A 72,089-nucleotide genomic window follows, 5' to 3' on the forward strand; every position below is an offset into this window, starting at 1 on the left:
ACCCTCCTGTTTGGCGATTGATGCACGGTGTCCGTTCATCCGTTGTCACAGAGTCTGCATGGTCTCACCAATGTACCATGCTCTGGGGCATCCTTTCCTGCAACGTATGAGGTAGACAACGTTGGCCGAGTCACAGGAGTATGAACCGTGCACCTGGTGGGTAGTGTCCTCTCGTGTGATGGTGGTATCTGTGTCGATGATCTGGCATGTCTTGCAGAGGTTACCGTGGCAGGGTTGTGTGGTGTCGTGGACGCTGTTCTCCTGAAAGCTGGGTAATTTGCTGCGAACGATGGTTTGTTTGAGGTTGGGTGGCTGTTTAAAGGCGAGTAGTGGAGGTGTGGGGATGGCCATAGCGAGGTGTTCGTCATCATTGATGACATGTTGAAGGCTGCGGAGAACATGGCGTAGTTTCTCCGCTCCGGGGAAGTACTGGACGACGAAGGGTACTCTGTTGGTTGCGTCCTGTGTTAGTCTTCTGAGGAGGTCTACGCGATTTTTCGCTGTGGCCCGTCGGAACCGTCGATCGATGAGTCGAGCATCATATCCCGTTCTTACTAGGGCGTCTTTCAGCGTCTGTAGGTGTCTATCGCGTTCCTCCTCGTCTGAGCAGACCCTGTATATTCGCAGGGCCTGTCCATAGGGGATGGCCTCTTTGACGTGGTTAGGGTGGAAGCTGGAAAAGTGGAGCATCGTGAGGTTGTCCATGGGCTTGCGGTAGAGTGAGGTGCTGAGGTGCCCGTCTTTGATGGAGATTTGTGTGTCCAAGAAAGAAACTGATTCTGAGGAGTAGTCCATGGTGAGCTTGATGGTGGGATGGAACTTGTTGATGTTATCGTGTAGTCTCTTTAGTGATTCCTTGCCGTGGGTCCATAGAAAGAAAATGTCGTCGATGTATCTGGTGTATAGTGTTGGTTGGAGGTCCTGTGCAGTGAAGAAGTCCTGCTCGAACTTGTGCATGAAAATGTTGGCGTATTGGGGTGCGAATTTGGTCCCCATGGCTGTTCCGTGTGTTTGGGTAAAGAACTGGTTATCGAAGGTGAAGAAATTGTCATCCAGGATGAACCGGATGAGTTGTAGGATGGCGTCTGGAGATTGGCTGTTGTTGGTGTTGAGTATTGATGCTGTCGCAGCGATGCCGTCATCGTGGGGGATACTGGTGTAGAGTGCCGAGACGTCCATCGTGGTGAGAAGTGTTCCTGGTTCAACAGGTCCGTGGGTACTGAGTTTTTGTAGAAAGTCTGTAGTGTCGCGACTGAAGCTGGGGGTTCCCTGCACGATGGGTTTCAGGATGCCCTCGATGTATCCAGGGAGGTTCTCACACAGGGTTCCGTTGCCTGATACGATAGGACGTCCGGGTGTGTTGGCTTTGTGTATCTTTGGGAGGCAGTAGAAGTCTCCCACGCGGGGAGTACATGGGATGAGAGTGCGTAGGATGTTTTGAAGGTCTGGATCGAAGGTCTTGATCAGTTTGTTGAGCTGATGGGTGTGTTCTTTGGTCGGGTCTGTGGGTAACCGTCTGTAGTGTTCCTGGTTGTCCAGTTGTCGGTATGCTTCTTTGCAATAGTCCCGTTATGTTCTGTATGACGATGGCTCCTCCTTTGTCCGCTGGTTTGATGACGATCCATGTGAGACAGCGATTCACGCGTACTTCCTCTAATCTAGTATACTGTGTTCACTGCTCACAGTCTCCTCTACAGTGGGATGGCCAAACACAGCTTAGGTGATCCTCCTTAGCAGGACAGCTCCATTCTCACTGCAAGAGTAACCCTGACCTGCCTGTGGCTCACCACTTAAACTCCTCCTCCCATTCTCACTAACCTCTGACTCTTCCAATAAAGCTCAATAGTATTTCAAGCCCTCTGGACTTTAGTTATTTCAGAGCTTGGCTACACCCTCCATTTCCTTCAATGGGCAATGGGTGCTTGTGATGTGAAGTGGGTGCCTGGAGGGAGGGGGGTACAGTCAGCATTTGGGCCAGAGACCCTTCATCGGAGGGCAGTGCTTCTAGGGGTCTGAGCCCAGGCTGTGGACCTGTTCTTTTCCTCTTCTCATGACTGGCTGGTCCACTGTGTTTCATTTGCAGTTTCTGTTTTAATTTTGTATCTGCTGCATCTACAACCTTATTTTTTTCCCTTTACTGTAGCTATATTTCTCATTCTTTTGTTGTACATGAACCTCGTCTGTGTCTTTTCACTTCCCCCGCCTCCCACAGTCTGCACATTCTTTTGTCCTTTCTATATGTCTGCATTATCTCCCTTATTATCTTTTATGTCTCCATACAGTTTTCTATTAAGCAGTTTGCAAATAGATTATCACATTAACCCCTTCTCTATCGTTCTCTCCTCTCTTTTTTTCCAACTTTTGGATGAGACATTAAACCGAGGCCCCATCTGCCTTCTCAGGTGGACGAAAAAGATCCTATGGCAATATTCGAAGTCCTGGCCAATATTTATCCCTCAACCAACATCCCTAAAACAGATTATCTGGTCATTATCACGTTGCTGTTTGTGGGATCTTGCTGTGCGCAAATTGGCTGCCGTGTTTTGTACATTATAACAGTGACTACACTTCAAAAGTACTTCATTGGTTGTAAAGCACTTTGGGATGTCCTGAGGTCATGAGAAATGCTATGTAAATGCAAATCTTTCTTTTAATTGTTTAGCCCTCAGTCTGATGAAGAGGTGCACACCTGAAACATCATAACCTGTCATTTTACTGATGCTGACTGACCTGCTGTCCATTTCCAGCATTTTCTGTTTCCATATATCGCAGTGAAATGGTTTTACCTTCATCACAACATGAAATGTATGGTGCAACTGGAGCCAAACTGGCATCAGTTCAGGTTTTGCTCTGGATGGAAAACCAGCTACCAACAGATCGCCTCACACAAACTGAGGTATGACTCCAACCAGTGTCAAGTGAATTATATCAAGTTTAGAAAGTTATCAGGCCGCCTTTAAGTTTATAAAGCAGGCACCAAAGGGAAACTGGTAGCTATAGCACAAAGGCAGCATTGAGCACATCTACACCTCTACCCTCCTTTCCCTTTCAAATATTATTTTTATCAATCAATCACTCCAGAGACTTGAGCACATAATCCTGGCTGACACTTCAGTGCAGTACTGAAAGAGTGCTGCACTGTCGGAGGTGCCGTCTTTCGGATGAGATGTTAAACCATCTGCCCTTTCAGGGTGGGCATGAAAGATCCCATGGCATTATTTCAAAGAAGAGCAGGGGAGTTCTTCCTGGTGTCCTGGCCAATATTTATCCCTCAACCAACACTTAGAAAAACAGATTAGCTGGTCATTATCACATTGCTGTTTGTGAGAGCTTGTGCGCAAATTAGCTGCCACCTTTCCTACATTACAATACTTCATTGGCTGTAAAGTCCTTTGGGACGTCCTGAGGAGGTGAAAGAGGCTATATAAATGCAAGTTCCTTGTCTCACTACAGGAGTGTTCCTTTGAAACATGAAGGATTCAATTTTCTAGCGATCTAAATGTTAGTTCCAAGTACAGAAAAAATAGCGATGTTATGTTAACTGGATGAAAGATAGAGGTCGGTAAGTAGCGGGGATGGTGACCCGATGGATCACTTATAGGGAAATCTAAGAAGGGGAGCATTTGAATTAAGGGAACTGCCCCTGTCTTTCCTTCTCCTTTAAGTGTAATTAAAATAGTGAAAATGCAAAAACAGCGTGAGAATAGGGAAGTTTGTGTTTTATATTTTCAGGGCAATATCTTTATTCCTGGTTTGTCTTCTCGCTACTGTTCGAGAAGGGAATTACTGGCGCTCAGAGATAGTCGCTCAGCTCGCTGGGTTAGGTTTGCCCCTGTGATTATTATTAATCCAGCAGAGGGATACTGACAACACGAATCTTTCAAACTCCCGCGGACGTCCACTGCCAGACCGCAGACACATTACCGCACAAAAAAACACTGTGTCTGCCAAAGGCGTTACTGGACTTTATTTCAGCATATTGAACATTTTAAAGCCAGTTACACACACATTGTACTCCGCTCTTAAAGCGGCACTCCCACCGGGAGAGAAAAATGTTCAGGAAGAGACCCCCCCCCCCAAATTAGTTCACTTATTTCTAATTTTCATCTGCCTTTTTTTTGGAACTATTTTCTACCTGAGGAGAATTGTTCAAATTATGGTCCGCGGACTGTAATTTAGTTGTTTGTTCCTTGTTCGCGCATTCCTCTCCCAGCCGCTGAACCGAACCAACCAATCAACAAGAGAAAAAACCCTGACCGACTATTTCGCAATCGATACCGAGCGCAAAATAATGTTTGTGTAGGGTATCCTAGAACTGAGAATATTAAATATGTTTAGTCTCTGCCTACATAAATAATGAGCCTAGAAATTACCCTTTGTGATATTAGCCCACAGGGAGGAGTGAGGAAGTCTTGCTGTAATTGTATAGGGCTTTGGTGAGACCACACCTGGAGTACTGTGTACAGTTTTGGTCTCCTTACCTAAGGAAGGATATACTTGCCTTAGAGCAGGTGCAACGAAGGTTCACTAGATTGATTCCTGGGATGAGAGGGTTGTCCTATTGAGTAGAATGTGCCTATACTCTCGGGAGTTTAGAAGAATGAGAGGTGATCTCATTGAAACATATAAGATCCTTGGAGGGCTTGACAGGGTAGATGCTGCGAGGTTGTTTCTCTTGGCTGGAGAGTCTTGAACTAGGGGGTATAGTCTCAGGATAAGGGGTCGGCCATTTAGGACTGAGATGAGGAGAAATTTCTTCACTCAGAGGGTTGTGAATCTTTGGAATTCTCTACCCCAGAGGGTTGTGGATGCTCGGTATATTCAAGACTGAAATCAATAGATTTTTGGACTCTAAGGGAATCAAGCGATATGGGGATAGGGCGGGAAAATGGAGTTGAGGCAGACGATCAGCCGTGATATGATTGAATCACGGAGCAGGCTCGAGGGGCCGTATGGCCTACTCCTGCCCCTATTTCTTATGTTCATGTTTTTATGACACTTGCATTTCCCACATGTAGTCTGTGAGCACTGCTCCGTATAGGGGCATGGAATTGGCTCAATAATTTCATACGATTATATTGCACGAGGTCATTTTTAGACTGTAGAGATTATAAAAAACTAATATCACCCTTACTAGCAAGTGATATTCACCCAAGATAAATGTGTAGATTGTTATGAATATATAGAAGGGGCTGCCACTTTAAAACAGTGGCCTGTATTTAGATATTATGACCATGAAGATGAAGCTAAATAAATGTGGGCCTGTCACTTTAGTTTTGTCTCATATTTTTACACAATAAACATAAAGCCCCGAGTATCACACAGGATAAACGAAGCATCCGTGTTACAAGAAATAACTAGTAATTTGTAAAATGTTTACATTTTTTTTAAAAAACACGTTTTTTAAAAGTGAAGTAGTGTTTCCGCAGTCCTTAAGTTCTCATCCAGAAATTATATATTTATATACATTGTAAATAAAAGATGCGGAGTCACAGATTGTTGTAGTTTTTCCAAGGCGTTGAGGAGCGAGCAGAAAGGGGAGTGAGAGGGAGACAAGAGGGAAGGGAACAGAATAGGGACAATTTAAACCATCCATTGCAGCCATGTAACTGTTGGACTTCATGTTCTCCCCTCCTCTCCTGAAGGCGCCCACTTATACTCGGGAGTGACTCCACGAGCACTGAAAGTCCTAGGGCACCTTGCCCAAATGGTATTTCTTCGTGTCTAAGTCTGCGCAGTGAGTGTCAGCAAGATTATCAACCATGTGAATGGATGCATCCTAAGTCAGTCCCATCCTGCCCCCACCCAACGTCGACACACAGCATTTTTCCAGCAGGGATCACCAAGAGTGGGGACCCCACAATGATTTGTCGCCTTCTTAACTCAGGGATCTGAAGCCAGTTATAGCACCTCCATCTACCACCCCGTCTAACTCAGCACAGACTGGGGATCAAACTTGAGAGCTTCCCAGTCTGTACAAGTCAGTCCCACATCAGGACAGTGCCCCATAACATCTTAACTGCTGAAATTACAATACAGTTTTAGAGTGCAAACCCTGAACAGGCAGGTATCAAGTTCCGTTATCCTTTCAACCTGCTTACTTTCAGAGGGTTAACGCTTGTACTATTGATAGCGAACAAGGAAATTCCATGCGGTGTTCGTACGCTGGTATGAAAACGATGCCCCTAACATTTTACTCACTATGCCTCTGTACACTGAAAGGCAATTAAATAATAAACTTTGTCTGGAAAAGGTCCTGGAAACCCAAGTTTTACGATCACGCACGATGATCAACGTACGGTCGAATCCTTTTGTGCAGCCAAGTTTTAAAAGCACGAACCACAAGTGGATTCTTTCACAATATCTTGACGAAATGAATCAGTGACGCTACTTGGAGAGCAATGTACGAGGATATTACTGGGGGAAGGGGAGGGGGCGGTTGGAACCTCGTCTTTAAGACGAGGCGGTGACGTCCGGGTTTGAGAATTTGCTATAAATTCATTGTTACACCGCCTCACATCTTAGATCTTACTCCCTTCTCTTTCTAGTTACAGTGAGGGGGTACCGTTGTACAAAGAACTTTTTTCTTAAAATAAATATTTTGATGCATTTACTGTTGCACGATAACGCATTAGAAAGTTTGAAAGTTTGGGAGGGCTACAGTTGTTGCATTCAATTGCATTTCATTTTTTGCACGTTGTTTGTAAAATCATTATTTTAGAATCCGTGTGTGTTTCTTGTTATTATTTTGCAAACATGGTGCTGTTTGTTTTCCTCGCTGTCTGGACTCTGCACCAGTCGCTGCTGTTGTGTCTTGCAGTCGATCAGCCTCACCTACCTGCGCCGGTACTGGGCTCCCCAGCCGGGCATTCCGACAGCAGACAGCTGTTTCCCCTCCAGCGGGGATGGCGGAGGAGGAGCGGGATGGTGCAGAATGTGGATCGGATTTACGCCGGGGACGGGAAGGTCGGTTACATCCTGTACGCGGACGGCAAGAGGTTCCTGCTGGATTTGGAAAGGGACGAGGCTGTTACCTCGCCTCACTTTGGTGCCAGAGTCCTGGGTCCCCTGGAGCTAGACGGCGGGGCAAGCGGGCACTGCTACTACCGAGGGACCGTGGACTCCAACCCGGAGTCGCTGGCCGTCTTTAATCTCTGCGGGGGTCTGGATGGTTTCTTTGCTGTTGGGCGTTCCCGTTACACCATCAGCCCGCTCATCGGGTCCGGAGCCCGGGAGAACCAGGTGTTTGGAGCTGCAGCTGGAAAAGTCCTGCACGTCTTTGCGAGAGATCATTTCAGATTCCAGACCTTGGCTCAGCCCAGCCGCTGCGAGACTCCTACCTCCGGGATGAAGGGCAAGGGAAGCGAGGACGATGCCAACCACAAGCACCCCAACGGCTCGGAGACGCCGGGCAGCCCCCGGCTCTCCAGACGCTTCAAGCGCTCGGTCTCCAGACCCCGGCACGTCGAGCTGCTGCTGGTGGCGGACGAGTCAATGTCCAAGAAATACGGGCGCAACATCCAGCACTACCTGCTGACCCTGACCTCCATCGCCTCCAAGCTGTACGGCCATGCCAGCATCGAGAACCCCGTCCGCCTGGCCGTGGTCAAGATCGTGGTCATCAGCGACGTGGACAAGGGGCCCGAGGTCAACAAGAACGCCGCGGCCACCCTCAAGAACTTCTGCAGGTGGCAACACAAGCAGAACCAGCACGGCGATAACCACGCGGAGCACCACGACGCTGCCATCCTCTTCACCCGGGAAGTAAGTCAAATTTAAATATACATATACATATGTAAACTCTACTAAAGGGGGCAAGTGTCGATGGCATGCACCTTTAACAGTTTCCATTTAAACCATTTCTTTTATAAACAAGGTTTTCATGGAAAAAAAACAGATGGAATGGGGTCCTTAAAATACCTGTTAAAAAGATTCATGGAATCTCATGTAATATAGAATCAGACCTTGACCTATTCAGTCACCGTAAACCTGATTATAGAGCAGTCAGTATGAACTTCAGTGTGTACGCGTGTCTTTGGGAGAGCAAGTGTCAAATTTACTACCGTGCGCAAATTTGATTTGCACTCTCACTGAACCTCCCCTGGCAAAGCAGGGAGTCTGTGCCTTCAAGCACCGAGGCTACTGGCACTGGCATGGTTCAGAATGAGCATGCTGGCCAGCAGCAGTAACCTTGGCTCAAAAAGCTGCGTTAGCTTCAGCATGCCAGCATTTCGTGTGTGTGTGTGTTTATTAAAAAAATCTCAAAATTATTGTTAATCCCCCTGTGGAATGAAATGATTGGAATTCCTTTTACCAAACTGCAAAGTGCAACTAAAATTTATTGATTGTATTTTTAATTGCAAGTTATTTTTTTTAAATTGTAGAGGTCCATTATCATCTTGCAATTGGTTTGAAGGGGGTGGCAGTTGTTGGCAGCGTGATCCCGAGCTCTGGAGATGGTTTTGTTCACTATTTGGAGCTGTCTATCTCCTCAGACCGGTACAGTTGTGCGTGTGTTTTTCTTGCTTTTGTAGAAGGCATTGGGATGAGGTCAGTTCTCACCAATAACACCCTTCCATCCAACAAAATATTGATAAACACATGAGCCTATGGCTTGCAAGCCAGGAGCATGTGCTCGCTAAATTAAAGTGACACCATCTTCCTGAAAAATCGTTCAGCTAATTTTGTTTTTCATTTGTTCACAAACATGTGATTCCAGTCGAATGCAACTCTGGACCTCTTGCACATTATGTCGCGATGGATAATTTATGACTTTTCTTCCTCTGCAATTTGAAAAAAAAAGGTTTGCCAAATACTTATTTTCCCAAGAAAGGCAACGCCACTTTAAGTTATCCTTATGCTAATCCGAGGCCGTTTGGTGCAGCCTTGGGATCTGGATTTTTTTTTCCCCCCGTGAAAACTTCAGCTGCTGCAGTTTGTAAGTTCAGCACCTGGTGGAACTTGTGACTATAAACCTCCATCCTTACCCCACCTAGAGTTCCCAACCCACCTGGAATCGGGGGTTTCTCCCCCAAGCACTGCCTCCAGCAGCCCAGGAGATCAATGATTTACATTTCCCGCCACAGTGCGCCTCACCCCTCACTCCGTGATGTCACCCAAAAAGAGCCGCAACGGTGTGGAGTGCAGTGGGGAGGGGGAGAGTCGGGAATCCGGAGTCTCGGCAATGGAGTGGTTCCTCGGTTCCCCCTCTTTGCCTGCTCACAGGTAGCTTCCTAGTTCTTGGAACTTGTCGGACAACAGCTGCAGGCAGGAAACTATGAGCAAAAATACTAAACGCCAGGAGACCTGCCCTTTATAAGATAAATACAATAACATTTGTAGAAGTCATGTGATGCCTGGTCACTCGATCAGGCTTCAAATGGTCAGAGGTCATGTGATCAGAATGTCACGTGATCAAACCGCCACGAATTCCTCCAACCAGAGTTTTTTTTCTTCTTTTCCTCCAACCAGAGTTGGTAACCCTACCCCCACCCCTTCGCTAGACATATAACCTTAGAAAGGTCAAGTGAAATTTAGCTTCAGATTAAAGGGATTTTTCATCAGTAGCACAACCATTGGATGAGAATGAGGGTAAGATGTTCCATCCCCCAATTATTTTGGCATAGATTTTGCCTCCTCTTACCCCTCTTGCTCTAATTCCTGAAATTGCCCCTGATTTACCCCCCAACTATTTATTATTGGTATTGTCTCTAATAGTGACATCAAGCAGAAGCAACACAGTAAAGTTTTTTTTAAATGTAAATATCATTGTTTAAATGTTGACCATGGTTTGCCAAACAGGTGCAGATGCTTCGTTAAGTCTCAGATGGAATGCAGTTCTCAATGCGTATGGCATTATATGTTATAACTGAGGTGATCTTGTGTTTTTTTTCTGCTCCTTCATTCTTTCATTCTTATTACTTGCACTTCAGTAACTGGGTTTATAAGACTATGGAAATCTGACAGTGTTCCAAGTTTAGAACTTTGTATTTTTAAGGATGTAAACAGATTTCAGAATGAGCTGAACTAACAGATGTCCAGTTGCACTTGTACAGTTCTGGGAAAAGACTGACTTGAAATTCCTCAGGCTAATGTTTTCTTAGAACCATAGAAAACATACAGCACAGAAGGAGGCCATTCGGCCCATCATGTCCGCGCTGGCTCGAAGAACATGTTCCTCCCCTCCTCAAACCATTAACTAGTTGCTGGTAAATGGTGCCATAGGTGCATTTCCCAAGCAGTCATTATTCAACTGTGAGCCTCGGTGGTGCATGTTGCAGGCTATTCAGACACTGCGGACATCTGAACTTATGCTGTCCTCAGAAAACATCCACACTGGACACCAAGAAGCAGCAGGGGCCATTGCTAATTTTTCCTTCTCTAGCTTGGGGCACAAGGCCAATTGAGACCCTGGTGAGATCTGTTAACTCAGCACAGACCAGCAATCAAATTTGGGACCTTCCTAGTCTGCGTGGCTCAACAGTTCACTGGATAAGCTTACTGAGTCAATGGATAGGTGTTTTTCCAGCCTAGGTGTCTGACTCATTTGCCTCTGTGGTAGTTGGGGTATTGGTCCTCAGTCTGTAACTACCAGAACTAGAGAGAAATTTGAATTTTTGAGGAGCAGCAGAACCACAGTATTTCTGTACAAGCTAGTTCCTCATCTGTGCAAATGACAGAGAGGTAGGAAAGGAGAATGAGATGGTTAGCTCTTTATAAAGACCAAATCTATCCAAGACTTGAATATTGATATCTGGGAAGGCTTTTCCAGCACTTCTCTCACACTCTGGGTCAGGATGAATGAAAAAGCTTGTCATCTGATAGGCGATCACGCTCCCACTTCTTGTGTCCAAACTCGCTCTTAGTCATCATCTTTCTTGTTTTTTATGCTCATTGCTTCTATGAACTTTCTTGCTTCTCCAAGCTACAAATATGCAGTCCTACATGCTCTGTCCCTCCCTGCAACCTCATTGCATTGAAATCGAGATTAATCGCACAGTTGCCTATTCTAACTCACCTTTTACCATGACCTTGAAATTGTTAACATGGCTTTTATCTGGTGTGATATTAAGCCATAAAGTCAAGGAGGTATCCAGATTTGATTCTCCTGATCATTGTTGAATTAGCTGATCTCAGCTGGACAGCAATAATAGCACTGCAATTGTTGTCAATGCCTCTGGGCTAGGGAGATGAAAAAACTGGGGTTCCTGCTCCCAACCTCTATCCAATGACCCCCTCCCTTCCACTCAAAGTGTGCCTACGTGGAGTTCAACAGGTGAATAGTATGCCAACAATCATTGTCAAGACTCGCACGTGAATCATGACCACTTGGGGTGAGCTACTAGGGGACTGGTCCCTCCCATGGAACTGTACCTCAAACCAAAGTCAGTGGACCAGGGAGAAGACTGGAAAAAGCAAAAACTAGGCTTTTAAAGGAGTCTGGTTGTGTAACTAGGCAAGTGTACGTGTTGGGGAATGGGAAGAGTAGTGCAGACAGATTCATGTAACTGCGCTATAATAACCCTTTTAAGATATCAGTGGTTGACATGTCAAGTGAAGCTCAAGTATTTCTTATATACAAAATTGGTAAGTCAGTGACTCCTGATCACAAAGATACCATCAAATAAGCAGAAAGACTTTTATTATTTCTGGCTTGCAAACCAAAGAAGTAGTGTTTCACACCTCCCCCATCCGTTGCCCCCAAAAAAACGCAGCCTGAACTAACATGGAATCGTTCATCTTTTAAAACTGGCTGCCCGCCCTTCAGATGCCATCATCAGGATGTAATGACCTTGGTAACAAATAGCACCAATTATACCCACTTACAGTGGCATGCTTCTGTGTTTCCACAGTTTGTAGAATGTAGTGGCCTCTCATGCAGTGATTAAAACGTCAATGGATTGCGCTTTCTTTGAATGGCCACCAGACTTTTTGTGACTCATTAGTCTCGTCCGTAATGCACTTGGGTGCTAAGTATGTCAGAAATATTGTCTCTATCCTGTGAGAACATGACCATTCTCAGAAAAAGAACCGTAGTACAACTGGTGTATATTAGAAATATTTGTGTTTTCTACCCTACACTCCTGAAAGCTCTAAGTTTCAGTTTCACTTTGAGGTACAGCTATGTACATGCCAGCCATCCCCCAGTACCTCGCTCAAGTTGCAGTTCTTCATGTGTGAGCCAAGACAGTGAATATCAGGAGGCTTTTCGACTATTACTTATCTTGTCTTCTCTCCTTATTTCCACCATGGTACTGGCTTGCACAATGGACTTTAAGCCCTTCGCCTTGGTTTCTGAGCTTTTTTTTTAAAAAAAAGTCTCGTAATGACCAAACGCAAGTTCCAGAGCTTAAAATTCCAATTCATCTTCTTGAAACTCCAGCTATATACGACTATAATTTCAAACATATCTTATTACTGCATTTAATTGCTGCTAAATTCAATTTGACAGTATAAAAAATGTTATACCTGTAATTGTACAGATCAGGAAGTCATGTTTCCACTATCAGTAAGATAATTTGTTTCAAAGCCACAAGATTTTATATAGAGAGACTTAGAAAACCCAGTACAGTAACTGTCTAAAATTTGAAGCAAAATCTGTCAGCTAGACTTCAGTTAAACATCTTTCCCAAACGATCCAATCTTCTTAACTGATGAAAAAGTATGTGTGTAAGAGAAACAGTTACCTCTCCAATTGTGAACTTAGTCCCAGTGGAATGAATTGGATGGGGGATCTTTACATTGAGAAAACTTGCTCCCTGATGGTTTACTGAGTAAATGCATTAAGGCTTACAGACCAGGAATGCCTCAGATTTGATCCCTGACCTGGACTTAGCTAGGTGATCTCAGCCAGGGTGGTAGTAAGGGCCTGTGTTCCTGGGCCAGGTGGAGGAAAAGATATCCGTCAAGATTCCTGCTCCTGATCGCAATCCAGTGTCTCTTGCTAGAAATCACGCAGGTTAGGATGTTGGGTGGGGACAGAATGGGGGTTGGCTGTGATGCCTTCCGTGGTAAAATAGCCTAGCACCTGCTGTCCCAGCTTATACTTGACCTGGAGTGCTGTTAGCGTCAATGGAACTGTACTCTAGCATGAATCAGCACCTTCAAAAGAGGAGGCAAGTAAAAGGGAACATAAAATGTGGTTTTAGCCAGATTGGTCTTAAATGGGGTGCAGCAACTCCTGGGAGAACCTGCTTCAAGATCTTGGTTTGTGCCATGGCATAACCGCTGGCAATGCAGTAACCCACATTATGTTGGTTTTACATAATTGTGTTTTTTAAAGTGTATCAGGCACAATTACCTTGTGGCGTATCCCGCTGTTTACAAGCTGAACAAAGTATCTTGTGTGACCTTTCATCAGAAGGTGAAATGCCTTTCATTGAAACAGCCTGACCATGCCATTTTGTATGTTACAAGGGAAAATAGCCCTTAATTACACGGACATCTGCCAACCACGTGATATTCTATTTTTGGAACATTTTTAAAAATTAGTTTTAAATCCTTGAGTTTCATACTAACTCCTTTTTGGAGAGGGGGACATAGAAAGATTGAACTAGAAGCGAGGCAGAGGCAGGTCAAACCCAGCGGGGGTGGGAGGTGTGTAATGGAGGGCAGTCAGCACCTTGTGTTTATCAATAACCACAATATGAATAGATGAACTTATTCAGGGAAAACTCACTGCTGACAAGGTAACTATCAAATCCCACACCGGAACATAATTGTGAGTAATACTGTACATGGGTTTTTGGGCCCTACTGCAGAAGTTGGGTAAATAATATGAACAGTAAGGCTGTCTGTTTCCATGTGTTTGTGTATATATACATGTGTGTGTGTGTTGCTATGAACTTTCACAGACGTTTGTTTATTTTCCAAACGATTTTGTGTCGGCCCAAAAAAAGAGCACTCCCAGCTGTGTTGCCCTGTGCCTTTAAGCAGAGACAGAAATACAAACAGAGTGCTGACCACCAGAGACACCTGATTCTAGAGTCTTTGAACTAATGCCAGGGACCTGTGTGAAAACACCACTCATTGCCTTCTTCCTCTAACTTGTATTTTTTTATAATTATTATTTTTTTGTTCCTCTGCAATGTTGTTTTTCACTCTCCCTCTCCCTTTTCAGAGAGCCACTAATGGCCAGTTTGCACAGAGTATGGGTATTGCCCCTCTTGGCTGCCAGCCGGCATTCTGCATCATCCACAGACAGAGAGAAACCTCAACTCATTAAATTCGCAGAGCAAACATTCTCTCTAAGAAGGAAACGGCTTATTTACCAGCAACAAGAACCTTGGCAGCCCTGAGCCATTCATTTAATCATTGCGTCTTGGTTTTACATTGGTGGTGGCCTTCACTATCGCCCTGGTCTCTTCACCCTTATTTCTTAACTTTAAACAAACAAATTAGTAGATATATATCTATGGTTATAGAAGTACTTATACAACATTCCCTTTTGTCCATCCTGTGTATAAAATATATACGCAGCAACACACAGGCTGGCCTGTGTTACAAAACAATAATACATGGGAGTGAAATATTTATTCTAAACGGATTAACACCTCCATTAAAATAGCAGCCAGAGAAATTTCGTAAGAGCGCATTATTTATTCGTACACTAATATTCAAAGAAGTTAACAGGCGATTCCACAGTGTGGTACTTGCAGGGAGCGCACCTTGGGAAATTGCAAGCGCTCAGCATGCGATTCCATCCATGGATGGAAAATCATGTGCTGTGTGCCCGTGATTTCCCACAATGCACTTCTAGGAAGTGCCACACCCCTCTGGGAGCACTGAATCGCAGGGTCACTCATTTTAATTTTGAGCCAATGTTTCGTGGTTTATTTGGTGTTCCGAATCACTCAAGTTTCACGTTTCGGTGTTATCTGAACACAAAGATTGTAGAATCATAGAATCGTAGAAAGGTTACAGCACAGAAGGAGGCCATTCGGCCCATTGAGTCCACACTGGCTCTATGCACGAGCAATCCAGCTAGTCCCACGCCACCGTCGTATCCCTGTAGCCCTGCACATTTTTTCATTTCAAGTACTTATCCAGTTCCCTTTTAAAAGCCATAATTGAATCTGCCTCAATCGCTCCCTCGGGCAGTGCATTCCAGATCCCAACCACTTGCTGCGTAAAAAAGATTTTCCTCATGTCACCTTTGATTCTTTTGCCAATCACCTTAAATCTATGCCCTCTAGTTCTTGACCCTTCTGCCAATGGGAACAGTTTCTCTCTATCTACTCTGTCTAGACCCTTCATGATTTTGAATACCTCTATCAAATCTCCTCTCAACCTTCTCTGTTCCAAGGAGAACAATCCCAGGTTCTCCAGTCTATCCACATAATTTATGTTCCTCATCCCTGGAATCATTCTAGTAAATCTCCTCTGTACCCTCTCTAAGGCCTTCACATCCTTCCTAAAGTGCGGTGCCCAGAACTGGACACAATACTCCAGTTGTGGCCAAATCAGTGTTATATAAAGATTCATCATGACTTCCTTGCTTTTGTACTCTATGCCTCTATTTATAAAGCCCAGAAGCCAGTATGATTTTTTTAACTGCTTTCTCAACCTGCCTTGCCACCTTCAACGATTTGTGCACATATACCCCCAGATCCCTCTGTTCCTCTACCCCTTTTAGAATTGTGCCCTCATTTTCCTACCGAAATGCATCACCTCGTATTTTTCCGCGTTAAACTTCAACTGCCATGTGTCCGCCCATGCCACCAGCGTGTCTATATCCTCTTGAAGTCTATCACTATCCTCTTCACTGTTCACTACCCTTCCAAGTTTTGTGTCATCTGCAAATTTTGAAATTGTGCCCTGTACTCCCAAGTCCAAGTCTTTAATGTATATCAAGAAAAGCAATGGTCCCAGCACCGACTCCAGTCCGAAAAACAACCGTTCACCACTACTCTCCGTTTCCTGTCATTTGGCCAATTCTGTATCCATGTTGCTGTTGCCTCCTTTATTCAATGGGCCGCAATCTTGATAGAAAGCCTACCATGTGGCACTTTATCAAACGCTTTTTGAAAATTCATATACACCACATCAACTGCATTGCCCTCATCTACCCTCTCTGTAGCAGCCTTGAACTACATTGTGGAACCCCAGAATTAAGATGTTAAACATGGACTAAAGTGTCCTATAGGATATGTTACTATGTTTCCATAGGGGAGAGCATGATGACACAATCATTTTCCTGAACACATCTGGTTAGCACTATAATCTTTAATTCTTTGATTTATTTTTCACACATACCCCTTGCCCTGTCAAAGGTACTGAGGCTTTCTGGGGTACAGTTCCATGGGCATCAGCAGCCCTTAAGTATCTCATCCAAGTGTCCATTCTTCATTGTATGAGCCCAGACAATGATCATCAGCAGGCTATTCAATTCATACTGTGGGGGCATTACAGCTGAAGCTGATCCTACCCTCACTCTATGTACACACACATACCCTTTCAGAGAGATGGGGCCACTGCAAGGTGAGCAAGTGACATCGCATGGACCAACCAAAATGGGAGAAAGGGTGGCGGGGTAGGTGTAAATAAATATTAACTCAAACTTATCAATTTAAAAGAAGAACATACATTGGTAATGATTATTTTACCAAAAATTTAAAATACATGTCTTGAAAGATTTTAAAAATAAGAACTCTACTCGTGATTTTTGGAAACATGGCAAAAGTATGACCTAGAAATTCAAACAATCTTAAAAATAAAAATAGAAAGGAAGCCAATTATTTCGTGCTGGGTTCTTCTGAGCTGGAATCTGAAATTTACAAGCAGCTACAATTACCTGGATTTGTCCATTTAGACTGTTATTCCAGGGAGCACTAGAGCAGCAGACTTACAAACAGGTCAGGTCAAACACATCTCAGCCATTAAACATCACGATGTTGCTCCAGACCATTCTTGAGCAATGGAACATGAGATCTGCTGATACTAAATATATCATTTAAACTCTGTAACATAATAACTTTGTACAGTGTGTTCTAAGGAGATGGGGGGAACTGTTCTATGTCTTTACCTTTAAATCTAAAACAAAAGCATAAATATTTTGGAATTGCACAGCAGTGAGCATGTGAAAAAGAAAAGACTGGTTAGCGTTTCACATGTCATCTATTCCTAAAATGTTAGCCTGCCTTTGCTGTTTCAGGTACTGACTCACCTGCTGTGTATTTCCAGCATTTTTGATCTTATTTTAGAATTTATTGGTGTGTGTTCCTAGCCCAGATGTTCAGGTGGAGTTTGAATCTCTTCATCTAGTCAATGAGTAGTGAGGCACTGAGGTCTTTTTGGCTGGATAATGTTGCATTAATAGTCCACTGCCTTAATTTGTTGGTGTCTTAATGTTGAAAGCTCTTGCCTCAAGTCTTAACCTATCGTTCAGATGTTGATTGACATGCTGTATCTTTCTAGCATGTTCTTTTTATAATTTGAACTTCTGACATTAATGCTTTTAAAAAAAAATCTCTAACTTGAATCTAATGTATTTTGCACTTCTTTTTGCACAGAATTTGTGTGGACACCATTCATGTGATACTCTGGGAATGGCGGATGTGGGAACCATCTGCTCCCCCGAGCGCAGCTGTGCAATCATCGAAGATGACGGCCTCCACGCTGCATTTACAGTCGCTCATGAAATCGGTACGTATATCACCACTTGTACAAGAAATAGCAAATCTGTATATACTCACAGATAGGCAACCCATGTATAAGAACCCCACAAAGGGTTGATGAGTCTGTCTAAGCTGACATCTTGGGGATTATCAGTTTATATGTATCAAGTCTAGGTGATAAATGGAGAGATGGATTGGCCCCCAATATGTAGCCACAGGGAGTGGTTGGGCAGAGTTTGTACTGCAATTCTCCACAGGCTCAGCCATGGAAAGGGAGGTCCTGAGCAGGGGCCAGGTGCTTCCCCATAGGGAGAAAGTGAAAGCTCATAGAATCAGAAGGGTAGATCTTGACTTTGTACGATAGTGTCGCAAAAGTCAAGATCTACCCCAGAGTATTTTATAGCTCAAAAGGAGGCATTTGGCCTATTGCAATATACCGGCTTTCTGAAAAGCTATCCGCTTAGTCCCATTTCCCTGCCCTTTCGCCAGACTCTTAAATTTTTCTTTTTACAATATTTGTTTATTTTTAAAAGTTATTATGGATTCTATTTTTTTTATTCGTTCATGGGATGTGGGCGTCGCTGGCAAGGCCAGCATTTATTGCCCATCCCTAATTGCCCTTGAGAAGGTGGTGGTGAGCCGCCTTCTTGAACCACTGCAGTCCATGTGGTGAAGGTTCTCCCACAGTGCTGTTAGGAAGTGAGTTCCAGGATTTTGACCCAGCGACGATGAAGGAATGACGATATATTTCCAAGTCGGGATGGTTTGTGACTTGGAGGGGAACGTGCAAGTGGTGGTGTTCCGGTGTGCCTGCTGCTCTTGTCCTTCTAGGTGGTAGAGGTCGTGGGTTTGGGAGGTGCTGTTGAAGAAGCCTTGGCGAATTGCTGCAGTGCATCCTGTGGATGGTACACACTGCAGCCACTGTGCGCCGATGGTGAAGGGAGTGAATGTTTAGGGTGATGGATGGGGTACCAATCAAGCGGGCTGCTTTGTTCTGGATGGTGTCGAGCTTCTTGAGTGTTGTTGGAGCTGCACTCATCCAGGCAAGTGGAGAGTATTCCATCATACTCCTGACTTGTGCCTTGTAGATGGTGGAAGGGCTTTGGTAGAGCATCCAACATCCTAACAACCCGCTGCATAGAAAAGAATCTTGCAACCTCTCCATTCTATTGGTGATCATTTTAGTCTTATGCTTGACTCATCAACCAGAGGAAATAGATTTTTCTGATTTACTTTATCAAAACCTGCCATCATTTTGAACAGCTGTATTAGATCTCTGGACCTTCTTTGTTATAATGAAAAGAGGCCCAGTTTCTCTCATCTCTCCTCATAACGAAAAGCCTCTCCTCCACAATGTCATCTTGATGAATCTCTTCTGCACCCTCTCCATGACATGTTCAAAGGGAGTGTTTCCCTGAAACCACTTATGCAAATTTCAATTCTAGAGAATGACATTGGGTCAGGCCTGTGGGAGCAGGATGCATGGCCAGCCTCTCAGACTGGTGGTGGTGCCAGAAGATCCAAGGAAAGGGACCAAGGCCCATAATGCTGGGCACCAATTAAGTTTGACAAAATTGAGAGTGTAGACAAAGTAAATCAAGGAGCAGTGGTTAAGTGATGCCTAGTTTGGGTTTTGAAGGGGGATTATTTATCAAGACGGCATTTGGCAATCAAAATAGTGAAACTGTGTTTAAACTGAGAACTGTTTAAGGCACCAAAGCAGACAATACTTGTGTTTTAACATAACTATTTCTTGTTGATCAAAGGACATCTCCTGGGACTATCCCATGATGATTCCAAATTCTGTGAAGAGTCTTATGGCTTGACTGAGGATAAACGGATAATGTCTTCCATTCTGACCAGCATTGACTCCTCCAAACCATGGTCCAAGTGCACTTCTGCCACAGTAACAGAGTTCTTTGACGACGGTCATGGTATGTATCCTGGCAGATGTTAACAATATACATTTTTATGCCCCTCTTTTTATACCGTATTACTGGGTAGCCCTTGTGTGTTGATATTGTTCATGTGCCAAACCTATCATAGCCTATGCCAACAGGGCACAATCTCACTCTTGTTGCATTGTTTGTGCCCAAGCTGACCATGTCCTTTCATTTATATATACATCTATAAGCTCCCATGATAGCTCAGTTAGTCAATCATGGTACTGAGCCATCCAGACCTGAGAATATCCCAGATTTGATTTCTCGTCTATGCTGTGTTGCTGATCTTAACTGAGGTGGCAGAAGGGGGCCCTATGCCCCGGACTAAAGAGGGGTGGAAAGCGGTCATGATTCTAACTGCTGATCGCTCTCTGGTGACCCCTGCTGGAAAATCTGTGTGGATCTTGATGAGAACAGGATCAGGATCAGCTGTGATGTCTCCAGCAACAAAATAGCCTGCCAGAATTTATTGTCTAGGCTCACACATGAAGAATGATCACTTGGGCGAGGGACTGGAGGGCAGCTGGTGCTTAGAACCATACCCCAGCAAGCATCAGCACCTTTAGAAAAGGGAAGGAAACTGGCAGAAGAATCCAAAGAGACATACAGAAAAATTAGTGCAAATTGTGGTGTAAACAGAATTCAAAGGATGTACTTCAATTATAGTTCATTTGTTTATTTATTGTAAAGTTCCAAGTAAAAAGTATGAACGAATAAACAAACAAACGAACATTTATATGGAGGCTTATTACATCTCTTAGGACATCCCAAAGTGCTTCACAGCCAGTGAGTTACGTTTTGAAGTGTAGTCACTGTTATTATATGGTTAAACATATAATAACAGTGTGCTGTTTCCACACAACAAGGTCCCACAAACAGAAAAGGAGATAACTGCCCAGTCAATCTATTTTGTGATGGTGATGTTTGAGGGAGAAATATTGGCCAGGACACCAGAAGAGTTCCCTGCCCTTCTTCAGATAGTGCCTTGGGACCTTTATCATCCATGGACCAGGCAAATGGGGTCTTAGTTTAATATCTCACCTGACTGTCAGATAGCACAGTGAGTTCGAACATGGGAATGAATCTGAGGTATTCTGAATCCATTCTCCAGCGTGTGCGAGTTCACAACTTATAATTCAGCACAAATTGGTGCTAAATGAACAGTCTCACTCACGATCACCACAAGGATGGCTGAGGTGGGAAATGGAAATGCTACGATGTGACAGGGGCGGTAAGGAGGGGAGGAGGAGGAGGAGGGAGGGTAATAAGGGTTGAGACAGATTGCGGGAGAGTGAGCAGAAGGAACTTTATTTGACATCTAAGCCATGAAATACCTGCCCTGGAAGTGACTGACGTTGACAGAATGGGAAGATACTATACTCCCCAACATAGGTCTCCATCATTTCACAAGGACATTGGCTCCATTTAACTATACTAGAGTCTATGATGGTAGTTTTTGAAATAAGTAAGTTTGGGCCTTTTCATCTACTTAAAGTTTAGTGAGACCCCGCGGAGTTACTGGCTGGATGAAATTTGCTGGTGTTTATAATAACATGTCTCTTTAATCATTCAAAGATGAGTGAGATTACACTGAGATATTTTCCAATTTCCTCCATTGTTGTCCTGAAGTTGCTGACTCTCACTGAGGGGTACAGTTCCACAGGCACCAGCTCTGCTACCTACCTAAGTGCCCATTCTTGTGTGAGCGTCAACATTGAATGTCAGTAAGTTATTTGACCATGGGAAGAAATAGCAGTTGAACTTGATCTTGCCCTCATCTAATCTGCGTGTGTGTACACAAATATATGCGCGCACACGGGAGTAGGGGTCAATGGCTAACAATTAGGAGAAGGAAACCTAGATAATGTTTTTCCCCTCCATCTAGTCCAGCGGCACTGAGGCTAATCGTAGCAACTCCCCCTGTCTGAGATCACCTATCATTACAAGATCGGACCCGGAACTTTCCTGGCCTGGCCTGACTTTCAGTGTCATGCTTAGTAAGCCATCGGGGCAGATAGTTTACTTTGAGCTTTTAAGTTAAACAAAGTGGTGTTGTGACCTCTTTCTAGGAGATGTGCGCATACGTGAGGATTTTATTTTATGGTGTCCTGATTGCTTTCCTTTCTAGGGGATTGTCTCCTTGATTCTCCACAGAAGCCCTTGCGTGGACCGGAAGAGCTGCCAGGGCAGAGCTATGATGCCGTCCGCCAGTGCAAGCTGGCTTTCGGGCCAGAGTACACAGTCTGCCCAGGCATGGATGTGTGCTCTCGCCTGTGGTGCGCCGTCATCCGCCAGGGGCAGATGGTGTGCATGACCAAGAAGCTGCCTGCCGTGGAAGGGACGCCATGCGGAAAAGGGAGAATCTGTCTCCATGGAAAATGCGTGGACAAAACCAAACGGAGGTATTACTCGGTGAGTAAGGGATCTAGGAGTGACACCACCAATCGGAGAGCATGGAATTTCATTTTATTGCATCCAGGGTCCGGGTTCCCACTCCTGGTCATGTTGTAGTGCGTGTGTGTGTCTGGACCACTAGTGAGGATATGATCAGATGCAGCTGTGATGTCCTCTGTGGTTGAATAGCCTGCCAACACTCACCATCTAAACTCACACACTAAAAATTAATGAATGTGGTATCGGACGTATTTAAACATAAGTCTCCAGCTTCAGAAGAGGAAAGGAGAAGAAACACGGGGGGGTGGGGGGGAAATGGTGTCAGCCTCAAAGTAGCTGTTGCGCTATATGTGTGTGTGTGTGTTTTTATTTCTGTTGTGATACAGTATGCTGCCCTAGGCCTTGAGGGAATGAAGACAACAAATCTCAGACAGTAATTGGCCCAGCTGTCTGTGTCATTCCAGTGCCGGGTTAGAACCAAGAATGCAGCTGACAAAGACTCTGGTGCCTCATTCCAATGGAAATAAAGCTAGTAAGCAAGAGAACAACGGCCTGTTCATTCCGATGTCGTAACGTGAAAGCTATTTTCCCACAGATCCCTCTCAATGTCGGCTGCCAAGCAGTAGATGGTTTCCTCCAGTTTCCGAGGTTTATAAAATGTCATCTGAATGTTTTCGTAAAAAGAAACTGCAGCAAAATCTCTGGTCCCTGTGCTTGTGAGGCTGGCACCTGGGCCTATGGTATCTGTCCAGGTTCAATTTCTTGTGGACCTGAAATCATACAGTGGGGTACTTGCATATGGACACTTAATGTTTCAGATAGAAAGGTTAGCAACTCCTCCAGCACAGCGGAGAGTGGAGTTTCAAATACATTAAGTGTTCATGCGTTATTATCCCATGGTACAAGTTCAGGGCCTACAAGGACAATTGGATAGATTTATAAAGTTCATGTTAGTGCATTTTGCAAGTGTTGACATTTGAGATTAAGCTCCCCCAATGGCTCAGTGGATAAATGAACTAAGTGGGATAGGGAGGGGTAACCTCAAGCCAGGCTTCCCGTTCCTGATCACCGTCCACTTACACCTGTTAGAAAGTGGGCGTCGGGCAAGAAACGGATTGGGCTCAGCTGAGGTGCCCTCCTCTTAACAAAAAATAGCCTGGCAACATTTACACATGTGTGAAAAATTCCATATGGGTGAGGTATCTTGGCACATGTGCCCATCAGGAAATCGGTGGCTTTAGGAGAGGAGCATAGAAGATTGGAGAGGACAAAGTAACAGTAACCTCGTGGTTTATCCACAAAAGAAACTGGCAGTGAAGCTAGTCACCTGACAATCTGAGAAGAAGGCAGAGCAGTGTTTCTTGGTGTGGATTGCAAAGTAAAAAGCATGCCTCAATAGAGGAGAGATCCACATTGAAGTAACTCCCATTAAGTGATTGTGCAACAGTCCTGGCACTGGCTGTGGGCAACACCACCATAGTCTTATGCCAGTAAAGTTGGAAAAATTTCCTGTTGGAAATCCTATAGACACAGACGCACCGTTGATTATCCCATTCCGATTGACGCATTGTTAGCTCCACTGAGTTCTAATGTCTTTATACGATTTCCATTTGTTGCTCCTTATGTTACAGGCTTCGGCTAATGGAAACTGGGGGTCGTGGGGATCCTGGGGACAGTGTTCACGGACATGTGGAGGAGGGGTGCAGTTTGCCCGTCGGCATTGCAACAATCCTGCTCCTAGAAACAATGGCAAATACTGTGTGGGGAAACGCGCCATCCACCGATCCTGCAATGTGACGCCGTGCCCACAAACTGGTACGTCTATCCTATAATCTCTCTTCGGGTAGAAGTAAACTACACCGAACAGGCACAACAATCTTTCTTGTCGGTTTTCTCTCCTTCCCCCTCCTTTCCTGAAGGCTCTCACATGCTGGAACACAGCTACACAGTTGCTGGCAACTTTCTGGCACCTTGCCCAAATGGCCTTTTTTAATGGGATATTTGACCATCAAAGGCATCATTGCTGAGCCTGATCCTATCGTACACCCAGTTATCCACACAAGCGCACTTTCCAGCAAGGTCACTGTATTGTGATCAGGACTAGGGACCCAGGCTGATTTCCAAACCCCTCCCCCCAGTACCCAATAAGGCACTGAGCCTTATTGTAGTGTGTTATTTGTTACTCCAATTAGATCAGCCAACTCGGTGCAAAGCAAGGGATTGAATCTGGGACCTTTTGGTCTGCATGGCTTAGTGTTACACTGGGTGGTGCCTGTACCCACTAGGCCTTCAGATTAGCTAGCAGCACTTTAACGATAAGAATGACTAGAGAAACACTAAACCTATTATCCAAAAAATATAAACAGTTGGTTGGACCTCGGTTTCTCTCAGTAAGGTATTTAGGAGCCCTGGCTAGGCTGATATAAGCAACTATTCACAAAATTGGTACATTAACATGGACTCATTCCTTCTCACCAGAACTGCTCTGTCTGGCTACATGTTCCATCACATCCTGACCCAAACTGCCATGGAGGCAGCATAACTCTCATATTCAGATCCCATCTTGTCCTATCCCTTTATCCCTCCATCATCTCCATGTTTGAACATCTCAATCTCAAATGTTAAGATGTCTAAAAATGTTAAAAAGACAAATCTAAATGCATTGTATCTGAATGCGCGAAGCATTCGTAATAAGGTAGAGAAATTAACTGCGCAAATTGATGTAAACGGATATGAAATAATAGCAATTACAGAGACATGGCTGCAGGGTGACTAAGGCTGGGAGCTGAATATTCAAGGGTATTCGATATTTAGGAAGGACAGGCAAAAAGGAAAAGGAGGTGGGGTGGTGTTGTTAGTAAGGGATGAAATCACAGCAATAGTGAGAAAGGATATTGGCTCAGAAAATCAATATGTAGAATCAGTCTGGATGAAGTTAAGAAGCACCAAGGGGCAGAAAACACAGGTGGGAGTTGTCTATAGGCCTCTAAACAGTAGTGGTAATGTAGGTGATGGGATCAAACAGGAAATTAGAGATGCATGTAACAAGGGTACTACAGTAATCATGGGTGACTTTAATCTACATATAGACTGGCCGAACCAAATTCGCAATAATACTGTAGAGGATGAATTCCTGGAGTGTGTAAGAGATGCTTTTTTAAACCAGTATGTTGAGGAGACAACCAGGAAACAGGCTATCCTAGATTGGGTATTGTGCAATGAGAAGGGGTTAATTAATAATCTTGTTGTGCGGGGTCCTTTAGGGAAGAGTGACCATGACTTGACAGAATTCTTCATTAAGATGGAAAGTGAAGTAGTCCAATCCAAAACTAGGGTCCTAAATCTAAACAAAGGAAACTACGAATGTATGAGTAGTGAGTTGGCTATGATAGATTGGGAAGCTTCATTAAAAGGCATGACGGTGGATATGCAATGGCTAACATTTAAGGAACGAATGCATGAATCGCAACAATTATACATTCCTTTCTGGTGCAAAAACACAAAAGGAAAAGCAGCCTAACCATGGCTAACAAAATAAATTAAGGATAGTATTAGATGCAAAGAGGAGTCACATAAAGTTGCCAGAAAAAGTAGCAAGCCTGAGGATTGGAAGCAGTTTAGAATTCAGCAAAAAAGGACCAAGGGTTGATTTAAGAGGGGAAAAATAGAGTATGAGAGTAAACTTGCAAGGAACATAAAAGTCAATGAAAGCAAACATGGAGGTGCAGCAAGCAGTTAGGAAGGCAAATGGTATGTTGGCCTTCATTGCAAGATGTCTTACTGCAGTTATACAGGGCCTTGGTGAGACCACACCTGGAGTATTGTGTGCAGTTTTGGCCTCCTTGCCTAAGAAAGGATATACTCGCCATTGAGGGAGTGCAGCGAAGGTTCACCAGACTGATCCCTGGGATGGCAGGACTGTCATATGAGGAGAGATTGGGTCAACTCAGCCTGTATTCACTCCAGTTTAGAAGAATGAGAGGGGTTCTCATTGAAACATATAAAATTCTGACAGGGCTAGACAGACTGGATGCAGGGAGGATGTTTCCCCTGGCTGGGGGGGGGGGGGTCCAGAACAAGGGGTCACAGTCTCAGGATATGGGGTAGGACATTTAGGACTGAGAAGAGGGGAATTTTCTTCACTCAGAGGGTGGTGAACCTGTGGAATTCTCTACCACAGAAGGCTGTGGAGGCCAAGTCACTGAATATATTTAAGAAGGAGCTAGATAGATTTCTAGACACAAAAGGCATCAAGGGGTATGGGGAGAGAGCGGGAATATGGTATTGAGATAGAGGGTCAGCCATGATCATGTTGAATGGCGGAGCAGCCTCGAAGGGCCGAATGGCCTACTCCTGCTCCTATTTTCTATGCTTCAATCTCTACCAGCCTTCCTGCCTCTCATTATTTGCCACCTGTCAGTCTCCTGGCATCATCCTTCCTGAAATCTCCCCTTTTTGGTCCTCAATCAGTGCTCTGAGCAGTGGTTGGTCCTTGGAAACTTTAAATCAAAGGCGAACTCTCTCGTCCCTGTTTTTCTTCCTCTATCTCACCCTCCAAATTAATCCGCTCTCCCAAATCCTTACCCTACAAGATGACTCTGGAGTAACAGGTGGATTTGGTGCAGCGAGAAGAACGTGGCACTGCTTGAGTTTGTTAAACCATTTCTGATGGCGGGCAGCCAGGCTGGTCATACACCTCATGCATTCTAGTCTGCAGCCCACAATTTGAGTTCATGATGACTGTTGTACTAGCGGAGGCTAGTCTTTTAGTTAATACACTCCTGGCTGCTGGCGTTCTCTTCCAAAAACAATTTTACCTCATTATCTCTTTCCTTGTCTTCAAAAGACTTCAGACCACCATAGCACATCTATCTGGAAAAACCTACAGTTCCCCCAATTCCTTCACTTCTTGTTCTTGTGACACTCCCTTCGCCCTAGTATAATGCTCTGAGATACTCATTACATGAGAAGCACTAAGTAAATGTAACTTGTTGATCCTTGAATAATCAATATGTTTTTTTTTAAGTTGCTAAAAAATTTCAACTCCCATCCCCCATTTCTCAATAGAATCATAGAAGGTTACAGCACGGAAGGAGGCCATTTGGCCCATCTAGTCTGCGCCAGCTCTGCATGAGCAATCCAGCTAGTCCCATTGCCCCACCCTATCCCCGTAGCCCTGCACATTTTTTCGTTTCAAGTACTTATCCAGTTCCCTTTTGAAGGCCATGATTGAATCTATCTCCACGACTACCTCGGGCAGTGCATTCCAGATCCCAACCACTCGCTGTGTAAAAAAGTTTTTCCTCGTATCACCTTTGGTTCTTTTGCCAATCACCTTAAATCTATGCCCTCTGGTTCTTGACCCTTCCGGCAATGGGAACAGTTAATCTCTGTCTAGACCCTTCATGATTTTGAATACCTCTATCAAATCTCCTCTCAACTTTCTCTGTTCCAAGGAGAACAATCCCAGCTTCTCCAGTCTATCCACATAATTTAAGTCCTTCATCCCTGGAATCATTCTAGTAAATCTCCTCTGTACCCTCCCTAAGGCCTTCACAGCCTTTCTAAAGTGCGGTGCCCAGAACTGGACACAATATTCCAATTGTGGCCGAACCAGTGTTACGTAACGATTCATCATGACTTCCTTGCTTTTGTACTCTATGCCTCTATTTATAAAGCCCAGGACACCGTATGCTTTTTTAACTGTTTTCTCTACCTGCCTTGCCACCTTCAACAATTTGTGCACATATATCCCCAGATCCCTCTGCTCCTCTACCCCTTTTAGAATTGTGCCCTTCAGTTTATATTGCCTCTCCTCATTTTTCCTACCGAATTGCATCACCTCATTTTTTTCTACGATTAACTTCATCTGCTACGTGTCCGCCCATGCCACCAGAGTGTCTATATCCTATTGAAGTCTATCACTATCCTCCTCACTGTTCACTACCCTTCCAAGTTTTGTGTCATCTACAAATTTTGAAATTGTGCCCTGTACTCTTAAGTCCAAATCATTAATATATATCAAGAAAAGCAGTGGTCCCAGCACCGACCCCATGGGAACACCGCTGCACACCTCCCTCCAGTCCGAAAAACAACCGTTCACCACTACTCTGTTTCCTGTCATTTAGCCAATTCTGTATCCATGTTGCTATTGCCCCCTTTATTCCATGGACCGCAATCTTAAGAGCAAGCCTACCATGTGGCACTTCATCAAAAGCTTTTTGAAAATGCATATACACCACATCAGCTGCATTGCTCTCATCTGCCCGCTCTGTTACTCATCAAAAAACTCTTATCAAGTTGGTTAAACACATCATATGTTGTGGTACTGAGCTACCTGACCACTAAAGTTCAGGCAGCAATTTTTAAGGGGCGATTTTAACCCTGCTTGCCTGGCAGGCAGCAGTCAAGCGGTCTGTTAAAATCGCACAGGGGACTTACCTGCCGATGTCACGCTCTCTTACCGCAGTCTTTAGATTTTAACCTGCTCTTCTGAGTAGGTAGGAAGGACACCTGCGACAAACTGGCAAGGACCCTTCTTTAAATATGTAGAGCTGACTGTGATGGGACTAAGTGGGGAAGCCGTTGCAGTTTTCCAGTTAGGTCAACCTAGCAAGAAGAGGAGCCGGGGCCAGGAAAGGACCAAAGAAGTTAAGTTTTTTTTTTAACTTTCTTTTAACTTTCCTTATGGGGCCAGGAGGAGCCACAAGGAAAGTCTAGGCCTGTCCTGCCCCTTGATGTAACCGTTCTATGATTCTATGCTGCACCTCCCACCCCCCAAACCCCTTCCCAGTGACTTACCTGAGTGCTGGAGACCGTTCCTTCGGTCACTAGCTGTGGCCTCCTTCCGCCCGACATTGTGCTCCTGGCCACTAGTTTCAGATGGGAAACTGGTTGGGGGCATGCAGATGAGACCCTGTTTTTGGTGGTATTGGTTGAAGAAGAAATTTTGGCCAGGATTCCAGGAGAACTCCTTGCCTTCTTTGAATAAGGCCATGGAATCCTTAATGCTTCTCAAAATGGACAGACAGGATCTCAGTTTAACGTCTCATTGAAGGACAACATCTTTGGCAATGCAGAACTCCTACAATACTACACTGGAGTGTCAGCCTAAATTGTGTTCAAGTCCTGGAGTGGGTCTTGAACCCACAACCTTCAGACTCAGAGCCAGAGTGCTACTATCTGACATTTGGGTCCTTGGCCACTTGGGCTAGTAATCCATGAAACCATACTGATTGGCCAGGAATTTCCTGAGAACTGCTGCCGCTCCACTGCCATAACTTCGGTGGAAGTGTTGCAGATACCCCATTTCTGGTGAAGTTACGGCAACAGAGCTCCGAGGAGATTCCTGGCCATTATCTACAGGAAAGGAGAGAAAATTGGACCAAAACAAATTCAACCAATTTATCCTTTAAGTTTATTGTCAGTCTGCTTCGAACATATTCAACCTATCTCGCTAGTATTTCAGGAATGTCCCTCCAGATGGGAATTACAAACAAACGCCAGGAAAATATGTTAGATTATCTCAGTTGACTCGAACAGCTAACCAGCTCACTTGCAGCAGTGGGAGCATATCTGATACTGAAGAAGTAGAGAGTGAATTTCTAACTGTCACTTGTCAACTAGACACTGCGAGTGACATTCCAACAGGGCAAGGGGAACAGCCAGTTCTCGCCCTAGATATTGAGTTGCCTTCTGATAGAGATGGGGATACCATGAAATAGCCAATTGCTGTTCTAGGCACTGAGTGACATTCCAACAGGGTTAAAAGTTTTGGAGAATTAACATCATAATGAGCACATATCATAATGAACTTTGCAATCTTATAATGCCTGTAAGATCAGGCTGCATTTGCAGCACATAATGTAATGGAAAATAGTTTGAGGTGAGTAGTAGCTAAAGTGGGTCTGGCATCTTTTAAATGATGGATTTCTGGCATGCTTGCCTCTCCAAAAGGAATCTGAACAAGCGACCGTATGAAATAAAAACAAAACCACAGTGAAGTTTTCAAAAAAGCTGCCTCAAAATATGAATTGAATGGTGATTGGAGCTGAGTTTCTGAGGAAATCTAAATTTGTAAAGAAGTTAAATCCCTGTGTACATTGCAGGTCTGCACCAAAAAGGGATTAGGAGTGGTGAGGGTTGCTCATCTCAGAGACCCAGGGCTTGTTTGCACTCTTCTAAGCATTAGAGGTGGCTTGTGTTTGAGTCTGCTGTCAGATCCTGTTGGTCTTGGCATCTAACAGTACAGTGTCTGAATGCAAGATGCCAGAAAAGTGAATTTTTTCCAGCCTGCTGTTTGCATGACCGTATTTCATATTCCGGTCATTTAATCGAAGGAAGGATTACATTTCCAAAGCGATGGAAAATATTAAAAGGCGTGCTGTGTGCACAAGGTAGTGAGCTGAAACAATACCACACTCCAAGTGTATAAGGCATACTGGGGCTGATTTATCTGTGGCACTGCAACAGGAGGGTTAAGTGTGGAATGGCCAGGAAGAGAGTCCAGTAAATTTAGGAGGAAATTTAAATATTGGCAGTGGAGATATAAGGTTAGGAAAGTACAATATTTTAGAATGTGAGAATAAGGTTAGGCAGAGAACCCAATACTCAGGAGGGCCATAAAGATAGCAGAAGACTCAATTATTGGAGAGGGAGAATATGGGTTAGGTGAGTCCAATATTGAAGGAAAGGGGGTAAAGGATAGGTAGAGAACCCATTTCAGAGAGGAGGCGGTAAGGTTAAGAGGAGAACCTCAATGTTCAGGAGGAGCTTAAAGATAGCAGAAGACTGCAATATTGGAGAGGGAGGGGGGATGAATCATAGACTCATAGAAAGGTTACAGCACGGAAGAAGGCCTTTTAGCCCATCGAGCCTACGCCGGCTCTATGCAAGAGCAATCCAGCTAGTCCTACTGCCCCGCCCTTTCCCCGTAGCCCTGCAAAATTTTTCCTTTCCAGTGCTTATCCAGTTCCCTTTTGAAGGCCATGATTGAATCTGACTCCACCACTCCCTCGGGCAGTGCATTCCAGATCCTAACCACTTGCAGCGTAAAAAAGTTTTTCCTCATGTCACCTTTGGTTCTTTTGCCAATCACCTTAAATCTGTGTCCTCTGGTTCTTGACCGTTCCGCCAATGGGAACAGTTTCTCTCTATCTACCCTGACTTAACCCATCATGATTTTGAATACCTCTATCAAATCTCCTCGCAACCGTCTCTGTTCCAAGGAAAACAATCCCAGCTTCTCCAGTCTATCCACATAACTAAAGTCCCTCATTCCTGGAATCATTCTAGTAAATCTCTTCTGCACCCCCTCTAAGGCCTTCACATCTTTCCTAAAGTGCAGTGCCCAGAACTGGACACAATACTCCAGTTGTGGCCGAAACAGTGTTTTATAAAGGTTCATCATGACTTCCATACTTTTGTATGCTATGCCTCTATTTATAAATGATCACTGTCTATGCAAACTGGTCCTGCTGTAATTACACCCTCCTATCAGTGGTGGTGATGTAGTACCTCAGCATGAAGAGAGATTGCCTTGTACCAACCAATTCAACTCTACTTCCCAAATTGTAGTAATTTGGCAATTACTACAGGATCCCGTATGCTTTTTAACCACTTTGTCAACCTGCCCTGCAACCTTCAACAATTTGTGCACATAAACCCCCAGATCTCTCTGTTCCTGTACGCCTTTTAGAGTTGTGCCCTCTAGTTTATATTGCCTCTCCTCGTTCTTCCTACCGAAATGTATCAGTTCACATTTTTCTGCATTAAATTTCATTCACCACGTGTCCGCCCATGCCACCAGCCTGTCTATATCCTCTTGAAGTCTATCACTATCCTCCTCATTGTTTACTATCCTTCCAAGTTTTGTGTCATCTGCAAATTTTGAAATTGTGCCCTGTACACCCTAGTCCAAGTCATTAATATATATCAAGAAAAGCAATGGTCCCAGCACTGACCCCTGAGGAACATCGCTGTATACCTACCTCCAATCCGAAAAACAATCGTTCACCACAAATCTGTTTCCTGTCCCTTAGCCAATTCTGTATCCGTGTTGCTACTGCCCCCTTTATTCCATGGGCCGCAATCTTGATGATAAGCCTACCATGCGGCACTTTATCAAACACCTTTTGAAAGTCCATATACATTCGTAATAAGGTAGATGAATTAACAGCACAAATAGATGTAAATGGATATAATATAATTACTATTACAGAGATATGGCTGCAGGGTGACCAAGGCTAGAAGCTGAATATCTAAGGGTATTTGATATTTAGGAAGGACAGGCAAAAAGGAAAAGGAGGTGGGGTAGCGTTGTTAGTAAAGGATGAAATCAGACCAATAGTGAGAAAGCATATTGGCCAAGAAAATCAAGATGTAGAATCCATCTGGGTAGAGTTAGGAAACACCAAGGGGCAGAAAACACTGGTGGGAGTTGTGTATAGGCCTTCAAACAGTAGTGGTAATGTAGGGGACGGCATCAAACAGGAAATTAGAGATGCATGCAACAAAGGTACTACAGTAATTGAGTGACTTTAATCTAAAAAAAGACTAGCCAAACCAAATTAGCAATAATACTGTGGAGGACGAATTCCTGGAGTGTGTACGAGATGCTTTTTTTAGACCAGTATGTTGAGGAGCCAACCAGGGAACAGGCTATCCTAGATTGGGTATTGTGCAATGAGAAGGGGTTAATTAATAATCTTGTTGTGCGGGGTCCTTTAGGGAAGAATGAACATAACATGATAGAATTCTTTATTAGGATAGAAAGTGAAGTAGACCAATCCGAAACTAAGGTCCTAAATCTAAACAAAGGAAACTATGAAGATAGGAGGAATGAGTTGTCCATGATAGATTGGGGAGCTTCATTAAAAGGCATGAGGGTGGATAGGCAATGGTTAACATTTAAGGAACGAATGTATGAATTGCAACAGTTATACCTTCCTTTCTGGCACAAAAACACAAAAGGAAAAGCAGCCCAACCATGGCTAACAAAAGAAATTAAGGATAGTATTAGATGCAAAGAGGAGTCATATAAAGTTGCCAGAAAAAGTAGCAAGCCTGAAGATTGGGAGCAGTTTAGAATTCAGCAAAAAGGGACCAAGAGATTGTTTAGGAGGGAAAAATAGAGTATGAGAGTAAAATTGCAAGGAACATAAAAGCAGACTGTAAAAGATTAGTGAAGACAAATGTTAGGTCCCTTACAGTCAGAAACGGGAGAATTTATAATGGAGAATAAGGAAACGGCAGAGCAGTTAAACAAATACTTTGGTTCTGTCTTCACGGAAGAGGACACATAACTTCCCAGAAATGATAGGGAACCAAGGGTCTAGTGAGAAGGAGGAATTAAAGGAAATTAGTATTAGCAAAAAAATAGTGCTGGAGAAATTAATGGGACTGAAAGCCGATAAAACTCCAGGGCCTGATAATCTGCATCCCAGAGAACTAAAAGAGGTAGCCATGGAAATAGTGGATGCATTGGTTGTCATCTTCCAAAATTCTATAGATTATGGAACAGTTCCTGCAGATTGGAGAGTGGCAAATGTAACCCCACTATTTAAAAAAAGGAGGGAGGGAAAAAACTGGGAACTACAGACCGGTTAGCCTAACATCAGTAGTAGGGAAAATGCTAGAGTCTATTATAAAGGATGTGATAACAGGACACTTAGAAAATATTAACAGGATTAGACAAAGTCAACATGGATTCATGAAAGGGAAATCGTGTTTGACAAACCTACTGGAGTTTTTTGAGGAGGTAACTGGTAGAATAGATAAAGGAGAACCAGTGGATATGGTGTATTTGGATTTTCAGAAGGCTTTTGATAAAGTCCCACATAAGAGGTTAGTGTTCAAAATTAAAGCACATGGGATTGGGGATAATATACTGGCATGGATTGAAAATTGGTTAACAGACAGGAAACAGAGAATAGGAATAAATGGGTCATTTTTGGGGTGGCAGGTGGTAACTAGTGGGGTACTGCAGGGATAAGTGCTTGGGCCCCAGCTATTCACAATATATATCAATGATTTGGATGAGGGAATCAAATGTAATATTTCCAAGTTTGCTGATGCTGACGACACAAAACTAGGTGGGATTGTGAGTTGTGAGGAGGATGCAAAGGGGCTTCAAGGCGATTTAGACAAGTTGAGTGAGTGGGCAAATACATGGCAGATGCAGTATAACATGGGTAAATGTGAAGTTATCCACTTCGGAAGGAAAAACAGAAAGGCAGAGTATTATTTAAATGGTGATAGATTGGGAAATGTTGATGTACAAAGGGACCCTGGGTGTCCTTGTGCACCAGTCACGGAAAGCAAACATGCAGGTGCAGCAAGCAGTTAGGAAGGCAAATGGTATGTTGGCCTTCATTGCAAGAGGATTTGAGTACAGGAGCAAGGGTGTCTTACTGCAATTATACAGGGCCTTGGTGAGACCACACCTGGAGTGTTGTGTGCAGCTTTGGTCTCCTTACCTAAGAAAGGATATACTTGCCATAGAGGAAGTGCAGCAAAGGTTCACCAGACTGATTCCTGGGATGGCAGGACTGTCGTATGAGGAGAGATTGGGTCAACTAGGCCTGTATTCACTCGAGTTTAGAAGAATGAGAGAGGATCTCATTGAAACATATAAAATTCTGACAGGGCTAGACAGACTGGACGCAGGGAGGATGTTTCCCCTGGCTGGGGGGTTTAGAACGAGGGATCACAGTCTCAGGATATGGGGTAGGACATTTAGGACTGAGATGAGGAGACATTTCTTCATTCAGAGGGTGGTGAACCTGTGGAATTCTCTACCACAGAAGGCTGTGGAGGCCAGGTCACTGAATATATTTACGAAGGAGCTAGATAGATTTCTAGACACAAAAGGCATCGAGGGGTATGGGGTGAGAACGGGAATATGGTATTGAGATAGAAGATCAGCCATGATCATATTGAATGTAGAGCAGGCTCGAAGGGCTGAATGGCCTACTCCTACTGCTATTTTCTATGTTTCTATACACCATATCAACTGCCTATAACAAATCCGTGCTGGCTTTCCCTAATCAATCCACACTCGTCCAAGTGACGGCTAATTCTGTCCCGAATTATTGTTTCTAAAAGTTTCCCCACCACTGAGGTTAAACTGGCTGGCCTATAGTTGCTGGGTTTATCCTTACACCCTTTTTTGAACAAGGGTGTAACATTTGCAATTCTCCAGTCTTCTGGCACCACCCCGTATCTACAGATGTTTGGAAGATTATGGCCTCCCCAACTTCTACCCTTTCCTCAGCAATCTAGGATGCATCCCATCCAGACCGGGTGACTGATCTACTTTAAGTACATCTAGCCTCTCAAGTACCTCTTCTTTATCAATTTTTAACCCATCCAGTATCTCAACTATATCTTCCTTTACTGAGACTCTGGCAGCATCTTCTTCCTTGGTAAAGACAGATGCAAAGTACTCATTTAGTACCTCAGCCATCCCCTCTGCCTCCAAGAGTAGATCTCCTTTATGGTCCCTATTCAGCCCCACCCCTCCTCTTACTACCCTTTTACTGTTTACGTGCCTGTAGAAGACTTTTGGATTCCCTTTTCTGTTGGCCGCCAGTCTATTCTCATACTCTATCTTTGCCCATCTTATTTCTTTTTTCACTTCCCCTCTGAACTTTCTATATTCTGTCTGGTTCTCACTTGTGTTATCAACCTGACATCTGTCATACGCCCCTTTTTTGCGTTTCATCTTACTCTACCTCTTTTGTCATGAGATTAGGAGGAGAGCTCAATATAGGAGAAATGGGGTAAGGTTAGGTGAAGAACCCTATATTGAGAAGGAGAGAGGTACAGTTAGGTTGCAGGAGGGAGGAGCAAACTTAGGAGGAGAGACCAATTATGGGTTGAGGCAGTTAAGGTAAATGGAGAGACCAATGGAAATATCTTCTTTATTATTCCCATGGAGGATCTTTTTATTCTTACTCCACTGGTGCCTGTTTGCTCCATTAGTCATTTCTCACAGCTTTACCTCATGCCACTATGGATACTGATGCAATTTTTTTTTAAAACACTTGGTTAGTAACACTTACCATAGTTTATATTGCGCCTATGTTTAGGGATGGAACACTTCTGTAGTGATGAACAGCACCCAATAAATCCAATGCATTGTTTTTTTTAAAAAAATCTTTCATTCAAATAGGAAAATCTTTTCGACACGAGCAGTGCGAGGCACGGAACGGGTATCAGACCGATGCTAAAGGAGTCAAAACGTTTGTGGAATGGGTTCCGAAGTACGCCGGTGTGATCCCTGCGGATGTGTGTAAATTAACCTGTCGAGCTAAAGGAACAGGATATTATGTTGTGTTTTCTCAGAAGGTAATGGTGTGGAGTTTGGATCATGAGAGACTGCATCCATTCTGTTGTCAAATTAAGTACAGTCTGAGTGTGCATGACTGTACCTGAGAAGTAGCTTTGCACGAAAGTGATATCTGGAGCTACCTGCAACAAGGGTGTATGTGTCACAAAGCCAGCACCAAAAAGGTCATTTTAAAAAATACTTATCTGAATGTGGAGCCAGGATGAGCAGGACTGCTCCTCTCGGCTCCACTGCAGTGTCAAAAACTATTGTTGGCCTCCGCACTCTCCCCTCCCGATCGCGTCCCTCCTTTCCCAGGACCTACCTGAAGACCACTGCTGGTAAAGCAGCAGCCCAAAACTCTTCGTCGGCGAGCTGCCTGGGGACGCCCCACAGGCCTCTGCAGTTCGCCGGTCTGATGTAAATGAGGCCCAATGTTGGGTGTGCCTCTGGTCTACCCATTCCAGCGCAGGAATTATTCCATCGGCAGACCAATGTGAACCAATTTCTAGGCCTATGTTACCATGTGTTGGTTCACTTTAAATAATGTGACATGGGACTGGGTGGTACATTGAGTTGATAGGCGAGCTGGCTTCAGCCCAAAATGATGGGCAGAACCTCTTCTGTTCTGCCAGCTCTCAGAATCCCAGAAATGAGTTTGATTCTAAGTGGTAGTTTCGCACAGAAATGGCATACGCGTGGCTGAGAGAAATGGAAGTGCAGGAGGGCACGCTGTACTGTGGCTGACAGTTAAAGCACGTAGTGGAAGATTTCCTCTGTTTACCTTGAGTAACGAAGTTGCAAATCTGTTTAATAAAGAGGGCATTTATGTTTTGCTACAATTAGTGCACTTCTGTGGCTGAATGAGCTTTGCATCTATCCTGTGCTACCTGGCACTGCATGATCCTGATGCTGGGTCCCAAAAGTGGGAAGAGTTCCATTCTTTAGCACTGGCATTTCTCAACTTGATGAGCACAAAACCATTTTTTTTTTAAAAACTTACATAAAATGTAACCTCTGATTAAATTAAGAATATCTTTAAATTAAGAATATCTTTAACTTAAGCATTCTCCAGGGCTTCTTATCAAAAGGGTTTTGTTGACCACAATGTGGAGTTAAATATGAATGTGTTGAATGGGTTGACAGTGAGCATATCTTTACAGCACATGTTGTATGCAATTTAGAGACCAAAATGATCTTAATTTTTTGGCTCTTTTCACCTATAATTGAAGAAAGAATGCATTTCTCCTGCTTGGGTCATACGAATGGGAAGGGAGGGAAGAATGGTCCTGTATGGGCGTGACTCAGAACCAATTGCTGGTTTGGCTAGATATTTATGAAAGGAGAGAGTTAGAATCCAGCTTAAATGTGAGGAAGGAAAAGTGCCTTGGAGAGTGGCTGCACGGTCTGCTTCTGTCCTAGAAAGCGGCTGCCTGTTTTGCAGCACAGCAATCGCCTTTAACTACTGCTAGGGCAGGATTCAAGAACCAGCTTGTCTGATAGGATCCTTCTCTCACTTCCAGTCTAAAACTCTCTCCAATGCAATTTTTCAGATCTTTCTCTAATTTATTGCTCCTTTGAACTTTATCTTCTTGTGCCTTCTAAGCTCCAAATAGCCCCAATTTTAACCTAGCTTGCCAGACGAGGGGGGTGCGAGCTATTGCGGGGGGGTGTTAAAATGGTAGCTGGGTGGAAGCCGCCCCCGCCATTTTAATGCCAGTATTCCGACAGCATGGAGGCCGCCAGCCTCGGGCAATAAGTCCGTGGGAGACTCTCGCCCGCCCTTTCACCACCCCCCCCCCCCACTCCCACACCAAACCTGCTTCAGGTTAAAGTTGGGACTAAACTATCCTATGCACTTTTCCTCCACCATCACTGTGCACTGTATTGAAATCAAAACTCATTGCATGTCTCTACTTTATTCCCTACAGTCTCAAAACTCCTTCCCTCCCTCAGTCTTTCTGTTACAATGAACAGCCTTTTAAAATCCAACTTAGCATCACCCAGCCATTAGTTTGGGATTTATCCCTTCACTCCTTTTCGATCTTAGTGGTGTCCTGCACTACGGACCTTGGCCCTTCACCTAGACTTCTCGTTAGCAACTAAAAAGCATCTGTAAGCATTCACAGCTATAGTGCATGGATGACTCAACCATCTTACAGGAGCCGAAAATAATCCTGGCAACTGACTCCTTCAATACAGAGGTTTTCTTATTTGACTGAATTATTATTTAATTGAGCTTTACAGGAGAGCTGATCGACAGCCTAGGTACTATTGTATGACCAACAGTCATAGCTGAGGATGTGGCGTATCAACTGAGAGCCCTATAGTGAGATTTATAGAAACACAGAAAATAGACGCAGGAGTAGGGCATTCAGCCCTTCGGGCCTGCTCTGCCATTCAGTATGATCACGGCTGATCCTCTATCTCAATACCATATTCCCACTCTCTCCCTGTACCCCTTGACGCCTTCTGTGTCTGGAAATCTATCTAGCTCCTTCTTAAATATATTCAGTGACTTGGCCTCCACAGCCTTCTGTGGTAGAGAATTCCACAGGTTCACCATCCTCTGAGTGAAGAAATTTCTCCTCATCTCAGTCCTAAATGTCCTACCCCATATCCTGAGACTGTGACCCCTCGTTCTAGACCCCCCAGCCAGGGGAAACATCCTCCCTGCATCCAGTCTGTCTGGCCCTGTTAGAATTTTGTACGTTTCAATGAGATCCCCTCTCATTCTTCTAAACTCTAGTGAATACAGGCCGAGTCAATCCAATCTCTCCTCATACGACAGTCCTGCCATCCCAGGAATCAGTCTGGTGAACCTTCACTGCACTCCCTCTATGGCAAATATATCCTTTCTTAGGTAAGGAGACCAAAACTGCACACAATACTCCAAGTGTGGTCTCACCAAAGCCCTGTATAACTGCAGTAAGATATCCTTGCTCCTATACTCAAATCCTCTTGCAATGAAGGCCAACATACTATTATAAAATAAAATACTTGATATTCAACTCTACTATACCTTACAAAGTACCCGGAACAATCCAGGAAGATTCCGATTCACCTGTGCCAGCTCCCACTTCCAATGTTGCAGACGGATTTCCTGACTGCATTCATAGAATCAAGGAAAGGTTACAGCATGGAAGGAGGGCATTCGGCCCATCGAATCCATACCGGCTCTATGCAAGAGCAATCCAGCTAGTCCCATTCCCCTGACCTAATCCCATGGCCCTGCCAATTTTTTCCTTTCAAGTATTTATCCAGTTCTCTTTTTAAGACCATGATTGAATCTGCCTCCACCACCCCCTCTGGCAGTGCATTCCAGATCCTAACCACTCGCTGTGTAAAAAAGTTTTTCCTCATGTCACCTTTGGTTCTTTTGCCAATCACCTTGCATCTGTGTCCTCTGGTTCTTGACCCTTCCGCCAATGGGAACTGTATCTCTCTACCTACTCTGTCTAGACCCTTCATGATTTTGAATACCTCTTTCAAATCTCCTCTCAACCTTCTTTGTTCCAAGGAGAACAACCCCAGCTTCTCCAGTCTATCCACGTGACTAAAATCCTTCATCCATGGAATCATTCGAGTAAATCTCTTCTGCATCCTTTCTAAGGCCTTCACATCCTTCCTAAAGTGCGGTGCGCAGAACTGGACACAGTACTCCAATTGTGACCGAACCAGTGTTTTATAAAGGTTCATCATGACTTCCTTGCTTTTGTACTCTATGCACATGAACTGTATTCCACTCATCTACCCTCTCTGTTACCTCATCAAAAAACTCTTATCAAGTTAGTTAAACACGATTTGCCTTTAACAAATCTGTGCTGGCTTTCCCTAATAAGTCCACACTTGTCCAAGTGACTGCTAATTCTATCACACAATTCTGCATTGCTCCGTTTGTCTATGCAGTGGGTTTACCTGGAACGTCGGGAGTCAGCACAGGTGATCCTGCCATTTTCAGAAATGACCTGAAAGCTATACAGTATCTTTCTCGTTTCTTCAATTGTATTTTGTTTTAATCCCTAGGTAACTGACGGAACGGAATGCCAACCATACAGCAATTCGGTGTGCGTGCGGGGGCGCTGTGTCAGGACTGGCTGCGATGGTATAATCGGTTCCAAACTGCAGTACGACAAGTGTGGAGACTGCGGAGGAGATAGTTCCACCTGTGTGAAAGTATCTCGGAGTTTCACCAAGAGAAGGTAATGTGAACCAATACTTTATGTCACACTATAAGGTACAAATTAGTGTTAAGGATATCTTATAAGCCTTTAACGTACTTATATCAAATTCTCCCTCTGGAGGCATTCGCACCACTGACAATATCCTTACATCTTTTTAAATTTATATTTTGTGGAAATAGATGTTAGTGAGGGATGGTAGCGGTGGGGAATGAAACATGTTCCCATTTATTTTTCATTATTTCTCCTCACCTCTACTAAAGATTCTGACTCATTTGGATACAGTTCCATCAGCACCAGTAGCCTTGTAATAGCTCTTCCAAGTTACTGTTCTTCATGTGTGAACCTAGACTGTGACTGTTAGCAGGCTATTTGACGATGGAGGGCAACATGATTGAGCCTGATCCTGTCCTTACCCGGCACCCACATGTGCACACTTTCCAGCTGTTCTCACTGGATGGCAATCAGGAGTAAGAGCCCTGGCTGATTTTTCTCTCCCTAGAACACATTTAGTAGGAGCCAAATGTAACCAGAAGAGTTTACCGTCGTGGGTTCTGAAAATGGCCTGTCAATTTAACATCCCAATAGACCCCAGATTCTCGTAAAATAAGGACAAGAAGCAAGGATCAGACATCTCAAAGTGCAGGAAGGTCAGTATTTAGCAGGCAGCTAGTTAAGAGATGTACTTAAGATAAGTTAATGAGCAGTAATTGTCAGGAAGAGAGGAAGTGCAGTTTACAACAGCAGTCTCCAAATATTTCCAGCCCCACCCCCTGTGGTTTCCCACTGACCCTACATTTCCCTAGTTTGTATTTCTCCATATAATAGACTTTTCAATCACTTAGTTGGTAAATGTGCCACATGGTCTGGCACTAACTTTTACAGACCAGAAGGCCCCAGGTTCACTTCATGGCCTATGCTGAATTAGCTGATCTCAGCTAGGGTGACAGTTGAGGTGCTACATTTAGCCTCAGCCAGGGAGCTTCAAACAGTTTGCCTGCCGCAGTGCAGAGACCAGTTTGAAACTGATGGAATTTATTCTTTCATAACATTCCTCTGAACACTGGAATTTCCTTAAGTTCAACCCATAGGAGCTGTCTTATTCCTGATAACTGTATAGTGACTTCTCAGGCAGACATCCCACTCCTGATCACTATCTAGTGACTCACCTGCCAAAATGTGAGGACAGGATTGGGTTCAGCAGTGATACCTCTTGCAGTCCAATAAGCTGCCAACACTGACTGCTTGGGCCCACACATGAAGAATAGCCACTGGGGCAAGGTCTTAGAGAGCTGTCAGCACTCCTGGAAGAGTCATCATAAATAGCATGTGGAGACTGAGCTAAGCTGTTGTGTGAGACATCCTTAATGATTTACGTCTGCAGAGCCACCGTGTGGGTATGTATGTAATCATGAATCTGAATAGTGTTGAGGTATTATAACTGTTCTAGGGGCATTGGAGTGGTCAGCAATGGTTGGTGAAATGATTAAAGGCTATGATGCTGTTTTGAGGGTGTATGCATCATTGGGGCTGATTAACGAAAGGATGAAGCACTGTAGCGCTCTGAGCCTTGGTGCACATTGGCCAGTGTAAGGGTCGCTGGAACAGACAGTTCATTTGGGTTGAACTTAAGGAAATTCCAGTGTTCAGTGGAATGGTATGAAAAAATAAATGCCATTAGTTTCAGACTGGTCTCTGCACTAAGGCAGACAAACTGGTTGAAGCTCCCAATCCCTGTGTGCCTGATCTCTAGCTTAAGTGCAGCAATTATTGAGGCCACAAGGTCATCAAGGCTACACCATGGTCTGGTGCTGCTCCAGCTTGGTCATGCTGAGATACATAAGCTAAAAAATCAAGAGGCTTTCAAGACACAGCCATAGAGATGATAATCTCCTACGCCTGAATGAAGGTCTCTCTAATGCTGTTGAAAATTCTGTTCACAAACACGCAGACATCCAGAAGTGCAGCCTGGCTACAGTGCCTTGTGCTGCCTCACAGACAGACACATTGGGCCAATGGCACCTTCAAAAGCCAAGTAGTACCAGCTATTCAACAAGTTCAGTGCGTGTATGTGCAGCATATCAGGTGGACCAACTCTTCCGCATTCGGGGGAAGATTCACACTTGAGGGCCTGACTGCCAACCTTTGGATCTTGCACGTGTATAGAACATGCCAGTAATTCCTGGCACTTCTCTTGCTTACTCTCACAAGAATTCAAGAGGGAAAATAAGTAAACATGTAAACCTGGAGCTATCCCAACATTCATAGCAGTAATGAAAGGCATCTGTTAAGACTATAGCTTTTAGATTATATTGTACTTAATACACTTGTTTGAAATTACTTGTTCACTATTTTAACTGAGGCATGAAATTATTTGTTTTAAACGAGTGACTGCCTCTCTTAAAATAACTAACAAATAAGTTCCATATGACATGGTAAGCATTTGTGCACATATCGCATAGCATAATTTTTAGACTCATATATGCCCTGTAGCTTCAATAGACGGCTATCACCATGGATACCAGCAGTTGATGTTGTGGACACGGCAATGACTAATAGGTTCCTGCAATCAAATCGTAATTTGAACTACAGCAATACTAAATTATTTTGCTGTATATTACAAGGTGAAAGCAGAGTATGCATATATTGTAGGAAATAGCAGAGGCACCCCCACCTCATTACATTAATAATATTTAAAGAGGAATAACAGATCCTGTGTATATTGTAGGGGAATAGCAGATCATGTATATATTGTAGGGGAATAGCAGATCATGTATATATTGTAGGGGAATAGCAGACCATGTATATATTGTAGGGGAATAGCAGACCATGTATATATTGTAGGGGAATAGCAGGCCCTTTATATATTGTAGGAGAATAGCAGGCCCTCTATATATTGTAGGAGAATAGCAGGCCCTCTATATATTGTAGGAGAATAGCAGGCCCTCTATATATTGTAGGGGAATAGCAGGCCCTCTATATATTGTAGGGGAATAGCAGACCTTGTGTATATTGTAGGGGGAACAGAAGAGCCTGTGTGTACTATAAGGGAATAACAAACCCTGTATAGATTATAGGACATGGTAGACCCCATAAATATTATAAAGGAATAGTAAACTGCTGGCAATAAAATAATCTCTTTTTCATTGCAAATTTCATCTTTCCTTTTTCTCTTTGTTCCCTCAGTGTTGGGTACAGAGAGGTAGTGAAAATCCCCGCTGGAGCAACACACATCAAGGTGCGGCAGTACAAGCCGAAGGGTCAGCAGCGGTTCACCGCCTATTTGGCAGTTAAACGGAAGAACGGGGACTATCTCTTCAATGGCAAGTACATGATCTCCACTTCGGAGAGCATAATTGATCTGAATGGCACTGTGCTAAACTACAGCGGGTGGAGCCAAAAGGATGACCAGATGCATTCAATGGGTCATGGCCCACTGAAGGAGCCACTGATAATTCAGATTCTTGCCACCGACCCTGGGAAACCACTTGACGTGCGCTACAGCTATTTTGTTCCCAAGAAGCAAATGCCACCAACCAATGAGAACGCGATCAAGACTTTGGTGGCACAATCCCACTTGCCCAAGTGGGTAACGGGACCCTGGTTCTCATGTTCCAGAACCTGTGACACTGGCTGGCAGACCAGAACCGTTCAGTGCAAGAACGGACATGGAAAACTGACAAAAGGATGCCCCCTGTCCCAAAGACCATCAGCATTTAAACAATGTTTTCTGAGAAAATGTTAATGCACAGTTACCAGTAAGAGTCTTTTTTATTTTGTCATTCTGTTTGGTGTTTTGTTTTAATTTAAAATGAAAACATTCTTGGAGAAAAGGAGAGAGGACAAATTGTCAGTATGTTTTGACATAAAGCAGATACTCTGCTCTAAAGTTGAGAACAATCGAAACAGGGCAGAATCTGTCTTGTTAACTAAACAAGTGCACATCGGAATTGCAGTACAGTGGGAGAGCATCAGATGCATTGCCCTGGCAGTCTACAGAATTAGTGAGAACAACGGGAAAGTAGAAGATGACAGTGACCCGCATGTCGCCTACCTCAGATGCATCCCTCACCTACACGGAAATGAGAACAATGTAGCCGTCATTTCCATGGATACCAGATGGTGCACTGGTTCCATAAATCTTACCGTCTCTCCTGAAAACGGACATGTGCAGCTTCGGCACAAGCTTGCACTGTGTTTTAACATTCGTTTCGCTTTGTTCTTTCATGGCCCCTCACTTGGAGCCAGTGACTGAATCCTGGGCGTTCGATTGGGATAGTGCAAGGACGGCTGCAGTCACGCTCACTCACTGTTGTGCACATGAAAGTAAAAGAAACCAGCTGGGTGGAGAGGGAATTCCAAGTATCCAAGGACAAAATGAGGAAGCAATTGCGCTAATGTACAGCATTGCGCGGACCCTAGGAGGAACTTATGCCAAAGTGATTGCAACATCTTTTTAGAGTGCTTAATGACAAGGCATTCTCTGCCTCTCATTTGTAATACCGAAAGAAGATAGTGAACCACACTTAACGGACTCTGTTAATGAACAATTGAATAAAACATGATACAATTCCACTCAGTAATTACAAATCTGATGCAGCACAAGAGCGAAGAGAGGAATGGCTGAGCTGTTTGGAACTCTATGGCAGAGGGGAAGCGGGTACAGATAATCCAACATTATACTCCTGATAGATCAAAGACTGTAATATTGCCACCTAGATTGGCTAGTTCTAATGTCTGTCTCTAATTGCTGAATAATGAAATGCTAGCATGCAACTTTTCACTAAGTTCAGATGTCTTTCCCAGAAAACAGGGCTTTTATGAAACATCCAAATTATTTATCATCTCAAATTACTAATCTTGACTAGAGTGAATATCTGTCTCCAGTTTTAACTGCCTTCCCCTGGCCCACTGTGTACTCTACTTGGTGTACTGTTTATCTTCTAGATTGATGGTGCAGTGGAGCACACTGGAACCACAGAGGAAAGAACAAGTTTGTGCTATATCTCTGTCTGAAAGAAGAAGGGTTTTTTTATACATACTATCTCTACGGTGTAGGCAAGCCATGCCATGAGCTGGCAGGAACAAGGGATTAGTAGTCAAAGTGGTACTTAGAACTGATGAAGCAGAACTTCATTATAAGGTTGCCACTAAGGAATGGAGGCAAAGGAAGAGAGTAGGTTCAGGACTTGAGTTCTGATATTTGCTTTGCTCATAATGCAAGTTCATCAAATACTTTGAAAACTTCAATAACTAACATCACTAGAGACAGCAGTGTGGGGAAAAAAATAGACTTCTTTTTGAAGAAACAGACCTTTCCAGTCCAATTTACATCTTAGAATAGCTCTTTCAAAAACCAGATTGTCTGCTTCAAGACTGGGCAAGTGGCCACCCTACTCCAATGAGAAACACACAGACACATCCCAAAGAATCTGTGATTTACAGCTCTGAACTTGCTGGAAGTCAGCTTGAAGAGGACAATCGGTCATTCACGTGATGGGGTTTACTGACTGCTCCACCCGCCAATTTCAGGATTTTAAAAAACGACAAGTGGTGTTTTGCTTTGAAAACAGATGACCTTACTCGTGGCCTCAAGTGCAGTGGAGTCATTCAGTGTGTTTCTGATTAGCTAGTTATGATTTCCATGGTAACCATCAAACCAGTGCAGAAGCTATCTAATCAGAAGTGATTTGCAGGTGGGAGAATGTGCAATTTTATAATTAATGTGTTCATTTCCCAGTCTCATCCCTCATCTTAATGAAACAATACTACACTTTGCATTCAGCTGCCAGGCCGGTTATAGATAGGTCAGATCTAGTTAAGAGTTGCCTCACTATCACCCTTCCAAATGGCTGTTATTATTAATTCTCAGGATGTGGGCGTCGCTGGCAAAGCCAAGTTTTTACCCATCCCTATTTGCCCGAAGAAGGTGGTGGTGGGCCACCTTCTATTGTTTTGATACAACTGAGTGTCTTGCTAGGCCACTTCAGAGGTACAGTTAAGAGTCAACCACATTGGTGTGGGTTTGGAGTCACATATAGGCCAGCCCAGGTAAAGGCAGCAGGTTTAATTCCCTGCAGTACATTAATTAACCAGTTAAGTTTTAATAACAATCCAACAGCTTCATGGTCACTTTTACTGATACCAGCTTTTTATTTCCAGATTTTTTAAACTGAATTTAAATTCTCAGACTGCCACAGGGAGATTTTAACTCAGGTTCTTTTGGATTATTAGTCCAGGCCTTTAGGATTACTAGCCCAGTAACATAACCACTACACTACCACATCCATAAATGTACAATGTAGTACTGAACCATACAGACTAGAAGGTGCCAGGTTCAATCACTTGCTTGTGCTGAGATAGTTGGGACAGCTGTGAACAAGAACAGTCAAGGATGAGAAAAATACCATTCAGTCCATTGAAGCTCACTCTTCTAATACCCTAACTCTCCCAGCCTAGCATTCACCTGCATTTTGAACATCTCTGATTTATTTGTCTCTATTACCTTCCTGACAACATGTAGTACCTGTGAGTAAGGAATTTTCTCCTTATATCAGTGAAGGCATTACAATGGACCTCAATTTCCCCAGGCTAAGGAAGAGAAAAATTGGCACTTGTAATAGAGCTGAATCTATTGAGTAACCAGTCTAAAGTGATGGGATACAAAAAGAAAATTTCATCAGGGAAGATTGGATCAATGTGCTCCCACCACCACCTCCCCGCTTCCACCACCACCGCCCCCCCCCCCCCACCACATAGCGTGAAGGCCTTGCACATTTCCAATATCACTATTGATCTTTGTGTATGCTATTGCTGCAAATCATTATTTTATTTATGTCACACTTTGGTATGGTACAGTATAAGAAAAACAAACCCCTTCAGACACTGCTGATGGCCAATTTTCTTCTGGATCAGTCTCCAACTTTAAACAATGCTTCAGAAAACTATGATGTGTAAACATCTTTTACTTAGACCCTGTCTGATTGGATCCAGTCCTTAACCCATGTTTATCCATGTAACGGGAATCCAAACATGACCCAATCAGAAGGTTCATTGGCCTTTGCTGTATGACCTAAGACAAGAGTCTACATTGCTCAGGTGCTAAGGCATACCATTGGTCCCAAAAGGATCCCAGCACTATATGAATTGAGCAAGCAATTCTTAATGTGTCTTTTCACTGATACTGTTGGCCTAAACACCATCTCGCTCTGTATTTGCTGTTTATGGAGAGTTCATAACTTCTAGGATCTTTTTGTACAGTACCCAGAACTTGTATAGTGAAAGTCTGTATATAAAGTAAGTTTACAAATGGCACAGCAAGGTTCAGCTTTCCAATACACTAGTAATTAAAACCATACAGTTTCTGCAATTCATGGCATTGGAATATGTCTGATAGGGAGGGGGAACTGAGATCATAGTTTGATGTACTATTTCAAAATTACCATGGAAACCACACAAAGATATATAAACTGATCAGAAACTGCACTGGAATAGATGCAAATAGACAATTTACTGTATATTTGATTAACCCATCAGGCCTGGTGATGATGAGCATTAACTTCTTCACATTTTTTTTGGGTGGGTGCCCTTTGTCCATTCAGGCAAACAGTAGCACCGTTCTGATGATGGGTCCCACACAATATGCCATTCCAGCATTTTGTGTTTCAATCAACAAAAGCTAAATCAATTTGCTCTGGTTTAATCCATAATGGTCTACAATTGTCCAATTGTATAAAGATATATTTGCATTTCCTGAAGCTGATGTGAAGGCACAGGGCCTGGCCTTACTGCAGAGTTGCATTAGTTCAAATAGGGCTGAAACAGCCATCAGTAGCATTCCCATTCCAACTTGGCCTTTCGAAGTCCACTAGCAATCCAGATGCTTTCAAGAGAGGGGAAGGAGTGAAAGGAAAAGATTGGCAGAAAAGGAGAAATTAATTAGAATTTGAAGAAATAGCATTTGTGGTTTTTAAGGTTATTTGATTGACAATAGGTCAGGTATAAACTTGATTCTTTAGCCTTTATTTACATGAAGGCCAATATTTACTATACATCATCGTTTAACATTTAAGCATTCACTTTCCTGTGGATACTGTCTCATGACACATTTGGCACATTTTACAGTAGTGCAGCACCGATCCCAGCGGACAGCATGTGGTCCCAGATAGAACAAGAGATTCCTCCAATTCCCAGGGAACAGCATGGACTGCCAATTGCAAACCCAGTGCGTAGTCCCAGGAGTAAGGAAGTGGGGGAGAGGAAGAGCAACATCGGTCTCCTCCGCAACCTTAAGTGCAAGACTTTTGGAGCAACTTGGGCCACACAGGTCCAAACGATCCCCAAGAGGTGCTTTCTACTGTCCCAGTCCTGGGAGGAGCATTGGGTGGGTTGGGGGGTGGGAAGGTTCCCCATTCAATTAAAAAAAAAATTGGGTGTCATTGTTCTGAACTCTATTATGCGTCCCTCTCAGTATTCATTATCGTAGCTAGACCAATGCAATCAAAATGATCCGAACTCACTCTGCATCTTCAGTTCAGTGACCCCCTTTTGAACTTGGGAATCTAAGAACGAGCTGCCGCAAAGGGATAATTCTTTTCTACTATGTATAGATTTTAATTGGGTCTCCATGAAGAGAGAAAAAAACATTCCAGTGTAAATTTAAATTGTGAAAAAGTGTAAGGCACAGCACTGAAATAATTTATTTGCGTTTGTACAACTGGTGTGTGAATTTGATGTAACGGTTTTATTTATTGTTATTTAATTTGGAGAACACCAACCGTGCAAATTTTTTGGAAAAAATTTGCTGTTGTGTCCTATTTTACAACTGTGTTTAATTTATGCTTCACTCTTCTTGTGAAAGTTCACTTTTTTAAATGTGTATGTTTACATAATGTACAGCACTGGTTGCTTTGTGTACTATTGCGATGTGGTCTTTCCTCGTGTAATTATTTAGATGCTGTTTGCATTCCTCATGAGGGAAGCTGCACTTGTCTTTTTAAAAAAAAATTATTATGAATTGACTGAGGCAACATGTCAAATGTATTCTAATATTTGTTTTAAAAATGTAGCAGTTGTGTAATGCATATTAATCATGTCTAGGAGTTTTTTATTAATTATTTTTAGCACATCAGTAATATTCTGTAATGTACTGTAACATTTATCATGTTGTCTGTGTAACTAATGCCGAAATTCACCTTTTTTAATGTGTGTAAATTATATATTCCCAAATGCAATACTACAGTCTCACAATTTAATACCTGGTGTTGTTTTGTTTAATAGTTGAGTTTAAAAGACTGTTTCAGTATTTAGTTTCCATTCTGAGGTTTCATTCTTTCCCCTATCCCCTCTACCTCAAAAACAGAAAAATGTAAAGACTTGGCTTTAAGAAAAATAGTTTTTAATTGCTAGAATTGAAGAGCAGCAGCAATGATAAACTTTTCAAAGCAGTAATTACACTTTGAAAAATGAAACCCATGAGGACTTACTCTGTGTGTATGTATGTATATATGCATATGTGTCCATGAGTAGAACTACCATTACCTCCCATCAAAGAGCGGATCCACCTGCCCCAGTGGATAATGGAAATTAGTAGATTTTTTTATTCATTGGATGTGGGCATCACTGGCAAGGCCAGCATTTATTGCCCATGAGAAGGTGGTGGTGAGCTGCCTTCTTGAACCGCTGCAGTCCAAGTGGTGAAGGTTCTCCCACAGTGCTGTTAGGTAGCAAGATTGTACAACTGAGTGGCTTACTAGGCCATTTCAGAGGGCAATTAAGAATCAACCACATTGCTGTGGGTCCAGAGTCACATATAGGCCAGACTGGGTACGGACGGCAGGTTTCCTTCCCTAGACGGCATTAGTGAACCAGATGAGTTTTTACAACAATGTGGTAGTTTTATGGCTACTGTTACTGATACTAGTTTTTTTAAATTCCAGATTTTATTTAATTAATTGAATTTAAATTCCCCAGCTGACATGGCAGGATTTAAACTCATGACTCCAGATTATTAGTCCAGGCCTCTGAATTACTAGTTCAGTAACATAACCACCATGCTACCGTACCCTTGTGATACTTGTGATTTCCCCAGATTTTGCTCTTAGCATGTATGATGCAATGATACCCGAAGCACAAATGATGAAGGAAGCCTGATGTTGACTTATTCATCAGGAAATGGGGATAAATCATATAATTAATAGAATCTTACAGCACAGAAGGAGGCCACTCAGTCTATCATGCCTGTGCTGGCTCTTTGAAAGAGCTATCCAATTAGTCCACTCACCTGCTCTTTCCCCATAGCCCTGCAATTTTCTCCCCTTAAAGTATTTATCCAATTTCCTTTTGAAAGTTACTATTGAATCTGCTTCCACTACCCTTTCAGGCAGTGCATTCCAGATCATAATAACTTGCTGTATATAAAAAAAAATTCTCATCTCATCTCTGGTTCTTTTGCCAATTACCTTAAAAGAAAGAACTTCCATTAATTTAGTGCCTTTCACAAGCTCGGGATGCCCCAAAGCGCTTCACAGCCAATAATTTTTTTTTGAAGTGTAGTCACTGTTGCGATGTAGTAAAGGACAGCAGCCATTTTGCGCACAGCAGGATCCCACAAACAGCAAGGAGATAAATGATCAGCTACTCTGTTTTAGTCATGTTGTTTGAGGGATAAATATTAGACAGGGCACCAGAAGAACTCCCCTGCTCTTCTTTGAATGGGATCTTTTATGTCCACCTGAGACCTCAGTTTAATTTCTCATTTGAAAGATAGCACTTCTGACAGTGAAGATACTCTCTCACTGAAGTGTCAGCCTATATTACATGCTTAAGTCTCTGGAGTGGGACTTAAACTCATGATCTTCTGACTCAAAGGTGAGAGTGCTACCACTGAGCTAAGGCTGACATATAGTGCAATGGTATCTTTTACATCCTCCCCTGAAAGTAAACAGGACCTCAGTTCAACTTCTCATCCAAAAGATAGCACCTCCAATAGTCTAGCACTCCTTCAGTACTGCATTGAAGTGTTGGTTTTGATTATGTGCTCAAGTCTTTGGATTGGGTTTTGAACCGACAACCTTCTCATTAAGCAGAGAGTGCTAACATTGAACCAAAGCTGATGCTGGGGTGGAACGCAAGTAATAAAATAAGCTGTACAATGAGATAACACTTCATACTAGGCTTTATTCACCAGAACGTCTGGCAGATAATCAGGAAGGCAAGCAATTGAGTGAATTGTGCTTGCCAAGTTGAGGAATGTCATTGCTGAGGCATCTTGACTCACAATTTCAGCGTCAAGCTACCTCAAATCAGGATAATGTGAATTTGATGCAGAATAAAGCTCCCTTTATCCTGCCCCAACATGCACCTTGACTGTAATCCCCCAACTGTTCCAGTGTGATGTTTCTGTTTCTCATGTCAACGAGCCTAATGCCCTTTCTGAGTGTGACTGCCATTTTTGTTGAATTATGGGCATTTAGTTTTTGAGCCTGTGCCCACTAGGAATTGGATTGAGACTGAACTCATTTTATTTGGGAATTATTGCTGCTGGTGCATTAAGGAGACTTTCCACTACATCAGTTGGATTGGATTCAAACACAGAACCCCAGATGTTAAACGATAGCTTAATAAATGAGTATGCCACCCAGTCCATAAACACATCTACTTATTAAAATAATGGGCAGGATTTTGCTGTGAAAATAATGGCGAGCCTTACAGCGCTTATCATTATTTCATTGGAAATGATAGAGCAGCTTCCGACGACCGCACATGCGCAATTAAACGCGAAAATCCAGAAGTTGTTCTATCAGATGCCCTGCTCCTCCATAAGCTTCGCGAGAACAGCATCTCGCCGGCTGACTCACCGTTCAAATGAATGGAATGGTGTGAACTTCCTGCACTGACCTGATGGATAGAAACTAATCTCGCCAAAAAAGGTACTTCAAGTCTAAGTAACCTTTTAACGGCGTGGTAAGTCTGACTGCCAAACAACCTCTCTGGTGCTGAAAATTAATTTTTACAAGTGTGGAGTCTCATTCCTTCAGATTTTAATTGTTGTTGGGAATTTTAAAAAAGAATTTTTACATTTTTATTTTTTTGCTTTTTCTTTTTGTCTCTTTTATCTTTGTCTCTTAATTCAAAATTTCTTGCCCCCTCTTTATTTCACTTTCTGTGCCTGATCTGACATTGAATTCATTATTTCAACTTACACTTCCTGGTTCTGACTCTTCGCTGCTCATCAGATGCTTTAATCTGATTGGTTAAGGGGATTGACAGTTGTTGGCCCCCGTTCACACAGGTCCCTGCTGCACTGTAGAGGGCGCCATTTTGGATTCAGCACCGGATGAGAGGAACTTGCTGTGAAAAAAAATCAAGAAAAGTTTATAGGCAAGCGGTGGGCGCCATTTGTTTGCCACTCAAAGGAAAATCCAGGCCAATATTGGAATCTTGGAGACACTTACCCTGGCTTTGAGACTGCCTTCTCTGGACTCATTCCCAACTATTAGATTTGGGAAGCATTAGCAAAAGGATTGCACTTTCAGCATGGAGCTGTCCTGTTAAAGTTCTTATAAATCAGCCCAGAATTTAAAGGGGGTGCCATGGATGCTGGTCTGGCTGAGAACTCATGCTCCAGACAATCCAGTGCATATAGATGGCAACCTTGGCTCTGTGGTAATATGCTTGGCTGTGAGTCAGAAGGTCCTGCGTTCAAGCCCCACTACAGAGTTTAAGCACATAATCTAGGCTGGCACTTCAGTGCAGTAGTGAGGGAGTGCTGTACTGTCAGAGGTGCTGTCTTTTGGATGGAATGTTAAATTAAGGCCCTATCTGCCTTCTCAGGTGGACAGTGAGTCACTGTTTGATGCTATGTTCACACAATGAGCAAACTGGGAGAATAAGACACAAGTGAACATCTCTTTACTCAGTAAATGCCTGCATCAATTCCAAATCACTGATTAGAATAAAGGTTCCCAACATATATTGCCACTTAGATTAAGTTGTAGGGGTATCCCTGCACATTGTGATGTGTTCTACAGATGACATGGAGGCTCCAATGCCACAAAGAATAAAGCTCCTATGCTGAGGGGGAAACTGTGTCCGCGTTAGTAATATCAATAGCATGTGTTTAGGTTCACCAAGGCGCCCGATCAGAAGTGCTCCAAGCATACAGTGGCTGCCAGGGAGAGACTGCAGCATCTCCCGGCAGGAAGGTCAGAAAGGGTTGTCATCGCCAAATCATCCTAGGTGGTGCCAACAATCACGATTTTGTTATTAATTTTGCACTTGTTCCAATGTGTGTGTTTCACCAAGATAAAAGAGAGAAAGAGAGAGAAAATTTGTCTTCTCTCTTTTATTCCTGCACATACTATAACAATAGAGCAGAATCAAACAGTTGTTAATGAAATTGTGAGTGTGCAACAATCCATCCTTATCAATTTGAGTGAATCTGGATCTACCTTTGGACTCCAACCTTCATATCAGTCTCCACATCAGTGGGACCTGCTCCTAAACATCTTTCCTTTATTCTTGCCACTTTTCTCCACTTTTTAATTCTCCTCTCCATGGGAGCTAACTTTTGATGAGATACAGATCCCTGAGCACTGGAATCCCTTCAATACCATGTCCCAGTGCCCACTCTCCGTGGATGAGTCTGGAAAGTGAGAATCAGCACGCAATTTGACTCCGGGGCCATCACAGCCAAACTCAATCCTGAGGTCCAGCAAGGGACTCTGGATGGCAATCAAGAACAGTATTCCTGGGTGATTACTTTTTCTTTCCCTGATCCAGAGGAGCTGAGACTAACTGTAGCATTCCTTTATCACTCAAATGATCGGAATTTTCACAGGATTAAGACCAGCAAGCAAAACACACATGCTAACTGTTAATACCCAGCGCCATCTATTGGTTCATCCTTTACACATAAGGCGATGTATAAAGAGATACCAAGCTCTGAAATCAGGAATTCCAGCCACATAATCAGGATTAATTTTCCATCCTTTCACCTCTCTCCCAGTTCACATTGACATTCCTTGGTCAAGGGAATTCAGGCTGCTGAGGATGCTGAGGAAGTACGTGTCTGTCCAGTTGGGTCAGTGGTTAGTGTCTTTCCCCTACATTTCATCAGGATAGAAGTTAATGTTTGTTCTCTTTTTCTCAGTCTTCCTTCCATCAATTTCTCCCTCCCCTTTCTCCTCTCCTGAAGACGCAAACTCTTTCCTGAATGCTGATCATGCTCCGGTAACTCGCTCAAGGCCATTCTTCATGTGTGAGCCTTGCCAGTGAGCGTCAGAAGGCTATTTGACGATGGAGGACATCACAGTCAAGACCATTCCTGTCAAGAGCCAACATACATATGTGCATACTTCAACCAGGAGTTTCTGGATAGTGATCAGGGAACCCTGCCTGATTATCTATTCTCCAACCCAGGGACACCAAGGATAATTGCAGTGCTCCTACCTCTACCCTGACTGAGATCAGCTAACTCAACATAATTCTAATGGCTCAGCTACTGGATAAACTGAGCGAACAGCCAAAGGGTTATATTTACTGGAACTATTTGTCCTTTTAATAAGTTCCAAAATAAAGAGCCAGCAGGCAGGTCACTACCAAAGCTGAAAATAGTAAAAAAAAAGACTAGATAAAGCAGGAAACAATGATTAGCTAACAGAAAGCTTGGGTTTTATAAATCATTGTTAAGAGGAGGGAAAGATTAAGGGAGAAAAGGAATTCCACAGTTTTGAGGTCCTGGGAAAGAACAACAAGGGTTAGCAGATTGTGTGATGAATTTTGATTTCAACACAGTGGGGATATGGAGGAGCATCCCTAAACATCTCAACCTCTACACTTATCTCTCTTCCTTTAATACGCTCCTTAAAACCTACCTCTTTGACCAAGCTTTTAGTCACTTTTAGAATTCAATGTAGACAAATGTGAGGTCATCCACTTTGGATCAAAAAAGGATAGAACAGGGTACTTTCTAAATGGTAAAAAGTTAAAAACAGTGGATGTCGAAAGGGACTTAGGGGTTCAGGTACATAGATCATTGAAGTGTCATGAACAGGTGCAGAAAATAATCAAGAAGGCAAATGGAATGCTGGCCTTTATATCTAGAGGACTAGAGTACAAGGGGGCAGAAGTTATGCTGCAGCTACACAAACCCTGGTTAGACCGCACCTGGAGTACTGTGAGCAGTTCTGGGCACCGCACCTTCGGAAGGACATATTGGCCTTGGAGGGAGTGCAGCGTAGGTTTACTAGAATGATACCCGGACTTCAAGGGTTAAGTTACAAGGAGAAATTACACAAATTGGGGTTGTATTCTCTGGAGTTTCGAAGGTTAAGGGGTGATCTGATCGAAGTTTATAAGATATTAAGGGGAACAGATAGGGTGGATAGGGAGAAACTATTTCCGCTGGTTGGGATTCTAGGAGTAGGGGGCACAGACTGAAAATTAGAGCCAGACCTTTCAGGAGTGAGATTAGAAAACATTTCTACAAACAAAGGGTGGTAGAAGTTTGGAACTCTCTTCCGCAAACGGCAATTGATACTAGCTCAATTGCTAAATTTAAATCTGAGATAGATAGCTTTTTGGCAATCAAAGGTATTAAGGGATATGGGCCAAAGGCGGGTATATGCAGTTAGATCACAGATCAACCATGATCTTATCAAATGGTGGAGCAGACACGAGGGGCTGAATGGCCTGCTCCTGTTCCTATGTTCCTATGTACCCATCCTAATATCGCCTTCTTTGGCTCGGTGTCAATTTTTGTCTGATTACACTCCTGTGAAGCGCCTTGGGATGTTTTACTAAGATAAGGTGGTATATAAATGCAAGTTGTTGTTATTGTTGGAGGAAGAGAAGACATCATGACATAGTTGGAGCCTAGAAAGAGCGAGAGAGGAAAGTTCAGAGGAGCGCTTAACATAGTAGCATTGATAAATTGAGAAAGGCATGAGAGGTTTTAATGGAGAGAAAGATTGGAAGCTTGTGAGAGACAGATCACTATCAGACAATGCTTTTTCTTGTCTCATTTCTAGGAGTGCAAGACAGGTGCTAGAAGAGCCTCTCCAGGTATGGGAGCAATATTCAAGTTTTGGATGGACTTGAGCTGTTAAGAGTGGCTAAGGGGAAAAGAAGTGGTATCAATTACTGAAAAAGCTATGTCCAACTTCCTCATTATATCCTTCACCACCCACATCGCACTACCTCCTTCGAACCCCAATTCCTTTGGTATCCACTCCTGGAAAAATGTCTTCCCAAGTCACTCACAACTGCACTTTCAAACTCCTAACTACCTAGCCTTTGGTCCTCCATTCACCACAATAAATCTGCAGCTGTTGATTTGCTAAATCACTCCCTCAACCCCATCTTTGATGCCTTGGACCCCATTGAAACCTTCAATCTCTCATCCCAGTTGTTATCATAGAATCATAGAACATAGAATCATAGAAGGTTACAGCACGGAAGGAGGCCATTCGGCTCATCGAGTCCGCGACAGCTCTATGCATGAGCAATCCAGCTAGTCCCACTGCCCCGTCTTATCCCCATAGCCCTGCACATTTTTTCATTTCAAGTATTTATCCAGTTCCCTTTTGAAGGCCATGATTGAATCTGCCTCCACCACCTCCTCGGGCAGCACATTCCAGATCCCAACCACTCGCTGTGTAAAAAAGTTTTTCCTCATATCACCTTTGGTTCTTTTGCCAATCACCTTAAATCTATGCCCTCTGGTTCTTGACCCTTCCGCCAATGGGAACAGTTTCTCTCTATCTACTCTGTCTAGACCCTTCATGATTTTGAATACCTCTATCTAATCTCCTCTCAACCTTCTCTGTTCCAAGGAGAACAATCCCAGCTTCTCCAGTCCATCCATGTAATTTAAGTCCCTCATCCCTGGAATCATTCGAATAAATCTCCTCTGCATCCTATCTAAGGCCTTCACATCCTTCCTAAAGTGCGGTGCCCAGAACTGGCCACAATACTCCAATTGTGGCCGAACCAGTGTTTTATAAAGGTTCATCATGACTTCCTTGCTTTTGTACTCTATGCCTCTATTTATAAAGCCCAGGACACCGTATGCTTTTTTAACCGTTTTCTCAACCTGCCTGCCACCTTCAATGATTTGTGTACATATACCCCCAAATCCCTCTGTTCCTGTACCCCTTTTAGGACTGTGCCCTCTAGTTTATATTGCCTCTTCCCATTTTTCCTACCGAAATGCATCACCTCGCATTTTTCCGCATTAAACTTCATCTGCCACATGTCTGCCCATGCCACCAGAGTGTCTATACCCTCTTGAAATCTATCACTATCCTCCTCACTGTTCACTACCCTTCCAAGTTTTGTGTCATCTGCAAATTTTGAAATTGTGCCCTGTACTCCCAAGTCCAAGTCATTAATATATATCAAGAAAAGCATTGGTCCCAGCACTGATCCCTGGGGAACACCTCCCTCCTGTCCGAAAAACAACCATTCACCATTACTCTCTGTTTCCTGTCATTTAGCCAATTTTGTATCCATGTTGCTATTGCCCCCCCTTATTCCATGGGCCGCAATCTTAATAGCAAGCCTACCATGCGGTACTTTATCAAATGCTTTTTGAAAATCCATATACACCACATTAACTGCATTGCCCTCATCTACCCTCTTTGTTACCTCATCAAAAAACTCCATCAAGTTGGTTAAACATGATTTGCCTTTAACAAATCCATGCTGGCTTTCCCTAATCAATCCACACTCATCCAAGTGACTGTTAATTCTGTCCCGGATTATCGTTCCCTTGGTACAGCCCCCATCTTTGTTTCTTCAAGTCCAAGGGGCAAAGACTTGAATATATCTGGCACACTCCTGGCTGAGATGTCCATTGCCATATCTGGCTAGACCACATCAAGCTCTACTGGGCCTCATTCTCCTCTGCCAAAACCATCCACTCCTTTAGGATCATCCTGTTGAGTAAAGATTCTCAGCTTCTTTTCTCAATTACCAACCATCTCCCTAAACCCCTGTCTCCTGTCCCCTCCACCCTCACTTCCAACAGAAAGTATGATGAGCTCATGGATTCCTTTGACACCAAGATAGATACCATCCATTCAGCTGTCTCTGCTGCTTTCTCCCTTTCCTCGCCCACCAAACTAAACCTCCCACACATTTCCAAGACCAGCCCTGAACCCCCGTTTCTCCCTAGTTTCTATCCCATCACCACCTCCCCCACCACCGCCCCCCCCACCCCGCCATGCCTTCTCCAAGCTCAAAACCTCCATGAGATCCACCCAATTCCCACTAAGCTGCCGACTACCCTACTTCCCCTTCTGGCCCCCATGCTAGCTGAAATAGTTCTCTCTCCTCAGGCAATGGCATTCCCCCTTTCAAAACTGCCATCATTACTCCATTCTTAAATAAATCCACCATAAATTCCTCTGTCCTTACAAACTATTGCCCCATCTCCAACCTCCCCTTCCTCTCTAAAGTGTAAGGGACTACCCTTTGCTTGGTTCCACTCTTACAGCCAGAGCATCTCCAGCAATGGCTTCTCTTCCCAGCCCCGCACCATCACCTTGGAAGTCCCCTCGAATCTATCGCTTGGTCCCCTCCCCTTCCTCATCTAAATTCTGCCCCTTGGCAATATCATCCATAGACAAGGAGTCAGCTTCCATATGTGCACAGAAGACACCCACCTCTACCTCTCCACCACCCCACTTGACCCCTCCAATTCTTCTATGCTGTCAGACTGCCTGCCCCACACCTAGTCTTGGATGAGCTGCAATTTCCTCCAGTTAAACATTAGATAGACCAAAGTTATAATCTTCAGGGGTTCACAGTTTGAAGAAAATTGATAAATGTAGAATGGAATCCACCAAAAGAGTGATAGGGTTGGCTGATGAGTGGAGCAGTCCGTTGATATGGAGAGGAACAGAATGGGACCTTGGCACTCAACCAATGCATCATGTATTACGCACTGAGAGAGCCATCTAAACATTTATATTAGCTGACATCATATTATGGTGTAAGGTCAGCTTGCAGCCCACAGGCACCCAAGTGTCAGATGCTCATTTGTTCTGATGTCACTACACTGGGAACACATTATCAGCCCCTATTAATGATAAGTTGTTTAAAAATTTGTAGTGTCAGATCATGTCAACAGCTTTGGAGATGGAGATAGATGATTTATCAAAGTGTTCAAGGGCAGAGTTCCAGGTACTTAATGTAGATGACACAGTCACCAGTAGTACATGTGTGCTGAAAATTAGTCTGGTGATTGATGAGTATCATAGTATCATAGCAGGTACAGCATAGGAGGGGGCCTTTTGACCCATCGTGCCTGCGCTGGCTTTTTGAAAGAGCTATCCATTTAGCCCAATTTCCCTGCTCTTTCCCCATGGCCCTGTAAATGTTTTCCCTTCAAGTATTTATCCAATTCCCTTTTGAAAGTTACCATCACCCTTTCAGACAGTGCAGTCAAGATCATTACAACTCACTGCGTAAAAATATGTTTCCTCTTGTCACCTCTGGCTCTTTTGCCGATCACCTTAAATCTGTGTCCTCTGGCTATCGACCCTTCTGCCACTGGAAACAATTTATACTTATTTACTCTGTCAAAACCATTCATGATTTTGAACACCTCCCCTTAATCTTCTCTGTTCTAGGGAGAATAACCCCAGCCTCTCCAGTCTCTCCACATAATTGAAGACCCTCATCCCTGGCACCATTCTAGTAAATCTCTTCTGCATCCTCTCTAAGGCCTTGACATCCTTCCTAAAGTGTGGTGCCCAGAATTGATACAATACTCCAGCTGAGGCCTAACCAGTGATTTATAAAGGTTTAGCATAACTTCCTTGCTTTTGTACTCTATATGCCTCTATTAATAAAGCCCAGGATCCCATATGCTTTTTTAACAACTTGTCCTGCCACCTTCAAAGATTTGAGTATGTGAACCCCTAGGTCTCTCCATTCCTGCATCCCCTTTAAAATTGTATCATTTGCCTCTCCTCATTCTACCAAAATGCATCACTTCACACTTCTCAGCACTAAATTTCATGGGCCATATGTCTGCCCAATTTACCAGTCTGTCTATGTCCTCCTAAAGTCTATTACTATCCTTCATATTGTTTATTACATTTCCGAGTTTTGTGTCATCTGCTAATTTTGAAATTATGCCCACCATACTCAAGTCCAGGTCATTAATGTATATCAGAAAGAGCAGTGGTCCAAATAAAAAGGGGAATCAAGGGATATGGGGATCTGGCAGGAAAGTGAAGTTGAGGTCATAGAACAGCCATGATCTTATTGAATGGCAGAGCAGGCTCGAGGGGTCGTATGGCCTACTCATAGAATCATAGAATCACAGAATGATAACAGCACAGAAGGAGGACATTCGGCCCGTTAAGCCTGTGCCCATTCTCTGCAAGAGCAATCCAGCTAGTCCCACTTCCCCGCCCTTTCCCCGTGGCCCTGCAGATTTTTTTCCTTCAAGTACTTATCCAATTCCCTTTTGAAAGCCACAATTGAATCTGCCTCCACCACCCTTTCAGGCAGTGCATTCCAGATCATAACCACTCACTGCGTAAAAAAGATTTCTCTCATATCACCTTTGGTTCTTTTGCCAATTACCTTAAATCTGTGTCCTCTGATTCTCAACCCTTCTGCCAACGGGAACAGCTTCTCTCTATCTACTCTGTCGAGACCCCTCATGATTTTGAACATTTCTATCAAATCTCCTCTCAAACTTTTCTGTTCTAAGGAGAACAACCCCAGCTTCTTCAGTCTAGCCATGTAACTGAAGCCCCTCATCCCTGGAATCATTCAAGAAAATCTTTTCTGTCCCTCTTTAAGGCCTTCACATCCTTCCTAAAGTGCGGTGCCCAGAATTGGACACAATACTCCAGTTGTGACCAAACCAGTGTTTTATAAAGGTTCATCATAACTTCCTTGCTTTTGTACTCCATGCCTCTATTTATAAAGCCCAGGATCCCGTATGCTATTTTAATCGCTTTCTCAACCTGCCTTGCCACCTTCAGCGATTTGTGCACATATACCCCCAAGTCTCACTGTTCTTGCACCCCCTTTAGAATTGTACCCTTTAGTTTATATTGCCTCTCCTCGTTCTTCCTACCAAAATGTATCACTTTACACTTCTCTGCATTAAATTTCATCTGCCATGTGTCCGCCCATTCCACCAGCCTGTCTATGTCCTCTTGAAGTCTATCCTCCTCACTGTTCACTACTCTTCTAAGTTTTGTGTCATCTGCAAATTTGGAAATTGTGCCCTGTACACCCAAGTCCAAGTTATTAACATATGTATCAAGAAAAGCAATGGTCCTAGTACCGACCCCTGGGGAACACCACAGTATACTTCCCTCCAGTCTGAAAAACAACCATTCACCACTACTCTGTTTCCTGTTACTTAGCCAATTCTGTATCCATGCTGCTACTGTCCCTTTTATTCCATGGGCTTCAATCTTGATGACAAGCCTATTATGCGGCACTTATCACTTTTGAAAGTCCATATACATCACATCAACTGCATTGCACTCATTTATCCTCTCTGTAACCTCATCGAAAAACTCTTATCAAGTTAGTTAAATACGATTTGCATTTGATAAATCCATGCTGGCTTTCCTTAATCAATCCACACTTGTCCAAGTGACTGCTAATTCTGTCCCGGATTATCGTTTCTAAAAGTTTCCCCACCACCAAAGTTAAACTGACTGGCCTATATTTGCTGGGTTTATCCTTACACCTTTTTTGAACAAGGGTGTAACATTTGTAATTCTCCAGTCCTCTGGCACTACCCCCGTTTCTAAGGATGTTTGGAAGATTATGGCCAGTAACTCTGCAATTTCCACCCTTACTTCCCTCAGCAATCTAGGGTGCATCCCATCTGGACCAGGTGATTATCTACTTTAAGTACAGCTAGCCTTTCTACTACCTCCTCTTTATCAATTTTTAGCCCATCCAGTATCACAACTATATCTTCCTTTACTGAGACTCTGGCAGCATCTTCTTCCTTGGTAAAGACAGATGCGAAGTACTCATTTAGTACCTCGGCCATGCCCTCTGCCTCCATGAGTAGATCTCCTTTTTGGTCCCTAATTGGCCCCACTTACTACCCGTTTACTGTTTGCATGTCTATAGAAGACTTTTGGATTCCTTTTTACATTGGCCACCAGTCTATTCTCGTACTCTCTCTTTGCCCTTCTTATTTCCTTTTTCATTTCCCCTCTGAACTTTCTATATTCTGACAAAAGGTCTTGGACCTGAAATGTTAACTTTGTTTCTTTCTCCACAGATGCTGCCTGACTTGCTGAGCTTCTCCAGCATTTTCTGTTTTTGTTTCAGATTTCCAGCATCCGCAGTACTTTGCTTTTGATTTTCTATATTCAGCCTGTTTCTCACTTGTATTATCAACCTGACATCTGTCATACCCACCTTTTTTCTGATTCATCTTACTCTCTATCTCTTTTGTCATCCAGGGAGCTCTGGCTTTATTTGCCCTACCTTTCTCCTTTGTGGGAATGTACTTAGACTGTACCCAAACCATCTCCCCTTTAAAGGCCGCCCATTGTTCAATTACAGTTCTGCCTGCCAATCTTTGATTCTAATTTTCCCAGGCCAGATCTGTTTTCATCCTACTGAAATTGGCCCTCCTCCAATTAAGTATTTTTACTTTAGAGTTGTCCATGTCCTTTTCCATAGCTATTCCAAACCTTATAATACCTTATATGATTGCTGTTCCCTAAATGTTTCCCCACTGACACTTGCTCCACTTGGCCCTCCTCATTCCCCAGAACCAAATCCAGCAATGCCTCCTTCCTCGTTGGGCTGGAAATGTGCTGGTCAAGAAAATTCTCGTCTACACACTTCAAAAACTCCTCCCCCTCTTTGCCCCTTATGTTATTATTATCCCAGTCTATATTAGGATAGATGAAGTCCCCCGTTATCACTGCTCTATGGCTTTTGCACCTCTCTGTAACTAATGCTACAATAACCTGGGCAAGATTTTTTTTAACTGACTGAAATTTGCCCTCCTCCAGTTAAGTATTTTCACATTTGATTGTTCCTTGTCCTTTTCATAATTATTCTAAACTTAATGATGTTATCATCACTGTTCCCCAAATGCACCCCCGCTGAAACATGCTCCACCTGCCCCAATTCATTCGCCAGAACTAGGTCCAGCACTGCTTCCTTCCTGGTTGGGCTGGAAACACACTGTTCCAGAAAGTTCTCTTGAACACGTTTCAGGAATTCCTCCCCCTCTTTGACCTTTACACTGTTACTGCCCCAGTTTACATTGGGATAATTGAAGTCCCTCATTAGCACCACTCTATAGTTCTTGCATCTTTCTGTAATTTGCTTGCAAATGTTCTCCTCTATCTCCTTCCCACTATTTGGTGGCCTGTAATATACACCCTGTAGCGTAATAGCTCCTCTATTGTTCCTTACTTCTTACCAAATAGATTCTGTCTACAAAACTACATCATCCCTTTCCAGTGCTATAATAGTTTCATTGTTCAATACTGCCACCCCCATCACCCCCCACCTTTCTTTTCTTCCCCATCTTTCCTGAATACCTTGTGGCCAGGAATATTAAGTACCCAATCCTTCCCTTCTTTGACCCAGGTCTCTGTTATTGTCACTATATCATAGTCCCAAGTGGCAACTTGAGCCTACAGCTCACCAACCTTATTTACCACGCTACGTGCATTTACGCACATGTACTTAAATCTCATCTTAGACTGTCTCATATTTGTTCCCTGTCTGATCCCTCCTATTTCTGAACTACTCTACTCTAGTGCTTCATATCCCTGCCAGTACTCTGTGCACCTTATTTCTCCTCTCTAATGTTTCCTCCTGGTGCCCATCCCCCTGCCAAATTAGTTTAAACCTTCCCCCACAGCAGTAGTTAACCTCCTCACGAGGATATTGGTCCCAAATCTGTTAAGGTGAAATCCGTCCATCTTGTACAGATCCCTCCTGCCCCAGAATTGGTCTCAATGCCACAGGAATCTGAAGCCCTCCCTCCTGCACCATTGCTCCAGCCATGCATTAACCTGTCTTATCCTGCTATTCCTACGCTCACTAGCACGTGGCACTGGTAGTAATCAAGAGATTACTACTTTTGAGGTCCTGCTTTTTAACTTCCTCCCTAGCTCCTGAAACTCTGGCTACGGGACCTTAACCCTTTTTCTTCCCATGTCATTGGTTCCCATATGGACCACAACTTCTGGCTGTTCCACTTCCCCCCTCTCAGTGATGTCCTTTACCCTGGCACCAAGGAGGCAACACACCGCGCGGAACTGACGTCGGTGGTTGCAGAAACACCTATCTATCCCCCTGACTATCGAATCCCCTATAACAACTGCAGTAGTAGCCAGAGCTTTGAAGCTAATAGATAATGTGAGTTAACAGCAGCTTCCAAAACTTTAGAAACCATTGATGTAAGGGCAGGCAGTAACCCTTTACAGTTTCTGGTGCTCGATAATCTACCCCACAACCTTGTAAAGTTAGAGGGATCATCTTTCTTAGGGACAGAGCAAGTACGGGCAAATTTCAAGATGGAAAGACAGCCCTGGAATAGGAGAGAAAAGAGTGATGCATAAGAAAGTTCTACGTCTCACATCTAGAGTGCGATGGGGCAGGTTCCATCATACCAGAGGTCTTACTGCAGTTCAGTGAGTGGAGGATCCAACAGATCAAGTAGGGGTAAAACTCAACTTTGGTCATAATTGTAAAGCCTGAAGATTCTAAAAGGTATACTCTGTGTGTATGTATGTATGTGTGTGTGTGTGTGTGTGGGGGGGTGGAGGGGCTATATGTCTGATCATCGATAATTTGGTGGGTATGGCGAGTAGGAGGTTGTACAGAATTGAAGATTCACTTTACAGCAACTGGTCCTTACATTGAAAGAAAAGTCACAAACATTACTGGAATTAAAATGTATTTCATAACAGAACGACACAGGAAGCTAAAGAAAAATAATCACTCAGGATATTAAACAGAAGAAAAACACTGTACTTTCCTGATAGTCACTACTTACCATCAGAGGATTGTTTGTGTGGCTAACAGTGTTGTTCTTTCATTGCTTTTCTCAATATTCATCTCACATTACCATCAATTATCCCACTCCTTTTATTTTTAAAGCTTTACTCATTGTTTGCCTTTTGATGTGTATCACTTTATTTTTTTTTTAATTTTCTCTGTGACCACCACCCCCCCCCCCCCCCACCCCACCACCACTGAACCTCATTGGGATGTGCCAAGACCCTCCGTCACCTCATCTAAATAGCCATTCTGCAAGGATGGCAGACTAAAGTCCTCAAGTCGAAGTCGTGCATTTCCTCTCCCCCACCTAAAATGGATTGGCAGTGTCTACCCCACATGTCCTGAGAACGGCAATCATTTTGGGACTACTAATAGTGATGACACTCCATTGGTACAGATCCTGGCTTTTATCCTTGTTATTTGCCCCCTCCAGCTCTCCTTGCCCATACCCAACTGCCTCCATCACCTTTCGCTGCTAACTTTCTTCCTTCAAGTGTGGAACTGGATGGTCAGAGCTATGAATCTTTTCACAGCCAAAGTGACAGCCATCAGAGTAAAGCTAGATCCTGTCCTTACCTGACGATCCTAGCCCAAGGGCATTGAAGCCAACTGTAATACCCTTACTACTGCCACCACTGAGATCAACTAACTCAGCACAAATCAGGAATTGAACCTCACCATTCTCATATCAATCAATGCGTTTATACACTCAGCCATTGGAGTAGCTCCATTTTAAAAAGCTGATAACCAACTTTTTTAAAACAAGATATCCAAAGGTTTCCCCCACCCTCATGGCTCAGTTGGTGTGAGCACTGGTCAGTTTAATACTGAACTAGGAAGGTCCCAGGTTCAATCCCCAGTCTGTCCTGAGTCAGCTCATCCTAGCCAACAGTAACAGTAGAGGTGCTACAATTGGTGAGTTATAACATCCCTGCGCCATCTTGGGTGATATCAGAACAGACCAGAAGTCAAGCCTGGGATTTTATGATCTGTATGGCTCGGTACATAGAATGCACATCTCTGATTTTAATCGCTCCACCATTGGTGGCCATGCCTTAAGCTCTAGAATTCCCTCCCTAAACCTCTCTATCTCTCTCTCCTTCTTTAAGATGCTCCCTAAAACCTACCTCTTTGACCAAGCTGTTTGTCACCTGTCATAAGGAGATATCCTTATGTGGCTTGATGTCAAATTTTGTTTGATAATCGCTCCTGTGAAGCGCCTTGGGACGTTTTACTACATTAAATTCACTATATAAATTCAAGTTGTTGTTGTACCATACCAGGCAGTACCTGTATTCATGTGGTTAGTGTTTTTACAATTCATTCTCGGGGTGTGGGCGTTGCTGGCAAGGCCATCATTTATTCCCCACTCTTAGTTCCCCTGAGCAGTTTGATACAACTGAGTGGCTTGCAAAGCTGTTGTAGAGGGCAATAGATGACGGGCAGTTTCCTTCCCTAAAGGACATTAGTGAACCAGTTGGATTTATGACAATCCGACAGCGTCATAGTCACTTTTACTGATACCAGTTTTTTTATTTACAGAATTTTTGAACTGAATTCAAATTCTTAAGTGCCATGGTGGGATTTGAACTCATGTTCTCTGGATTACTACTCGTCACAATTTGTTGACGAATTTCCTGGATGTGATCCTGCATCTGCTGTTATGATACACAATTCAGTGAATTAGTCATTAAAGCATCAAAACTGGTCCAAAACTTTTAGACCTTGACAAATCTGTTCCTGAGTATTAGTCTCATGGGGTAGTGGTGTCGCGTCACACAGTCATTCCAGTCACTGGCTTTGAAGAGCTAGAATCTGGTCATCTATTGCCACCTGGTGGACAATGAACATAAGGCTACTATAAACTATTATTTAACCTCTAATTGCAGCCACGTTGAATAATGGATACCCAGGAGTGAGTTATAGGGTAGAATGCAATCGAGGGATTCAGGTGGTTTATATATAGAATAATAAATACCTGGGAGTGAGTTACAGGCTGGAATATAATCGGAGGGTTCAGATGGTTTATGTATAGAATAACGGATACCTGGGAGTGAGTTACAGGCTGGAATCTAATAATGGGGTTATTGGTTTAATAAACATACAAGAAAAACATGACTAAGTGGTGATTTAAAATAAAATGTTGAATGGGTTTGTTGGACCCCACATGTTGCTCCATAATAACATGTCCACTAAGCGAGCATCAGCGGGCTCTAGAACTTGCTCATACGTTGCAATGGAGTTATGACGTTGCCTGCGGAGTGCTAGTTAAAGCATTGACAGAGGACTGGCAACAGGTTGTCGTACATCGTAGGGTCAGGTGGGAGAAGGGAGACCGGGAAGAAAATAGATGTTTTCTCCCCTCACATGTAACAAATGTTCAAATGGCGCCATCTCCTGGTAAAATTTATACATTGACTAAGGTTCAATACATACACAAAGGAGTTTGGCTGCATTGCAAATGTCATGTGCAATGATATTTCAACAGGACCAATATCACAGTTAATAAGGAATTATTCATCACCTATAATGCAGAAGATACACTATAGTTCTGTGATAATTGGTACAAATCGCAAGACTGAAGTTTGTAGCACACAATGCAATCGCTGCCATTTATTGTTGGAGGTTTCTTCCGTTTCTTTTCCCCTTCCCCATAATTATTGATACATTTTAAACAATGCAAAAAATATATATATGATTCATAGGAAGTTCAAAAATACAGATGAACAGGAATACATTTAAATCACAAAAATGAGCTGAGAAACAGAGGAAAACTTGGAACTACAGAAAAAAAAGACTTGGATATATATAGCACCTTATCACATGTCTCAGAAGTGTCTAAAGGGCTGCACATGCAACAAATTACTTGTGAAAGTGCAATGATTGTTGTTATGTAGGCAAACATGGCAACTATTTTGTGCACAACAAGCTCCCAAAAATAGAAATGTGATAAATGACCAGCTTATCTGTTTTTGATGGTAATGGTCAAAGTCAGAGAAACAGACCAGACCAAATCAATTTCTTGTCAGCTCCCCAAGGCCGGAGGAAACGGCACTGCTGCAGGAACAGGAGTGGTCAAAAGGAGTTACATAGAAATTACAATACGGAAACAGGCTGTTTGGCCCATCCAGTCCATGTTGGTGTTTATCCTCCTCATGAGCAATAGTCCTAATCCCATGTTTCTGCCCTGTTCTTATATCTCTTTATTCCCCCACTTTCAACTACCTATCTAACCAATTCTGAAACATTGCCATGGTCTCTGCCAGAAGGATCACCACGGCCGCAAGATGCATAGACGTAAGGGTCAGCCAAGGAAAGACGAACGATTGTGAGAAACTAGAATGAAATGGAAAAAGAGGGAGATAATCTCCACAATTACTTTCTGCAGTTGTGTATAATACATTGAGCAACAACAATAATAAATGGTCAGCACATATAGAAGCGTATTTTAAGGCAGTAATACATCGAGGTCTGTGACATCATCTGGACCATATTAATGAGTTTCTGCCACATAATTATGCTGCAATGCCCTGTGTCTGTTAAAAGTTACCTCTGGCACTGAGCTGAAGATCAGTTGCAGTTCCTGGTGAGAAGGAATCACAGTGGGACTCCACTTCTATTAATTGATATTAAAGGTGCAACTTTCTCGTTTTCTTTTAACTTTTGCCCCCATTCTGTGCACCACCTGTGAGTAAGCAGGCAAGAGGCTAGTCGTGCAACCAGACCCTCCGCACACAACCACTGGGGTGGGGGTGGGGGGGTGGGGGTAGGGACTGTAATTCTTGCCTTCACTAATTTGAGAGAAAAGGGTAGCAGTGGGTAAAAAAAGTGTTTCACCACTTTAAGTTCACATTTTTAGTGATGACTGGAATTTCACACCCAAAGAGGTGTGTAAGATGAGCACTAGGGGAGGGAGAAAAATCCCTCTGTTTTCAATTTCTCCCTACTGCCCCCATGACAAAACACCTGGCATCTACCTAGTGCCTTGCAACAGTAAATGTGAGGGAAACTCAGCACAATGTGAGGAATCATAGGCATGAACTCAGTTCCACCATTCCGTGGCACTTTATCCTGATATGCTATACTGAGCATCTCTTGTGATTCCTTATTTTTTTAAAAAAAGCTTTTTTTGAAGTTAAATTTTGAGCTTGTCAAGGTGATGGTTGTCAGTGCTGGACATTAAAAGAATATTTTCCAATTTCAGGCCTTATTCGGAGTTAAGGTATGGAATGGTTAGATGTGCCTCAATCACAGTCACAGAAGAGCGCCATCTAATGCATCAATGTGACATTTTCTTCCTTTTCCCACACCAGCCGTCCTGCTGTCTTTGAGAGAGATTGAGAATTTAAAGAAATTTATAGATCCCAAGTAATCTTCAACAAACAAAATGTATCATAGATAAGCAAAATGTAATCATTTATTGTAAGCACCTAGAAGAAAAATGCTGAAATGCCCTGAAGATTGTAAATTAAGCATCTTCAAGGTTCTGCCTGTTTCTGCCTCCAGTTCACATCTGTATATTAGGTAAATATAGGCTCTAAGTGAGAACTCTGACTTTCAAATGATAGATGAAAGCAGTTGTCAGATCTAACCTGTTTGCTTACACTGGAATCATCAAAGGCTCTGAGTTTCTGTTTATTGACCTATAACTGTTCTATTGCACTCCATCCAAACACCACAGGTTGGCTAAAAAAATGACACAGGTTGATAAGAGTTAAGGAATATAGTACAAGTGGGGATGAATATGTGGTTAAGAGTCGCCATCTGCTGTCGGTTTTGTTCCATTGCAAGTTTTCAGTAAAGTTAGCTGCACAATTAAGTTTAACAAAGAGCACTGGAAAAAATAACATTGAAAACGTGCGCATCTGTCTTCTTCCATATTATAACGTCTACAGATGCACACGTTGAATGGGCGTAAAAGTTAACCTGGAAGAATTTTAAACTTGTATATTTGGAATTAATGTTTCTTTTTATTTTCAGTATTTTACCTATCTTTTTAGTGCAGTTCCCTGATTAATACTGTACTATAGTGGATCCTTTTATAGCCAGTACTTAAAATGGGAAAATGATTAACTAACTTGTAGTGCCGAGGCAGGGGGATCATTAATCCAAAACTGAACAAACTGTGATTTGTTTCATTGCAATATGCCTGTTGTTATTGAAAATGCTACTGATGTAAAAGCTGGAGTTGAGGTGAAAGATCAGTCAAGATCTTATTGAATGGCGGCGCAGGCTTGAGGGGCCGTATGGCCTACTCCTGTTCCTAATTCCGAATTCTTATGTTCTTACGTTCTTAAAAGCTGAGGTGTGGGCTGATGTACGTAGCAGCATGAACACAATCGCTTTACAAGTTGAGGTCCCGTTGCAAGTTCGAGGGAGAGAGGTTGCTGGGCTGTTGATAGAATTACATAGAATTGTACAGCACAGAAACGGGCCATTCGGCCCAACAGGTCTATGCTGGGGCAATAAAGTGAAATGCACTCGAAATCGAAAGTGGCATCAATTCCCAGAATCACCTGAAGCACACACTGTTAGTAGAATATGGTATCTGATAAAGGTTAGACACAAAGTGGTACCGAGATGGAGTCCAGCCAAGACAACCGTGGCTTTATCGTATCCACCCCAATATTGTGTAATAAATGAACTGGACATCAGTATTGGGATTCTTAACAAAAGGCCCTTTTTTATTTCATTTTGATGTTTTTTAATTACAAAGAGTTAATCAACTCGTTAAAATCATTTTTAGGAAAGGAAGGTTCCATAGAATGAATCTTTCAAAAACAAATCTTGTCTATTTAAGGTTGGTTTCCGTTCGGATATTTAATTGCTTTTGTTTTTAATTCAGTAATACACTGTTACATTGATTCGGGCCGCACAGTCAACCCGGCTCGCGAAACTTTTTTTTTAAGGTGGAGAAGAAAGGAGACACTGATTTAACAGCGAATGTCGCTCCAGCCATTTAAAATCGAGCCTTGGCTTCTGTGTTCAGAAAAATACCTTCTTAAAGTTACAAAATAGAAAAGTAAACGTATAATATCTGCCTAAGGGCACTTCTTCTGCTTATTTAAGCGGCCGATTGTAGGTGTTTCATAAAATATTGGGCCTGGAAAGTTGCGTTTTACTATGTTTCTAAACAAGTCTTCTTCTTCATTTGACTTTTTAACGAAAAAAGTAAAATGTATTATTACAACTTTTTAAATAATGATATGATTTTTTTGTCTACTTTATCGGCCGTGTCCACCTTAAAAGGCCGGTCGCTTTGGATCCACCCAAACTCAGAACTGAACTTGTTTTAAAAAAAAAGTTTTTGAAGAGCTTTCTTTTTGATTCAATGTGAAAATTGTTTCTAAACGGTTAATGCCCATTACGTACGTTCCGTTGGAGGAGGAAAGAGAGAAAATGTCAGATGGTTTGAAACGGGATAATTAAAATAAAATTTGAAATTAACGATAGATTTTTTTTCGGAGTCACATTGAGTTAAATGGAAACTGAAATATATATAATCTGTATAAAGGAGAGACAGAGATCCCTGGTATTCCCGTTGAGTTTACCCAGAATTTCAGCTGAGGAGTATCGGATTGGCAATAATTTGGAA

The 72,089-nt window shown here is 43.1% G+C and overlaps 1 protein-coding gene across 1 annotated transcript; it reads left to right on the forward strand.

Moving 5' to 3' along the window:
• Window positions 1–6,524: 6,524 nt before the first annotated feature.
• On the forward strand, window positions 6,525–47,814 carry LOC137327481 (A disintegrin and metalloproteinase with thrombospondin motifs 5). Its single transcript, XM_067993350.1, has 8 exons — window positions 6,525–7,764; window positions 17,511–17,643; window positions 19,382–19,549; window positions 21,687–21,970; window positions 23,584–23,767; window positions 36,126–36,301; window positions 40,308–40,483; window positions 43,649–47,814. The coding sequence occupies exons 1-8, from the start codon at window positions 6,757–6,759 to the stop codon at window positions 44,205–44,207; spliced, it is 2,688 nt and encodes an 895-aa protein (XP_067849451.1). The 5' UTR covers window positions 6,525–6,756; the 3' UTR covers window positions 44,208–47,814.
• The last annotated feature ends 24,275 nt before the right edge of the window (window positions 47,815–72,089 follow it).

Source organism: Heptranchias perlo, chromosome 11 (genome assembly GCF_035084215.1).
Source record: "Heptranchias perlo isolate sHepPer1 chromosome 11, sHepPer1.hap1, whole genome shotgun sequence".
Lineage (NCBI taxonomy): Eukaryota > Metazoa > Chordata > Chondrichthyes > Hexanchiformes > Hexanchidae > Heptranchias > Heptranchias perlo.

Excerpts from the sequence above, each read along its gene's own strand:
- LOC137327481 (XM_067993350.1), top strand. The coding sequence starts at position 6,757 with ATGGTGCTGTTTGTTTTCCTCGCTGTCTGGACTCTGCACCAGTCGCTG. Across the intron at positions 7,765-17,510 it reads CCATCCTCTTCACCCGGGAA|AATTTGTGTGGACACCATTC; the intron begins GTAAGTCAAATT and ends CTTTTTGCACAG. Across the intron at positions 19,550-21,686 it reads GTTCTTTGACGACGGTCATG|GGGATTGTCTCCTTGATTCT; the intron begins GTATGTATCCTG and ends TTTCCTTTCTAG.